The following is a 67,338-nucleotide window of genomic DNA, read 5'->3' as shown; positions in this document are numbered from 1 at the left end:
GGATCAACTTCATAAGTTTCTTTCATGAGGACGAATGGTTCACTTTCAATTATAGAAATGTTGTTGATATTTGGTCTTCGACTCAAAGCATCGGCAACAACATTTTCTTTTCCAGGTTGATATTGAATCATAGGTTGGAAACTTTGAATGAAAGCTGCCCATTTGATATGCCTATCTGAAATAAGAGGTTGCGTAAGCAAATGCCTAATGCTTTGTTGGTCTGTCTTGATAAGAAATTCAGAGCCCATTAGGTAATGCTTCCAGGTTTTCAAAGCATGCACTACTGCTGCTAATTCCTTGTCATAAGTGCTATAATTTTGCTCTGCAGGCTTAAGCTTTCTACTTTGATATGCAATAGGATGGTTGTCTTGCATAAGAACAGCTCCAAATCCTTTACCACTAGCATCAGTCACTACTATAAAGAATGGTCTTTGAAAATCAGATAGTGTAAGAACTGGTGCTTGTGTTAAAGCATTCTTGAGTGTTGCAAAAGATTTATCTTGCTTTTCAGTCCAATTGAAATTTATAGCTTTCTTAAGGAGTTCAGTCAAAGGATTGGCAATACAAGCAAAATTCTTGACGAACTTCCTATAATAACTGCATAAGCCAAGAAAAGATCTAAGATCATGTATGTTTCTAGGCGTAGGCCAAGAAGCAATACACTCAATTTTCTTAGGATCTACACGAATTCCTTCGGCCGACACTATATGTCCTAAGTATTCAATCTCCTCTTGAAAGAAAGAACTCTTTTCAGGATTGACATACAATTCATTTTCTCTCAAAAGATTGAACACTTGTTCCAAGTGTTGTTCATGCTCTTGTCGATCCTTGCTAAAAACAAGAATGTCATCAAAGAACACTATAACAAAACTTGGAAACTTAAGGAATATACGATTCATCATACGGCTGAAAGTAGCTGGAGCATTGGTCAAACCAAATGGCAAACCAAAAACTCATAATGACCAGTTTGGGTTCTGAAAGCTGTCTTGAAAATGTCAGATTGAGTCATACGGACTTGATGATACCCAGACTTTAGGTCAATCTTGCTAAAAACCTTTGATCCTCTAAGCTTATCAAGAAGATCATCTACCCTAGGAATAGGATATCTGTTCTTGACAGTAATCTTATTCAATGCACGATAGTCTACACACATTCGGTAAGTTCCGTTCTTCTTCTTAACAAGAAGTATTGGAGCTTCAAAAGGTGAACTACTAGGTCGAATAAGGCCTCTCTCTAGCAAGTCTTCTATTTGGCTTTGGATTTCTCTTTGCTCTAAATTGTTGACTCTATAGGGAGCTTTACAAGGCGGGGAATTTCCAGGCAATAAGTCAATACTATGATCCTTAGGCCTAGACTTAGGTAATACTGGAGGCAGATCTTCCATGAAACAGTCACTAAATTTGGAGATAAAAGAATCAAACTTTGGTCTTTTGGATGTGTCCCACTCAGCATCAAGCTGGTTAACCCATACCATATAAGTCTTATCTCTTTTTCTTAGAGCTCTCTTTGCTTGAGTGTGACTCAACAAAGGACTCATTTCTCCTTTGACTTGGAGGATAATATTTTCATTGTCCTTCCTTAGAGAAATGCTATTAGTGTCATAGTCTATAATAGGATTGTATTTGTGTCTCCAAGGCATACCCAAAATTATATCTACCCCTTGTAAAGGTGCTACTAAGAATTCCCTCTTTTCTGTTAAAGGTTTGATGCATAAATCCAAATCTTTCACTACTTGCATCCATGCAATTATACTTTGTTCCAGTAAATGCTGCTTTGACTTTATAGTGCGTAGGTGAAGAATGAAGATTTAGTGCTCTAAGTACCTTTTCAGAAATGAAATCATGTGTACTACCATCATCATGCAAAATAAGAACTTCATGTCCATTTATCATTCCTTTTATTTTAAGCAAAGAATGAACATGAGGTTTACCTTCCTGTTCTGAGTAATCTGGATCGGAATTACCCTCTTGCTTGAATAATTCTTCTTCATTGTCGTCTTCTTCAATCATGTTGACTCGAGCTGCTGCTGCTGGTGTTGAATTCTTGGTACGCTCCGGACAATTCGGTGCTATGTGACCTTCTTTGTGGCACTTGAAACATTTGATAGGAGATGTCTTCGGTTTGCCACCATTAACTTTCTTATTGGTATTCAGGTTGCCTTTAGCCTCGTCTTTGCCTTTGTCATAACGTGGTTTATACATCTTCTTTGAAGCATAAAAAGATTTAGTAAATGGTTTAGAAGAAGTACCCTCATGTGCTTTAATCTCTTTAGGAAAACCATTTTTACGTTCTGAATTAGTTGCCAAGGATATTGTAGAAGATAGTGAATGAGGTCGAAACATATTCACATCGGCCCTAATGGTAGATCTAAGGCCCGATATGAACTTCCTTTTTTGATCCTTCTCGCTAACTCTATCCACAACCTGCACCTGTAATAAAGTATTCCAGAACTTTTCTACATACTGTGACATAGTTTCCTTTTCCAATTGATGCAAAGTGTCCCATTGGTGCCTAACTTTGGACTTGAATTGTGAGGGTAAAAAGTGCTTTTTAACCAGCCGTTGAAATCTTTTCCAAGAATCTGGCTTATCATGACCTTGATTAATTACACTCCACCATAAAGCTGCAGTATCTACCATATAATTGACTGCACATTTAATCTTATCTTTCTCTGAAAATTTTTCTCCAGAAAAATAGTCATCTAGTTGACTAAGCCAAGCTAAAATGACCCTAGCATCCTTCTTTCCATCATAATTTTGAAATGTGAAAGCTTTCCGACTAATCTTGGATTCTTTTTGTGACCTTTGTGCTTGCAATGTAGCATTTACAGCCCTTTGAATAGTGTCATCTTTGTCATCAAAAGATAGCGAAGAGTCACGCTTGCGTCTACGATTTGAGAGCTGTCTCTCCAATTCAATACGCTTCTCTCTTTCTTCTACAATTTGATGTTGTAAAGAAAGGAGTTGCTCTTGAATTGATGGCGAGATAGGCAAATCTGCCATAGTGCTTGTGCAAATGATGTAGATAAATAAAATTTTACTTTATTTGATGTAAATAAATAAAGCAAAAATGAGTACTTATCTTATCTTTCTCCCGCAATTCGATCTTGGTTGAAGCTGAACAAGACGTTGTTCAATGGCTGAATTGAATTCTCGTCGCCTCAAACAAATCCCGAACGATTCCGCGTGATTCAAGAGTCTTGGGCTAGTTGAATTGTTGATGAAATAATTTTTCTGCACTTTGAAACCTGCTGAAACAGTCCTGTAAACCTTGCCCAAACTCTGTAATATTTTTCTGAAATTTTTAGAATTTTTCAGAAGTGATTTCAGAATTTTCTAGCCTTTTCTAGGCAATTTCCAAGCTTTTTAAAACCTGTAAATCACTTTTCTGCACCCAGAAATTTTCAGAATTGGAAAACCTTTGAATTTCTCCTCAACTTTGGAAATTGGAAAAAGTAGAGGTTGAAAAAGGAGTGATGTGACTTGCATAGGGATTGGGAAAAGTAAACTTGATTAGAAAGAGATTAAGATTATGGAGAAGATTAGCTTATGGGAGATTAGCATGGAATTTTTTTCTTCTCCACTCCACGCTTTTGCGCCGGCAGGCTGCCGCCGTGCGCCCCTTGTTCCAAAAGATTATTGAGATTTATAATATGGCTTTTGCATGGATTTATCTCCCCCGTCCATTATAGATTTGCTCAACCTTGAAGCTTTCTGATTTCTGAGAATTACCCGTGAGGTTTTTGGCTATGAGGATTTCATCCATATGCTCAGATTCTGATTTCACAGAGTATTTGGAAAAACCGCTTTTTGATAGAGAGGGATGGTTTTGCAGGGTGGTGAGTGGGTTTGAGAGTAGATCTAGTTTTGAATCTTTGACCTTTGGGTAAAGACCTGCAAAACACCCTTCTGTCCACTGGATAAATTCCTGTACTTTCTTGATTTTTGAGAAGTTGAAGCCCTTTCCTACCTTCTCCACAAATCTCCTAGCCCAAGCTCTGATACCACTGCAACCGGAATCTTATTCTAGGAATTGATTGTGGAAAGATAGAGAATTAATTCAATCATAAAAACCATTGCTTGTAAGCTTCAACTAAATCAAAGCAATTGAAAAATTAAACACTTAAACAAAAATACTTAGCTCCAAAAAGACCATATTGGGTGCAATCTTCCCCCCTCTTGTGCATGGCCTCTCCCCACACAAGAGTATTTCTTTATTAGCTTTCCTTTTCACCAAAATTAGGCCATAGCCCCCAAAATACAAGATGTGCTTTTTAGAGAGCACGGCACTCTTCTTTAACAAAAATAGAGTGTCAAATTGGGACTAGGATAAAGCCATAGGCTTTAATAAATTCCACAAAAATAAATGTATCTTTCCTAAAGTTCAAAATGGAAAAATCATTTAATAAGATTACAAGCTACTATGCTTGCCAAAAATGAAATGTGATGATCCAAGACATTTCTTCCAAAGTAAACTCTTCAATTTCCATAGTCTTCATCACTTGAAAATATAAGCTCAATTAATTATTAAATTAATCCCACAAATATTAAACAGGCACAAATCATCACCAACTCATGACTACCAGGCGTAAGTACCCCAAGAATCACCCTGCCATACAAACCTAACTGAAATAATCATAGGTGGCCTCAAACATACGTCATATACCGCACGTATTAATATTTATAGTGGTGTCACCCACGATATTAACCTAGCCGGCATGACGCAAGAGTAATCTAGGCGTCCCCAAATTACTCAAGAGGGGATAAATAATATTTTTCTAGAGGACTTAAAATATATTCTCATGACAGAGAATTACAAAGTGGGTTAGCCTATTGAGGTAGAAGGCTATGCTCTAAATGTAGGCGTAGGGCTAGGGCCATATCTATAGGCCTCAAAGTGACTCTCTTAGCATGTGCCATACACAGCACTGAGTCTTCAAAAACGGAAACTACAATATCTTCAGCAGCTTCTTGAAGAGCTTCAAGAGCTGTGCTCTGTATGCGGTCAACCCTGTCAGTAAATTTTTCCATTGTTTCTCTCACCAGTCGAGAGAAGGGTGCCTTGGGGATGAGAAGATCTATGCTTTTCTGATATTTCCTAATCTCTCGTAGCGCGGTCCTGTCCCTGGCCTCCATTTTCTCTTCTTTGTAACCGGTGGAGGCGGTGGTGGTCTTTGATTCTCCCACAGACTTGAACTTCTTTTTCTTTTGTGCACGGTCTTCCTCTTCTAGCTGGTCTCGAAACTTGCCCTCCATTCTTTTGCCACACATCTTGACTGAGCGTCTGGATGTTGTGGCTGCTTGCCGCTGTGCTTGGCTTGCCCTCCTTGCATCCTCTTTGGGCTGCTGTCTCTTTTGCATTTCTTTCTCTCAAGCCGCCCTCACAAGAGCAAACTCTTTGTCAATGATATCTTTCGTGATGCCCTAGGACAAGAGCTCGACCTCCCTATTCTGTAGGATAACCTCTAGCTGCTCTAGGGTGTCGGCCTCAATAACAATCTCGGGTGGCTGCCCTTGACCTTCCTCGGCTTCTTTTCGACGCCGCTCTTCTTCCGCTTCTCTACTACGCTCTGCTTCTTCAGCTTCCTTCCTGCGCTGCGCTTCTTCGGCCTCCTTCCTCCGCTCTTCTTCTCTCATCTCCTTTGCCTCTTGCTCTGTCACTATAGGTAGATTTGACTTTTTGCTGTAGCAGGTAGTGGGCCGAGTTGATCAAAAAACCGCTCGTCTTGCTCCTGTTCTTCTGGCATGGCCTAGGTATGTACGTGTGCGAGAGATAGTGGGAGAGCAGGAGAGAGCAGAGCACAAAGAAGAAAATGAAATGTGGTGGTTATAAATGAAAAATGACTTAAATATGTCTATAATATATTTTTTTAAAACTTTTAGAAAATTTAAAAACACAAAAAGATTACAATCAGAGAGTTTAAGCCCATGAGGAATTGCACTAACGCTTGCTTGCAACCCACTGCCGTAGTCTCTCCCTAGTATTTGATCGGTTGTATCCTTCAGTTCTTCTTGCATTAACAGTTTTCATTATTTGACGCCTAAGAGACAAATTACCGCGAGATTTCTGCCTTTTTTTGCCAACCAGAACGCGATAGAACCAGTTGAACATTTCATGGAGCGCATTACTCTTGACTTTGCCACCAGCATGGCGAGTGGCCTTAAAATACATGGCCTTTGCTTGGAAATGTGATTTCTCCATGCCTTGATTGCTCCAAAGTGCTAAAGAGCCATATCTATCGAGAAAGTATGGCCCATGTGCATACAATATATGCTGCATAGAAAATTACAAAAAGTCAACAAACAGTATGAAGAACATACTACAAGGACACAAGAAATATAACATTACCATGTAGTGAGTAATGTGTGTTTCTCCCCATGCCTCGACCATTTCTTCTGTAAATCTACAAGTGGCTTGTTTAAGTGCCTCAATACCATGGTCATCCAGGTGAGGTCGCTCTAGAAGATCGACCATTTTATCACATGCCTCCCATACACGTGCATGTTTTAGGCCAAGCCTGGCATCATTTCCTCGATATGTTGTAACATCACATATCTTCTTCCAAATTTCAAAGTTAGTGTGGCTATGAGAACCCAAGTGGTTTGATAGCAAGTGTCTTGTTTTTGATCCACCCATGCAAATTTTATTAGGGTTGTCTTGTGTAGGGTTTGATATTCTGTCCTTTGTCAAGACCACTACTCCAGCATGCAGTCCAATAGAGGAAAGTACACCCTCTAGTGCACGTATTGACTCTTCTCGTCGATCTTCGGGCTCCATGTTCCAGACATAGTTTATGTGGAGCATCAATAGCTTATCCAAAATCCTGAGTCTTACATGTAATGTGCACACATGCACTTGACATAGTGGAATGTCCAAGATTGGGTTCCAAGCATTGTCCTCCTGGTCACGACTAGGTGGCTTGCTCTGGTCACAACTTAATATGCCATTATGCCATACCTTTGATCCTTTCCTCTATTCAGCATAAAAAACGATTGCTTTTTTTGCACCCATCTGTTTTTGACTTTTGCCTTTGCTAGGTTGTTTCCCTTTTACTCTTGAGTCTACTGCTATCTTGGAATGACAATAGTAAACACATGAGAATATAGTATTCGCACCTGTTTTACAACCCAACATACACTTTAAGGTTTTTAGATCGCCACCCAAGTGCCATTCAACGTTAAAGCAGCCTATCTCAGGAACATCAAGCTTTTGACCATTGACCTAACAAGAGACGACATGTTGAATGCCAGACCATTCAAAATACCACCTCAAGGTATCATGGTTCTCTTTTGGGAAGACCCATGCTACTTGCCACCAGATGTTCTTCTCTGATTGAATACCGTAGTAGTCTTGCTTATGCCCTTGACCCTATTATTGCTGTCTTGACTTGCATCCAACTCTTGGGTCTCTAAAGGCTTTCCTCTAAGTGCTCGGCTCATCAAGGTTAAACTAACACGCTCCAGTCTTTGACCTTTAACCACTTGACATTCATCTAGCTTCAAGACAAACATGGCATTTCCACCTATCTCTTCAAGTGTGAGGCCATAGTACTGAATCATTGCTTTTTGTAGCACTTCCATGTCAATGTAGACATTGTTATATGCATTGTATTCAAAGGGTTTGTTTGTTGGCATTGGCATAATATCCTCCACCCACTTGTACCCATTAAACATGGATGCAATATCACCATTAGCACACTTCTTTGCCATCTGTAAGCTATAAAGTGTTGGAAGCAAGGATTGCGTAACTCCCTTTGCTCGCAACCCTAAAGTGGTTGACCTGTACATTGCTCTGTAACCTTTCTAGCTAATACCTGCTGAGTCACATATATCAAGCATCTCTTTGGGTGTGACAATTTCTTTGATTTCCTTCAAGAAATGTCGACGAAGGATCTCCCGCAGCTTATCATTACCAGAACCTGTTATCATTTCCATGATATCCTTCTCCTGAAGGACATGCTGAAGAAGGGAGACATTAACATTGTCCTCAGCGTTGTTACATCCTAGTATAGCTGTTGCACATGCCCTACAATCGCAAGAGTCACCCATGAGAGATGCTTTATTCATTAATTGCTTCTCAAAGTTGCTATAATTCCTACAAAATTTTTTACCTGGTTGTTTGAATATGCCTCTTGCATGCACCTGCTGTCTTAGAAAGTAACCCAACAACTTTACATTTTCTTTGCCTTACGTGATATCCAATGGGAAGGTGAGTGAAATGGTGAACACGACGCCGAAGATTACGAGTGGAGTGTTGAAGACGAACATAATTATCGGTAAATTGATTTATTGTGCGCACACGATCCGCTAAATTATTCTTCTGCACCTCAAGCTCCTCTGCTGAGAGATCTTTAATCCTCTGCATCAAACTATTGATCTACTTAGTCGACGTTGCTTGAAGCTGGTGGAAGGCAAATTGTGTTTGCCTCTTTTCAGCTGCCTCATCTAGCCACAACATGTGTAATCTCCTACAATAGCCAAGAAGGCCATTGAAACCATCACCAACAAACTTCAAAAAACTTGTAATGCTTTTGAATGGTGGAGAGCACCAGACATTGGATCTGGTGGATAAAGATTTCCATCAATCCAAAGATCAATGGCCTTTGCTCCTTGCATTCAAAGCTGATCGTATGAAATATTGGGTGCAACATGCCTACTGCGTAGGGTTGCATATTCTGTCTCCAAATCAACCTGAAGGCGGAACTTAGAAGGCTTATTGGTGATGTCTTGTAGTGCCATCTACAAGAAAGTAGGCTCGTAAGCTTGGGTTGAATAGGGTTGCGTATTCTATCTCCAAATAAACCTGAAGGCTTATTGGTGATGTCTTGTAGTGCCATCTACAAGAAAGTAGGCTCGTAAGCTTGGGTTGAATAGGAGTGGAAGGAGCAGGATATGGAATCAAAAAAAAATGGGAAGAATGGAGATGAGGGTTGCTTCTCTAGAGCTGCATTGTGGATAGAGAAAGAAGCCACAAAGGGAGCCAAAGAAACATAGAGAGGGTTGGCAATGGTGAGAAGGAAATGCAAAGGAGACAATGCATTATGGGAAGCTTCTTTAGTGCAAGCTATGGCTGCTAAGCAATATAGAGAGAGAATACATCATGGAAAGGTTCTTCTGTGCAAGTCATGGCTACTACTGTGGGTTTGGAGAGAGGACCAAGTATTGTAGAGAGAATGCTCATGGTAAGCTTCTTCCTTGCAAGCCATGGCTACTACTATGGGTTTGGAGAGAGAAGGCTCATTTAGGAGTACAGATCTGCTAGCTATGGAGAGAGGACCAAGTATTGTAGAGAGAATGCTCATGGTAAGCTTCTTCCTTGCAAGCCATGGCTACTACTGTGGGTTTGGAGAGAGAAGGCTCATTTAGGAGTATAGATCTGCTAGCTATGGCCTTTGGAGTAGAGAAAGAAGCTTTTTTCCATGGAGAAGGACTGCAGGGCATTTTAGGATGTAGAGAGAGAAAGAGATCTGGTGCACACACAAAAAAGGGGGGAAGAAAGTGACGAATTTTTTATGCATGGATTCCACCAATACCCTCGTGCCCATTCCAAGATCTCCTCATATTGGTCAGGGTTAGGTATAAGCCGCAACACTCCATCATTACCCTGACAATATAATCTCCCTGAGATTAACTTGAATGGTTGCTATAGGTCCACATTAGGACCTGCTAGTTGTATCTGCCCACTTGTCAAAATTTCTAAGATGGGTTCAGACCATTTAGGAGCTATCTCTACAAGGAAAAGTGTTGAATCTAACATATCATCATCCACACCCCCCACAGGAGCTTCTCCAGAGGTGATTCGAGATAAATGATCTGCCCTAAGATGAGTTGTTCCTTTTCGGACTGCCACTTTAAAATCAAACTCAAGAAGGATGACAAACCACCTCACAATCCTTCGAGTTGCACACCAAATATAGCAGTGCTTGATGGTCCACAAAAAATATAAATTTGTTTGCCAAAAGGTAATGGCGAAACTTTTTCACTGCATATATCATGGACAAACCTTCTCTTTCTGTTGTGGTATAATTCTTCCAGCATTGTTCTAGCATATGAGATTGGAAAATCCTTATTATGTTCTCCCCCGATTGAGCCAAAATACATCCAATTGCAAAGTTTGAAGCATCAATATGGACATGAAAGATTTGGTGCCCGTAAGATGGGTGCAGACACTAATGCTTGCTTCAACTTTTCAAAGGATTCCTCACACTCGTCAGTCCAATTAAACTTTACAAGAAGAGCATATAATGGTCTGGCTAGGACAGCGTACATGTAGATGAATCGACGATAATAGCCACAATGTCCCATGAATATTTGTACCCCTTTAGGGTTGATAGGCCGAGGTAATGAGACAATGACATCAATTTTATCCATATCTGTTGAAATACCATTGCGAGAAACAATATGGTCCAAAATCTTCCCTTGTCTTACCATGAATTTGCACTTGTCGGGATTCAAGCATATACGATAAACTTGACATTTTTGAAACATAAGTCTGAGGTGTTCTATATGATCATCACGCTCTTGTGAGTGAACACATAAATCATCCATGAAGATCTCAAGAAATTGCCTAAGGTACTCCTTGAATACATGACTCATTAACCGCTGAAAGGTTGCAGGTGCATTTGTTAGACCAAATGGCATAACACGATAGGCAAAGATGCCATCTTCAGTAGCAAAGGCTGTCTTGTGTTGATCCTTCGGATCAATTGACACTTGATTGTAAACCAGAGAATCCATCCAAGAAACTATATGCCTTTTTCCCTGAAACTCGTTCCAAAACATGATCCGTGATTGGAAGTGGGTAATGATCACGTACTGTAGCTGCATTTACCTTCTTGAGGCTTACACATACTCGAAGTTTTCCATTTTTCTTGGGCACCACTACAATAGGGGAGACCCATTCAGTGTGTTCAATCTCATAGATAAATTTTACCTCTAAGAGCTTGTCTATTTCTTCTTTTATCTTTCGTGCAAAATTCTCATTGTAAGTATAAGGACGTTGCTTGGAAGGCTTTGCATCCTCTCGCAATGGAATTGTATGCTGACATATGCTTGGATCAACTCCTTTGAGGTCTTTATAACTCCAAGCAAAAACATCGCGATACTCCTTTATTGTTTGAATTAATAACTTCTCCTCATCTAAGGACAAGTCTGTGGCAATCCACACATAGCGAGGCTCTTCTCCTGGCTTAGCGATATCAATTTTTTTTTGCATCTTCTGGACCATCATATAAAACCCCTGGGGCATGCTTGGCTTTTGTCACATGGGCTGTTGAAGAACAATCTTCCGATCTTGAAGAGTGTACTGTGTGAAGTTGGGGGGAACATTGAGACCTTGTTCTTGTCCACTTGAGTCATCACTAATTGAAGACCATGCGGTTTTGAGCTCTCTTTTGCAATCTTGCATCAGAGTTTTTTGTTCAACCGTTATCTTTGCACTTCCGACACTCTCTTTTGAATCGGTTTGAGACTTGAGTTTTTGTTTTGGTCTCTTTGTTTTTTTTGTAATTTTTGCTAACAGTTTTTAGCTTTTCTCCTGGTTGGAATCCATCTGATCGTTTTACTTGGTCTTTGATACTATCTTGTGCTTGGACATAGTATAGATATCCATTCTTTCCTGAGAAGTGAGGTGGTGGTCGAGAGTGTTCATTCTTAAACTCCTTGTTTTCTTTTTGTATTCTCTCACGTCGTTCCCTCTCATCTTGTTTACGGATTCTCTTATGGCTCTTACAGCAATGAAATCACCGAAACTTTCATGCAATGAAACATACCCTAAAAGAACTTGGATTTTTATTCTGAGGGGTGCCCACTATATGTGTGATTTTTTATCAGAGGAGTGCCCACTATATATATGATTTTAGATCAAAGGCGTGCCCAAAACACTATGCCACAAAATTCCTACATGTACATGTCACAAAAGTCCAAATGTAACCATGAGAGATTAGACCTTTAAGTTGTGGAGATACCTACTTTTAGGCTACCTTCAGGGCACCACTTTGAATATCAAAAGGGTGTCCCTTATCTTGCAACCATAATCATGAGGCTTAACTTTCTATTCCTCTTCTTCCTCAATTTCCACAAGTTTAGCCATATTTGTGTGCAACATCTCGCATCTTGGTTGAGTTTTTCTTGTCTTTCTTTGGTCTCTCTATCTTTGCTTTTGCCAACTCCTAGTTTCATTTCCTCCTAGACAAATGGCTAAGTTTTTTTGGTCCTTCGGGTTGAGTAGGATGATGGAAAGGGAATTTAGCCTTGCAGGAGAAAGCAGATGTTTATGGTGGTTGTGCTCCCCCCCCCCCCTATTGGCTTCCCACCTTCAATAGAATTCTCTATGGGTTTTCATAGCTTTGAGGTAACAGAACCACTCATCGTCATTTTCAATCATAGGGGGTTCTTTTGCAGAGGTTTTACTTTTTTCCTCTTTTGTGAGCCTTTACTTGGTTTAAAAATTCTTGTTTGAACCATGCTTGAATTCTCTAGGGGGGTCAAGGATGCCTAAAGCTCAACCAAAGTATCTAGACTAAGTGTCTTTTTTTAGGAATTTTCAATTTCACACTTCTTTAGACTGAGTTTTTGATAGAGTCTTTATCCTCTACAAGATGCTCTGTAACTAGGTGACAGAGCCCTCATCCTCTACATGATGTTTTATAATTATACGATGACTTCAATTTTTGGGATTAACATTCATGGTTACTTCTTTTTTGTGTATATGGTCTATTCCCTAGTCATTGGATCATTGTCTCATAAATGGTCTTCTTAGGATCTCATCATATGTCATAGGCTTTTTGAAGTCCCTGATAGCAAAGACATTGTGGACAGGTTTTTTGAGCCCAGTAGAATCATGACATAAACAAGCCTAGAGGAGGAGAAGCCAAATTGTAGAAGGATGGTGTGAACATATGCTAGCCTAGGCCATGGAGCAGCTAGAAGGGTGAACTATGCATGGAGGTATAGGGAGATCCATAAGATCTTTAGGATTAAGGAAATGTGCATGGAGAGCTTGAAGGCGACGTGTGGTAGTTACCTGTTAGGAAGGTAGGAGAAGTAGGAGGTTTGGTTTTTCTAGGAAGGAGGCTTTTTGCGTAGGGGACAGGAGTTCGAGTTTGGAGTTTTGAAATTCTTTGAGAGAGCTCATTGGAGAGAAGGACACCAAAGCACACTGAGAGAAGAGGGGGAAGCTATCCGAGCAGATTTGGATAGAGACTAGAGAAAAGGGAGTACAAGAGAGTCAGAGGATCAGCTAGGTTGTAGAGGTAAGCCCTAGGATCCCTTTTTGCACCTTTGTTAGAACTTGTTGTTATCTTTTTTGTTCTTCTGTAGTTCTTGTTCACAGAAGAAGATCTACAGAGGTGGCTGTAGACTCCATCAAGCAAGCTTGGAGTTGTGGAGATTCTCTTAGTTCTCTTGTTTCCCTCTTTTTTTTTTTAGCCTAGGGTCTCATGGTTGTTGAGACTAGTTTGGTTTTATCTACATGCAGAGAAGATAGGGTGTTTGTGTTTGGATCTCCTATAAATGGGTGATAAAGTTTTGTGATTTGATGATTTAGTTGAGGTGGATATGTTGCCTTGATTGAAATTATTGAGGAAAATCAATTGTGAGTCTAAATCTGAAGTCTGTTGAGTTTTAAAAAATTCAACAGGGGAGTCAGCTACTACCAAATTAAAAGTTTTAGGGCTAGATCATTATATATTCTAGGGTGCCCAGGGGTTTTGAAGTGTTAGAGGACACATGAGTGGAAAACTCTGAGTCAGGTGTGCTGATATGTTTAGTTGGCTTCTGAACTAGGGATTTGAAAGTTGAAGGTCTTAGAGGAAATTTGGAGGATTTAGATAGCAAGAATTCTACAGAGGTCAGCACAACTATTAGGTGAATTAAATTACAATCATCAATAGGAGCAGCAGATTAGCTGAGGATAAATTGGGATCATAGTTTAGGTATGTAGGAGATTAGAGCAGGTCAATTGAGGAGTTAGGGTTGAAGATCAAAGTAGTTTAGAGTCAGATCTAACCAAAGAGGAAATTTTTATGGGTCAGTTGATTCAGGTTGAGAAGGTTCAGGTCTTAGACAAATTCAGACAAGGTTTAGTGGTGGATAGTTGCAAGGCTGTTGGGTGTCATGTGCTAGATGTTTTCATTGATTTAGGTGCTATAGAGGAAGATTGTGTTTGCTCTTCCCATGTTTTTTTTCCCCCACTCAGGATCAAAGAGTTCTTGTTTAGGGATTTGATCATCAGAATGGAAATCACTTGAAGATCAACTCAAGACCTATGGCTGGAGTAGGGTATGAGTTGTTCAAAGGAAAGAGAGGTGAAGATGTAGACCAATTCCTAAGAAGGATTGAATTGGCAGTCCTTAGTAATAAGAAAGATGAAAGATGCTTATGAGCTTAGAATGGTGGGATTGTGTTGTTGGAAGGAGTAGCCAGAGAATGGTATGAAGATGTGGCTACATAGGGTGACAAAGGAGATTGGGATAGGTTGAGGGGAGGTTTGAGAAGGAGATATGGGAAAGTGGATAGCTTTGAAGATCTTTGAAGAGCGTTGAGTAGGTTGTATCAAGGGAAGGAAGAAGAAATTACAGGTTTTGCGAAATAGATTTGAAGTAGTTTGGAGAAGAATTCTGAGTGTTCTAGGAGAAAATTAAGTGCCACCAGACTTTCTGAAGAAAGACAGGTTTATAAGATTGTTGCAAAGGAGAATTAAAGAGAAGGTGGAGCTGAAGGACCCAAATACTTAGGCAGAGGCAATAAGAATGGCTACAAAGCTATGGAGGAAGAAGATGAGGAAACAAGAGTTGGCAAGAAAGGATAGGGAAGCAAGGAGGCATGTGGTTGAACCATTTCCTATGGATATGCATTTGGAAAGGGAGTCCCATGTGGGGGTTCCAAGGGTTGTAGACACAAATAGAGGGCAACATGGGCTTCATCAAGAAATTCAAAAGCTGACAGAGAAAATTGGGAACTTGAATCTTGTTATGCAAGTTATTCAAAACCAAGTAAGAAAACCACAAGGGGAGAGGCAGCTGGATCAGGTCTAGTGCTATAATTGAGGAGAAAGGGATCATATAGTGCCTCAATTTCCTTAACCAAGAAGGGAGCTAGGGGGTATATATCCCATTATTCAAAGACCAGAGGGTAATAGGGATGCTATCAATAGGGATGGAGTTAATGGAAATCAGGTGCCCAGACAAGGAAAAGTGTAGCCTCAAGGACCTTTGGGTAATGTGAACATGATTGAAGTAGTTATGGAAGAGGAAGGTGAGCCTGATTCAATGGCCAATAAGAGGATAAGGATGAAAAGGATCGAATTTGAAGGTGCAGGTAGGGAGACAAGAGACAAGAAGAAGCAAGAGAAGGGGAAGGCAACCATGGAACAAGCTAAATCTAGCAAGCAAGGAAAAGATAGGGCTAGAAGAAGGACAATTGGCATGAATGATTTTTAGTTGGGAGGAGAGGGACAACCCCCTTATAGTATCCTATCTAATGTTAAACTTAAGAAAGCTAATATCACTTATGGTCAGCTTTTGCAACTAAATTCTAGCATAAAGAGATAGTGGCACAAGTTTGTAAGTGTTAGGAGAGTCAAAATTAGAATATCTGAGGCTAATGTGGTTTAGCTAAGTAAGGTTTCTGATATTTTACCTATTGTGGATATCTAGATTCATGGCAGGAAAGTTGAAAAGGTTTGGTATTGATGGAGGAGCCTAGGTGTGTGCCATGTATGATCTTGGGATGGAGGTGATAGAAAGTCTATTTTCACAGTGTGAAGATGGCCAATAGCTCAAAGGTGAAGTGTCTTGGTGTGATCAAAGATTTGGAGTTGAATGTTCTTGGTGAGAAAGTGATGATAGATATGCATGTGATGCCAACAAGGGTTGAGGCATACCCCATCATTTTAGGAAGACCTTGGCTGATTGCTATAAAGTCAAGGACAAGACTAGTATAGAGGTTTCACTGACTTGTTTGTGGATAGTCCTAAAGAGAAGAGGATAAGGTATGATTTAAAGACAGGCAAGATTTTTGATCTTGGATCTTGGAGAGGAGTTGGAAAAGGATACAAGGGCTAATTCAACCTCTATGGACAACTATGATGCTTATTCAACGGAACCTTCAGATGGAGCTAATGATGACATGGGTTTGGATCAGAGCTTGTTGGAGCTAGATGTGGACATGTGTGGAGTGCATAATGTAAGTGAGGTTAGAGAGGCTGGTATGGCTGGTCATGTGGCCGAACAGGATCATGTTCAAGATGTAGATCCCAATGTACCAAAAGCTAAGCTGATGGAGATGCTTGTGCTAGTAACCTGACTAATGTAAGTGAGGTTAGAGAGGCTGGTATGGCTGGTCATGTGGCCGAACAGGATCATGTTCAAGATGTAGATCCCAATGTACCAAAAGCTAAGCTGATGGAGATGCTTGTGCTAGTAACCTGACTAATGAAGAAAAAGAGCAGTATGCAGCTTTATTTGACAAATATCCAAAGATATTTGCCAAAGATTATAGCCAGATGAGGGGAACTTCAAGTGCGGTTCATGAAATAAAACTAAAAGAAGGTGCAAGACCAATGGCTCAGAAGCTAAGGAGGCTGGGTGTTATTGAGAGACAGGTTTTGGAGATGGAGGGCACCAAATTGTTACAAGATGGTTTATTTACCCAGTTGATGATGCAAAGTGGGTTTCCCCTATAGTCATTGTACCTAAGAAGGGTAATAAGTGGAGAGTTTGTGTGGATTACAAACCTCTCAATGCAGCCACAAAGAGGCATCACTATCCTCTCCCATTTCAGGTTGAGATACTGGACCAAGTTACAGGGCATGAGAGATATTCAGTTTGTGTGGATTACAAACCTCTCAATACAGCCGCAAAGAGGCATCACTATCCTCTCCCATTTTAGGTTGTTGAGATACTGGACCAAGTTGTAGGGCATGAGAGATATTCAGTTTGTGTGGATTACAAACCTCTCAATGCATCTGCAAAGAGACATCACTATCCTCTCCCATTTCAGGTTGAGATACTAGACAAGGTTGCAAGGCATGAGAGATATTCAATTTGTGATGGATTTAGTGGGTATTTTCAGATTAATGATAACCCCAGAAGACCAGATTTATTACTGCTTGTTGGGGGTGTTTTGTGACAGGGTTATGCCCTTTGGGCTTCTTTTTAATGCATATGCCAGTTTTTAGAGTTGGATGGATCAGGTTCTTGGCCCATAACTTGGATCCTTTGTTAGATTTTTTATGGATGATTTTTGTGTTTACATTGACAGATAGATCCATGTGGTGAGTTTGGACTTGGTGTTTGAGAGGCTTGATGAAGATGGATCCCAACTCAACCCAGCTAAGTGGAAACTAGAAAGGGCCAAGGTGGTACTTTTGGGCCATGAAATTATTGAGAATGGCATAGCTCTAGATCCTGCAAAGGTGGGAAGTTTTTTACAGATGGAAAGGAGATGGAAAGCCCAAAGTCAACCAAGGAACTTATAAGTTTTGTCCAAAGGCTTAGGTATTTGTCCAGATCTTTTTGTATGCTTGCAGAGCATGTTTATCGTTTACAAAAAGCTAGTTAGTGGGATCCTTTTATGTGGTGTCAAGTGGAGGAGAATGCTTTTGAAAATATTAAGGATATGATTTGTACTCTTCTGGTCATGATGCCTCTAGATTGGAGCCATGTGTTCTATTTGAGTCTTAGTGTTGGCCCTAACATCATGTAGTAGGGGCAGTACTGTGTAGAGAGGCACAAAGCAATCATACATGATGCCTATTTATTACATTAGTAGGACAATGGGTGAAGTTGAGAAGTCATGGCATGAGGTTGAACTGCTGATTTGGATTGTACTCTGGTCGAAGCCTAGTACATTTAACCTACTGAAAATAGAGATATCATGGAAACAGTCGCTACCTGGGTTGTCTAGTTCTAACCTGGATTATCTAACAAAACACCTAGAATGTCCAAACAAGACACAAAAGACATCATAAACACTAAAATTTCACAACACAGAGAAGACACGAGATTGTTGCAAAAGATCAGTTCTTCTTTCAGGATTCATGTACCCTTCATATATTCAGGTTGCATGGAAAATCTCTAGTAACTAACCACTAAGGTTGGTTCACACATATAATGCCGACATACTATTATTAATAACTATTTGTACTTTATGGATTTAACACCTGGCACAACCCGGTGGGTAGATTCACAGAATCCAACCTAAACCCACACTTTTCCTTGATTACTATAACAAAATGAAAAATTTTGTTGAACCTTCACCTAGTGCCCACACCAAAATAAAGCCATACTGAGTAATTGATGGAGAGCCTAGTGCAATACTAGGATCCAACCAATCCTCTCACATGGTTGTCTAGCAAATTGTATACAAAAAAAATTCTAATGGCTTATTAATCCTGAAGAGACAATGTGAAACATCTAGTTCTCCATATTCTCTAAAGGCATGTCCACTCCATCATCAGCATTTTTAGAAACAGTAGACATCCCCTAAGAATCCCCATCAACCGATTCCTGCACACCACCTGGATTAACCAATTATGCATGATCAATAGACTCATGATATAAATCTGTTAAAACTTTACTAACCAAGCTTGTAAACTCATCAGCTTCAATTTACTTCCCTATCTTTTTCACATGTTTCTAAACCTGATCATCCAAATTACCAGTTTGCTTCACATTTTGATCATCCAGATTTAGAATTTTCCCAGTCTTTTGTCTGACCAGTGCTGCAGTCCTCAAACACATATTGTCTTCCAATGTTGCTAGCTGCTAACTCCTTCTCCAACTTTTCCTTCTGCTGCAATACTTCTTCCAAACCTTTACACTCACAAAAGAACCTTTGAGAATATCATATGGTCTCTAAATTAAAGTTAACATTATGTCCTTCACCAAAATCCACACATCATTACCAGATTTAACCATAACAAACTACATCTCATCTAAATCTGCATTAGACACAAGAACCCCTTCAATATCCACCTTAGTCTCATTTTGAAGAACCTGTTTCTCCACCTATAATAATGGAATCATTCTTCTTTGTAAGAGCACATTTTCTACCTTTAATTCAGCATTTGCTGCTGCTGCCATGCTTTGCAACTCCTTCGGCACTTTCTAACTCATTTCCTCCTTCCATTCTCCAAGCAGTTTTCCAGAAAATTTCTCTCGTGTTGTTTGCTGTGAAACTAAAGCCAATTTCACTCTCAACTCTTCAATATAATCCTTATGCTGGTTTTCCATGCACACCATTTCATTTTTCAGCTTTTCCACTACACTTTTTGCATCTCTAACCAATTGTTCCTTCAAACCCTTTAACTTAACCTGCTCCTTGATCAAAACCTACTATTCATGAATAAACATCTTAACTATTTCCCAAGATTTCAAAGCATCTGCATAATACTGCACTTTTCCTCTCACCAAATTTTGATCCAATGTGTCAACACTTCTTCATATCTCCCAAAGACATCACCTGAATTTCAGCTTCATCCACTAAATACCCATAAGCAAGTAAATCTTGATAAATAGTCATCTTATAAGCATCAGTATAAACAAAAGGCAAAACCTCATCCACATTATCTTGATTACCCAATTGTTTTGTGCTTATCCTTTTGCCCAACCTCCAACATCAAATGAGAATGAATAACTCCGGCCCAATTTGTTTCACCTCCTTGCTCAGCATAAAACAAAACCCCATAATTTTCTCTACCAATATAATTAGTCTTCATAAGTAATAACACTCTTTCCAAATACCAGTGCATCTGCAATTTTTGACACTCTGATAAATTCTTAAGAGAAAAATATCCCCTCAGGCCTACTGGCTCCCCAAACTCTTTAACCATGTCTTCATTTAGACACTTGTAGACTAGCTCAACTGTTCCCAAGGGAACCTGAAACACCCTCATATCAACTAAACTCAAATAATGACTCCAGGAATCACTTAACCCCCATTCTTTCTCAGCAAATCAAGCTGAAACGAATCATAAATATTCCCTTTCCAAGCGAGCCAGGGTAAACTGGCAAACTTCCCAACCCTATTTTCCTTAGCCAAACCTCATTCTCCTCCATCAACAAATTAAGCTCTAATTCTGAGTCTTGAAATGGTGTAGCAGGAAGAGAAAATTTGCCCTTACCCTTGCTCGTTATTGGCGATGATTTAGTCTCGGGCACCTCCACCTCTTCCTCAGAAGTAACCGGTGACACATCACACTCCTCGCTCTGCCACTCTATAGGTATTGTGCTCTTGACCTCCCTCCTAGGAAGTTTCTTCTGGGTAGACACCTTTGGATGCGCCATTTCATGCAACAGAGAACACAAATAGTTGCAATGCTCTAGCGATTAAGGCTGCATCATGCAGGACAAACTTTCACCTTTCACCTCAGGCGAGCGAAGTATCTCATGATGTTTTGAAGTAACTTCCACACAAGTGATTAAGACTAAAATCTTTTGTAACACCAACCCCATTCACACCTACTTCATGACCCATAAATGTTTTTAGTCTGAAACCATTAACTAGAGTTTTCATGAAATTGCCTTGAGCTTAAAGAGGTACATTGACCTAGATCCTAGGCAGTCTGAAAAGGGCTGAATAACAGAGTTTGAGCTTCCCAGGGAACTTCCCCACCTAGAATTGTACACCATGACCCAATCACCTTTCTTAAACACCTCAAAATTAATGTGCATGTTCACCCAAGCACTCCTTCTCCGATGTACCACCTCTCTCACATAAGTACTAAGAATTATCTCTTCTTTAAGCTGCAATAGTTGCTCCTACCTATGTCGAATAGACATCTTTGGTGAAAGCTTGTGCTGAACTATACCCTCAAACTAGGTACCACAAACTCCATTAGCACCACTGCTTCCACCCGTACACCAACCGGAATGGAGTCATCATCACTGTTGTGACTTTGAAAGCAGTTCTAAAAGCCCACAAGGCTGGATCCAGCTTCTTATCCCAATCATCCTTGTTCTCAACTGTCTTCTTCAAAATACGAATCAAGATCTTATTTGAACTCTCTGCTTTCCCATTTGCCTGGGGATGATATGGAGTTGATTTCTTATGTAATATCAAGTCCCTGGTGGTTAACTCCTCAACCACATCATTTAAAAATTGAGATCAGGCTTGATCACTAACCAGTTCCACGTCATTATATTGGTATACAAAACTTTAGCCACACTATCTTTCTTATTATCTTTTAAAGCCCAAGCTTCAACCCACTTAGTACAATAATTTGTAGCCCAAGGATGTATCTGTTCTGAGTATACTTTGCTGGTGGATTCACCAGACCCAAATAGTCTAGGCCCCAATTTTGGAATGGTTCCAATGGGAGAGAACTAGATTATCCAGCATTCTGTCTGCTCCATTTTGAAGAAGGAAACCAGGCACCCCTTTGCATATTGAGCATCTCTCAACACAAAAGGCCACCACAATCCTGCTTGCAACACGTTTTTGCCAGTAAATAGGGCTTGAAAAATGCCCCCCTAATAATCCAGCGTATGAGCCTCCTGCAAAACCAAGTTTTGTTCGAACTCCGATACACATCTTGATAATTTGATCTATGCCTCTTTTGTGCATCAGTATAAACAAAAGGCAAAACCTCATCCACATTATCTTCTACCCTGCGTTTCTTATCCACCGAACATGTTTGCTACTTCCATTCTTTTTTTGAAGAAGCAGACAAATCCACATTATCTTCTACCCTGCATTTCTTATCCACCGAACCTGTTTGCTGCTTCCATTCTTTTTCCAAAGTAGACAAATCCACACCTTCGTGCATAAATGACTTGTTTTTATTAAACAAAGCTGCAAGCATCACTGAACATCTTGATTTCCCAATTGTTTTGTGCTTATCCTTTTGCCCAACCTCCAACATCAAATGAGAATGAATAACTCCGGCCCAATTTGTTTCACCTCCTTGCTCAGCATAAAACAAAACCCCATAATTTTGTCTACCAATATAATTAGTCTTCATAAGTAATAACACTCTTTCCAAATACCAGTGCATCTGCAATTTTTGACACTCTGATAAATTCTTAAGAGAAAAATATCACTGGCTCCCCAAACTCTTTAACCATGTCTTCATCTAGACACTTGTAGACTAGCTCAACTGTTCCCAAGGGAACCTGAAACACCCTCATATCAACTAAACTCAAATAATGACTCCAGGAATCACTTAACCCCCATTCTTTCTCAGCAAATCAAGCTGAAACGAATCATAAATATTCCCTTTCCAAGCGAGCCAGGATAAACTGGCAAACTTCCCAACCCTATTTTCCTTAGCCAAACCTCATTCTCCTCCATCAACAAATTAAGCTCTAATTCTGAGTCTTGAAATGGTGTAGCAGGAAGAGAAAATTTGCCCTTACCCTTGCTCGTTATTGGCGATGATTTAGTCTCGGGCACCTCCACCTCTCCGTCAGAAGTAACCGGTGACACATCACACTCCTGGCTCTGCCACTCTATAGGTATTGTGCTCTTGACCTCCCTCCTAGGAAGTTTCTTCTGGGTAGACACCTTTGGATGCGCCATTTCATGCAACAGAGAACACAAATAGTTGCAATGCTCTAGCGATTAAGGCTGCATCATGCAGGACAAACTTTCACCTTTCACCTCAGGCGAGCGAAGTATCTCATGATGTTTTGAAGTAACTTCCACACAAGTGATTAAGACTAAAATCTTTTGTAACACCAACCCCATTCACACCTACTTCATGACCCATAAATGTTTTTTGTCTGAAACCATTAACTAGAGTTTTCATGAAATTGCCTTGAGCTTAAAGAGGTACATTGACCTAGATCCTAGGCAGTCTGAAAAGGGCTGAATAACAGAGTTTGAGCTTCCCAGGGAACTTCCCCACCTAGAATTGTACACCATGACCCAATCACCTTTCTTAAACACCTCAAAATTAATGTGCATGTTCACCCAAGCACTCCTTCTCCGATGTACCACCTCTCTCACATAAGTACTAAGAATTATCTCTTCTTTAAGCTGCAATAGTTGCTCCTACCTATGTCGAATAGACATCTTTGGTGAAAGCTTGTGCTGAACTATACCCTCAAACTAGGTACCACAAACTCCATTAGCACCACTGCTTCCACCCGTACACCAACCGGAATGGAGTCATCATCACTGTTGTGACTTTGAAAGCAGTTCTAAAAGCCCACAAGGCTGGATCCAGCTTCTTATCCCAATCATCCTTGTTCTCAACTGTCTTCTTCAAAATACGAATCAAGATCTTATTTGAACTCTCTGCTTTCCCATTTGCCTGGGGATGATACGGAGTTGATTTCTTATGTAATATCAAGTCCCTGGTGGTTAACTCCTCAACCACATCATTTAAAAATTGAGATCCTTGATCACTAACCAGTTCCACGTCATTATATTGGTATACAAAACTTTAGCCACACTATCTTTCTTATTATCTTTTAAAGCCCAAGCTTCAACCCACTTAGTACAATAATTTGTAGCCCAAGGATGTATCTGTTCTGAGTATACTTTGCTGGTGGATTCACCAGACCCAAATAGTCTAGGCCCCAATTTTGGAATGGTTCCAATGGGAGAGAACTATCATTATGTTAGGGAGAGATCCTCTGGATGGGAAATTAACTTTGCTTATGTGCCAACACAGAAAACTTGGCAAATTTGTTCACGAAGGCTCTCCCCCATGAGAGACCTTTGAAGCTTTTCACAAAGCTTTAAACTTACTTTCCTTTGGAGACTAGTCTCGACTCCCTATCACCTTTTCTTGGAGGTGTGGTATCTCATAACATTTTTGGCACTGCTACTACGAGGGGAAACACCTTTGTTTCTTCTTTCCTCTTGGAGTTTCAGCTCCCATTGCATAAGATTCATGATTGCCTTTGCATTCTAGTAATGCATTGTGTAGGAAATGAATGGATAAGATTTGTGTGGAAGTAAAAAAATCGTGAGAAATTAGTTGTGTTTGTTGTATATGTATGTGGTGGAGTGGTCTTATTCACACTTGGGCACCTAAAACTTGCTTAACTAAGGCCTTAGGCCTTATATACATTTGGCCCTTATTCACACTTGGGCACCTAAAACTTGCTTAACTAAGGCCTTGGGTGGCCAAAATCTCATAATGTATAACTTTTATAGTGCCTTTTCATGACACTTCTTAATGTCCTCAATTAGAGGAGCATACTTGTTAATCCAAAAAGGGATTAACAACATCACTACTAAATATGGCTATAAATCTCTCCTTGGAGAGTGATGATGTAAACAAGGGGTGAGCTTACACTAGAAGTACATAGATGTGCTAAGCTCTTTGGACAGTGGTAGGGAGTCGAGACTAGTCTCCAAAGGAAAGTAAGTTTAAAGCTTTGTGAAAAGCTTCAAAGGTCTCTCATGGGGGAGAGCCTTCGTGAACAAATTTGCCAAGTTTTCTGTGTTGGCACATAAGCAAAGTTAATTTCCCATCCAGAGGATCTCTCCCTAACATAATGATAGTGCACCTCATTTGGACTTATCGTAGGTACACAAGTTGATGGTTGAATTGTGTAACAAGGAGAAATCGGGACAACCGGTGTTTCAATACATGTTTTAGGAAGATCAACACAAGTAGTTTTGTAGGTGCTATCACAGCCACCTTTCCTTTCTTGAAGAGTTTGTGTTGATTTCTTTTGCACCCATTGATATGGAAAATCAAGGGTGGCTTTTGGAATCTTTCTGAAACACTCTTTTACCCCTGCCAAAGCATGGCATTTTGGAAGCCAAATTGCTGTTGCACCCTCATAATAGCCTTGTGCTTTAAGAACATGTTTTGGGACCCATCGATTAACAATCCGAGGTTTAGGCTTGGAAATGATGTGCTTCTTAGGAGGCTTAGCAACTGGACTAGATGGTACAAGTTTGTACGCATCTTTGGGTAGCCACATTGATAATTCCTTCTTACCTGGCCTTCTTTGAGCAGTAACTAGAGTAGTTGGAACATGCCAGCCATGGCCCTCACTTGAGTACTCCCACATCATTTGTTTTGGAGCTTCAAGAGCAGATTTTGATTATGGGTTGGGTAAGGTAGAAACATTACCCCTTTGACACGATAAAGCTCGTGGAGTAGCAGATCCCAAGATGCAATCAGAATCAATTTGCAACTTGTATTGTCTATTCTTCCAATCTAATGAGCAATTGGTAGCACTTAACCACGATCTACCGAGAACAACCTCTACTACTGCCTTGGACTTACATGCCACATAAAAGGGCACTGACATCTGGTGATCCTGAATAGTCATCATAATGACACATTTTCCCTCTATAGGGTTATCTTCCCCGGAGAAGCTTCGTAGGTCCACAGGCATTTGCACAAGTGGTGGTTGACCCAAGGCTATCCAGGTGTCAAACGAGAGAACATTATAATCTGCACCAGAGTCAATTAAGACAGAGACAAAGTAGGTAGTCTCATGAAGATGAAGGCACACTTGAATATTGAATGGTTCGACATATGGCTCATCAGTAGCCAACTGTATGGCCAACATAGAAGCTTTGCGATGCTCCTTGGCTTTTGCAACTCTAGCTTTAGCCTCCTCTTGAGCCTGACGTTTAAGTAGGTCAAGTGCTTCTTTTCGTGTTTGTGCAACATGCATCTGTTGAAGCATGGCTTCAGTTAATGGTTCATTGTATTTCTTGAGACGACTTCCATTAATGAAGTTAGGCATTTGCTCACCTTCTAGTGTCTCTAAACGCAGTGCACCACTTGGAGTAAGCTCATTAATCACAAACGGTCCTAGGCCACATTTTTTGAGCTTTCTCTTATGCTTCTTAAGTGTGTACAAGAGCACCAGGTCTCCTTTATTGAATCGGCCAGTTGTTACATTTCTATCATACCATCGCTTTTGTCTCCTCTTCTCGGCATACATCCCCATTATCGCCAATAAGCGGGTCTCATCAAGCTTTTCCAATTCGTCAACGCGTTGTGAAAGCTCATGACCAGTCCAATCCAATTGTTTAGCTACTCGTAGAGTAGGTACAAGAAATTCAATGGGAAGAATTGCATCTAGCCCAAAAGCAAGTTCAAATGGGGTTGTGCCCACAGATGTTTTATAGGCTGTCCTATATGCCCAAAGAATTGAGTGCAACTTTTGCTCCCAATCAGTCCTATGTCCCTCAACAATCTTTGTGAGTGCTGTGCAGAGAATCTTATTAGTACTCTCGGCTTGTCCATTGGTCTGGGGATGATAGGGTGCAGAACGCTTGTGAATTACCATAAATTCTTGAAGCAAAAATTCTATGACTTCATTTACAAAGTGCACACCTTGATCACTAACGATCTCAATTGGTAATCCATAGCGTGTAAACACGTACTCATACAAGAACTGGGCTGTGGTTCTGGCATCATTTTTGACTGTTGCCTTTGCCTCTACCCATTTGGTCAAATAGTCGGTTGCGACTATAATATATTCTGCATGCGTGTTACGAGCTGGAGGTTTAATGGGACCGACAAAATCAATACCCCATTTTGCAAAAGCACGTGTGCTTAACATAGGCCGCAATGGCATACTGTCCTTTGTGATGGGAGGTTTGGTCCTTTGACAATCGTCACAACGTTTCACATATTCTTCGGCATCCATTTGTAAGGTTGGCCACCAAAGCCCAGACCACCTAATCAACTTAGCTGTGGTATTGCCGGAAAAGTGTCCACCACCAACACCTGCATGTGCATGAGTTAAGATTTTCAGATAGTCAGCTTCACATACACACATGCGTAAGTTGCCATCCTTGCCCCTCTTGTAGAGTTGGCCCTCTATTAGCATATAGTTTGCCGCTTCAATTTTAATAGCCTGCTTTCGATGTTTAGGAATTGTTTGATCCGTATGACCATGCTGAAGGTAGTCCACAATATACTTACTCCAACTTGGTGTAGTTGAAATTTGGAATAATGTGACATTATGAATTGGTTTCTGAATTTTACATGAAGCACAGTTACGAACAAATGTTTCAGCATCTGCATGCATGGTAGGCCACCATTGCCCATCTTGAGAGATACGTCGCACACAAGTAGTAGCTGATGCATGGATTCCATCGATACCTGCATGTGCCCATTCCAAGATCTCCTCATATTGGTCGGGGTTAGGTATAAGCCTCAACACTCCATCATTACCCTGACGATATAATCTCCCTGAGATTAGCTTGAATGGTTGCCATAGGTCCACATTAGGACCCGCTAGTTGTATTTGCCCACTTGTCAAAATTTCTAAAATGGATTCAGACCATCTAGGAGCTGTCTCTACAAGGAAAAGTGTTGAATCTAACATATCATCATCCACACCCACAGGAGCTTTGCCAGAGGTGATTCGAGACAAATGATCTGCCCTTAGATGAGTTGTTCCTTTTCGAACTGCAACTTCAAAATCAAACTCAAGAAGGATGATAAACCACCTTACTATCCTTCCAGTTGCATAAGGTTTAATCACCAAATATAGCAATGCTTGATGGTCCACAAAAAATATGAATTTGTTTGCCAAAAGGTAATGGCGAAACTTTTTCACTGCATGTGGTGTAATTCCTCTCAGCATTGTTCAACTGTCGACTAGCATATGAGATTGGGAAATCCTTATTGTGTTCTCCCGATTGAGCCAAAATACATCCAATTGCAAAGTTGGAAGCATCAATATGGACATGAAAGATTTGGTTCCAATCTGGTGCCCGTAAAATGGGTGCAGTCACTAATGCTTGCTTCAACTTTTCAAAGGATTCCTCACACTCATCCGTCCAATTAAACTTTACAAGAAGAGCATATAATGGTCTGGCTAGGACAATATACATGTAGATGAATCTACGGTAATAGCCACAATGTCCCATGAATGTTTGTACCCCTTTAGGGTTGATAGGCCGAGGTAATGAGACAATGACATCAATTTTATCCATATCTGTTGAAATCCCATTGCGAGAAACAATATGGCCCAAAATTTTCCCTTGTCTTACCATGAATTTGCACTTGTCAGGATTCAAGCATATACGATAAAGTTGACACTTTTGAAACACAAGTCTCAGGTGTTCTATATGATCATCACGCTCTTGTGAGTGAACACATAAATCATCCATGAAAATCTCAAGAAATTGCCTAAGGTACTCCTTGAATACATGACTCATTAACCGCTGAAAGGTTGCTGGTGCATTTGTTAGACCAAATGGCATAACACGATAGGCAAAGATGCCATCTTCAGTAGCAAAGGCTGTCTTGTGTTGATCCTTTGGATCAATTGACACTTGGTTGTACCCAGAGAATCCATCCAAGAAACTATATGCCTTTTTTCCTGTAACTCGTTCCAGAACATGATCCGTGATTGGAAGTGGGTAATGATCACGCACAGTAGCTGCATTTACCTTCTTGAGGTTTACACATACTCGAAGTTTTCCATTTTTCTTGGGCACCACTACAATAGGGGAGACCCATTCAGTGTGTTCAATCTCATAGATAAATTCTGCCTCTAAGAGCTTGTCTATTTCTTCCTTTATCTTCCGTGCGAAGTTTTCATTATAAGTATAAGGACGTTGCTTGGAGGGTTTTGCATCCTCTCGCAATGGAATTGTATGCTGACATATGCTTGGATCAACTCCTTTGAGGTCTTTATAACTCCAAGCAAAAACATCGCGATACTCCTTTATTGTTTGTATTAATAACTTCTCCTCATCTAAGGACAAGTCTGTGGCAATCCACACATAGCGAGGCTCTTCTCCTGGCTTAGCAATATCAATCTTTTTTGCATCTTCTGGACCATCGTATGAAATCCCTGGCACGCTTGGTTTTTGACGCATGGGCTGTTGAAGAACAATCTTCCGATCTTGAAGAGTGTACTGTGTGAAATTGGGAGGAACATTTAGACCTTGTTCTTGTCCACTTGAGTCTTCACTCATTGAAGACCATGCGGTTTTGAGCTCTCCTTTGCTATCTTGCATCGGATTTTTTTGTTCAACCGTTGTCTTTGTATTTCCCACACTCTTTTTTGAATCGGTTTTAGACGTGAGTTTTGGTTTTTGTTTCTTCGTTTTTTTACGATTTTTGCTAACAGTTGTTAGCTTTTCCCCTGCTTGGAATCCATCTGATCGTTTGACTTGGTCTTTGATACTATCTTGTGCTTGGACATAGTATAGATATCCGTTCTTTCCTGAGAAGTGAGGTGGTGGTCGAGAGTTTTCACTCTTAGACTCCTCCTTTTCTTTCTGTAGTCTCTCACGTTGTTCACGCTCATCTTGTCTACTACGGATTCTTTTATGGCTCTTACAGCATTTACGTTTAGGTCGGCTTCAAGGGATCTCTACTTGAACCTCCCTTCCTCTCAAGAGTAGGCGTGCCTTTCCTAACTCTTCCTCAGGGATTGTCACATCATTATTAAAATCAGAGTCCCATCCATCTTCCTTATCAGCATCATTAGCAGATTCGAGTGTTAAGTCCTCTACTGAGACTTCTTCGAGATGCAGAACTATTGTGGATGTATCTCTATAGTACAAATCATCTAGAAGGGCACGTGGTTGTACCATTCGTATAGGAATAATATCATATCCATCTGAGTCACAAAATTGAATTGGCTTCGGTAAAGCACATGTCGATAATGTTGCAAGGACATGACTCCATTCTAATGGATCAATTAAATGCTCAGGGAAGGGTTGTGGAATGTATGCCTCGTCTGATACACTTCGATTACCCTTAAGTCTCTCAGTGTTGAACTCCCTACATGAGGCTCCACACATCCATAGATCTTCTCGCCCATCAGACAATGTAACTCTTGAGCCCTCAGATGAAGCAGAATCAAACTCATCTATTGGAGACCTTGTTACATCACGATATGAGTGATTCCTTAGGTTGACCCTTGTGATGACAGAATCATGTCGGAGGTACAAATAATTGTATCCCCAATCTTGAATCATTTGAAATTGTCGCATAAATGGTCTACCCAATATCACTTCATAGTTTGGATGTTTTCCAAAATCCACTACTGCAAAGGTGTGCTCATATTCAATCCCACATGTGGTGACCAATATGTTTTCAAGCATCCCAAGGGGATGTTCTAAGCTTCCATCTGCTAGCTGCAAGCGCATCCTGGTACTCCTAATAGCTGGTTTCCCCACTTTTCCAAATGGACCTTGTCACAATACCCACTCCTGCACCACTATCAAGTATTGCAGTTGAAGATACTTTTCGCACTTCTAATGGGAGGGTAACATTTCCCTGATCGTCCTCACAAAATTTTCCTACTTTGTTGATAGGAACTGGCATAACATGCTTTGTCTCAGGGTGTATAGTACACTCATGGCGAACCTTTTGTAGCAATACCTGCTCTGACAAACATGTGGCAATATCATTCCACAACTCAAGTCGAATTTTTATCAAATCAAGCAAAGGTAAGGTACAAGCCACTGGTGCTGACAAAATAGCTTGCACCATACTCATATCTTTCTCCTTTGTCAACCTTTTATGCATGGAGGGTATCCTCAAGGTTTGAGAACAGTTCTCATATTCTCCCAGATATGATGGTAAGGTTTTCATTGTATGCTTACTTCTAGGAGAAACAATTGTTTGAACTTCCTCCTGGATGCTTGGGTGTCTAAATTTGTTTTCCGTGCCCCTGGTAAAATCCACCTCAGAGAATGGAGGCGAACTAATAGAAGACATGTTCTCATGAACTGCGGCCCATATCTCATTTGCCATGTCCTCATTAGCATCAATAACTTCATCATTGCATGGGAGGACAAGGCTAGGTGGTGGCAGATTACCTCCTTTCAATCGGGTGTCAATTGGTGCAGACCTTTCGCTATGAGCTTGTGAAATGAGTTCACTTTTCATTTCCCGACTTGACGACACTTCTGGTATAGTTTCTAATGTTGGCTTAAGAGAGGTTGGGCCCCAAGGAATAGGTGGTGGTGGTCCCTCAAGTATTGACTGAGCTTCCCTAATGAGTTGCTGATATACAGCTAGATTGATCTTCTCCTCACGAGGGTTTGGGTATTCTTGAAGCTTCTTGGGTAGCTCAGATAAAGCTACAATGCGACTTCTATGAGCATCAATGATGGCCTCTAGAGTCTCATTCACTTTATCCACAAAAACAGAACCCCCAGAACTATCCTCAGTCGTACTAGCCTCATTTTGTTTAACACTAGGCCCAGGTTGAGGTTGATGTTCCTCATGCACTTCTTGGGATGTAAAAGTTTTATCCCCCATGTTTTGTTTAGAGGCTTCTTGAGAACTAGTGGATGTACTTTTAGTTTGTTTGTTTCGGTTCTTCTTCCGCCGAGTGGTCTTTTTTCTACTGGACTGTAGGGTCTTGTCCACTAGATTTGTCTTTGCATCCCTAGTTCGAGGTGTCTCATCAGTTTGCATTTCTGCATTTCGTGTCTGTGATCTAGTCATGACTCTAAGTGGCACAACATCATCATTCTCAGATGAAGGTGGCGATGGAACTGTGCCTACAAGGTTGAGTGAAACCTTTGGTTGAGAGGAGCCTTCCTCATGTGGTTTTAGCAGACAGTCTTTTGGGAAGTGTTCTACACAACACCCTAGACAATATCTTTCAATTGGTGGAAACTGTTGTACTGTTGTATTTGACCGAGATGCTTGCCTTGAGCGATGTGGACAATCACGAGCCCAATGGGGTTCTCCGCACTCATAATAGGGGCCCATTGGTTTGGCCTCTACTTTCCTTGGCTGCCATTGACCTGAGGGGCCTGGAGTCCTAGGTTGGTAGCCGCCTAGCAACATTAAAGAGTTTTGTTCCCCTGGTTGAACGTCCACCACCCAGTGCTGGGCTTGGGTATGCGGGACTTTCAAAGATATTTTCTTTGGATGAATATGATGCGTATTCCTCCTCCACATAGCCCGGGTTTATTAAGTCTCTACACATTTGAATTGTCATAGTCGACAACCCTCACAGGAGTAGTCCCTGGAGCAGGAGGTTGAGCACCAAGAATAGGTCATGCTTGCTCTTGTGCCATCGGTGGCTTACGTTCAAAATTAGTATACTGTTGATACATTTGTGGAGCCACTCCACCCCTTGGCTGCTCACGTTCCTGTCTCATTCTCGCAATGCGAGTGCATTCCTGTGGTGTGGGTAAAGTTCCAAGCACAGGCTTGGCACCACTTTTTTGTGGGTTGGTTTGTGACTAGAGGAGAAAAGGTATTACAATCCTCTGTTTTATGGTTACCGCCACATGCTCCACAAAGATGAGGACCTGTAGGAAGTACACTCCTCATTCTCTGCTACTGTTGTTGTGGCTGCATGGGTGGACGATAGGTCTGTCCCAATCTTCGTAGTACTAGGTTAGCTATCTGGTCTGGATTTACTAGCGCGCTAGACCCTGAACTTTGGTCATCACCCCACTGATCTCTAGGTTTCACCTCTGGGCCAGAACCATCTTGGAACTTGAAGTTATCGGTGAAATCCATAGCATCATGGCAACACTCATTGAAATTTGTATGCTTCTTCGCATAGAGATGTGTATGCAGTGTTGAATTTTTGAGTCCTTTTAAGAAGAGAGAAATTAATCGACTTTGGGCGGGCTTCTCATCCTCTGGGCAACGATTAATGTACTGCTTCATTCTATTTACACAGTCTCTAACACTCTCATTCTCGCCTTGCTTGAAAGAGTAGATGTGTGCTACCGTGTCATGTTGAATTCCCATCAAGGAAAAAGCAGCAATGAATCTCTCTTCCAAAACTCGTAAAGAAGATTTGTCGAAAGCCTCTAATGCCTGAAACCAAGCCAGGGCTTTTCCCTCAAGAGTGAGTCCAAATCCTTCAATTTGAGTATGCTTATCAGCCACTTGCTCAGCTCGAACTGCTTGCCTAAATGCTGCTACATGGTCGTATGGATCTCCCGACCCTTCATACTTCTTTACCAGTTTCTGAAGAGTTGATGGCCTTACTTGTCTTGAATACTCATCATAGGGCCTATGGCCTCTCACTCTCAGTGGGAATTGTTCCTCTCTTTGGAAAGATGGTCCACATGTTTCCAAAATTGGTGTGGGTACCCTATTACCAGCCTCACCAAACCCCTCCAAAGATCTTGTCACCCGCATTTCAGGAGGTGCATTAATGGGAAGCCGAGTTAGCTCCCCTACCCTCCGATTGTTATAGTGAGAAAGATGTTGTTGTGGTGTGACCTGTGGGTCGCACATTTGGTGTAGGATGATATCTTGGTGCTAGAGTTGGGCTACTAGCTGTGGTCCACTTGGATGTTGAGGGTCCCTCTCTAGTGAACTCTCGTAGGGGAGGAGCAACAGTTTCTCCAAGAAAGGCTGTCTCTCCCGGTTTGGCTATATTTGTTGAGAACACTTCCATAAATAATGGTTGTCCTTTCCACGTGAGTTCCCGAATCTCTTTCCAATCTAAGGTTCGGTATTCATTGGCCCATTTATCAATTATTCTGTTCATGTGTCCTGCAAGCTTCTCAACTACCACCACATGAGCTAGAGGAAGATCCAGCTGTGGCAATCTAGTTGTTGCATAATATCCCTCCAACGAGTCCTTATAGACCTCTTGAAGTGGGTTATCCTGTAAGACCTTTGTCACTGGAATTTGTCGTACAAACTCCCATTGGCTTTCAGCCCCCTGATCCATTTTACTCTTGCCTTTCCTATCCCTTTCCAAATTTAGATCTACAAGAAGTAAATCATCTATGGATGGCTTTGAGGACTGGGCATTGGATGGTCCAGGCATGTCCGGCTCAATGAGTCAATCATCTCTAGACTCCCTTGCTCTGGAAAGTTTTGATAAGTCTAAGAACTTAGTTCTAGAGAGCTCCCCTAATTTGTCTACCTTTTCTGGATGGTAGGTGACTTCGTAGCGAACACCATCTCCACCCATGTACATGTTACCCTGGTCATTGACTAGAGGTGCTCTATCAAGTTCTGAGAAAATGTCTGCGATCTTAACAAGATACCGTTGTTGTGGATCCCTAAAGATCTCAGCTCCTTGAGCATTTGTGTAGACATATTGGAGTCTCACATTGAGTGTTAACCCCATGGTGTCGGCTTCAAATGGATTAAAGGATCTTGAGGGTGTCCTATTTGGGGCTACGGGATGACTATTTGTCGGCCCTAGATTGTCCATGGACAATGAACTAGTTGTTCTAGAGGAAAGGGTATCGGATTGGGATTCAAAAAGGGTTTCAGCAATATCTGCCAAATTTCCTACCGATTTTTTTAAATTTACACAAAAATTATGAATCACACTAAAAAAATACTAATTATGCACAAAGTTACAAAAATTAAAAAATGCAAGAAAATACTAATTATGCAAAAAATTTAAATGAAGAATTACAAAATATGTAAAAAAATAGACTCCTAAAAAAACACTTAATTTATAGAATTTTTTTCTTTTTATTTTTGTTTTTTCTCCTTTTGTTTTGTTTTGTTTTTGTTTTTGTTTTTTTTAACTAATAAATTTCGTGCCTAATTACAAAAAAAATATAAATCTACTAATTATGCACTCAAAAAATAAAAATAAAAAATGCATGCTACTTTACTTATGCAAAAATTTTGCGAAAATTTTAAAAAATGGATTCAAACTACCAAAACTAAAAATTGTTTTCTTTTTTTTTTCTTCTTTTTCTTATCTCTTTTTTTCCTTTTTAAAGAATTTTTTTTCTTTTTTTTTCTTCTTTTTCTTATCTCTTTTTTTCCTTTAAAAAAAATTTAATTGTTTTTCTTTTTTTTAATAAAAAAATATTATTTTTTGTTTTTTATTTAAAAATACAAAATAAACATGAAAAATTAATTAAAAAAATAAAAAAAATAAAAAAAAGAAAAACTCCACCTACCTTATCCACCGCTCACCGCTCGCCGGACTTCGCGCTGGCGCGCACACGCTCGCCAACGTCTTCAATGCACCGCCCGCCTACTCCAAAACAGGCGCTCCCAACTCCTCCGCTTCGAGCTGCTTCTCTGTCGCCTCTGCCTCAGTCACTCTCCCTCAGCCTGACCGCCTTAACGCCTTCGCTTCTCACCCTCAACTGGCCGTCTTCGCCTTCTCTCGGCCACCCTCAACACCGGCTTCGCTCGACCACCTTAACACCGGCCAACGCGTCCTCTGCTGTCGGCTGCAGTTGCTACGCTTCAGTCCGCCTACGCTTCAGTCCGCCTACACCAACGTTTCCACCCGCCTTTCGCCTCCTCTTCTTGCTATAGCCAGCCTTCGTCCGCTACTCCACCTCTTTGCTTACTTGCGCCCTTCGCTAGCCAGACGACCAACAGCTTCGACGCCCGCCGCTGCTACTCAGCTGCAGCACCCCTTTCGCCTGACGCCTTCAACGGATGCAGCCGAGACCTTTATCCATGCGGCCGGCGGTTTCCAGCCACGCAGCCACCTCTCATTTTTATTTTATTTTTTCCTTCACACCGGTTACCTCCACGCCTTTCCTTCTTGCTTCCACTTGGCTGCCTACCTCCACGGCCACTCTTCAACAGCAGCCGCCTCCTTGGCAACCTTCTTTCTCTTTCACTTCTTGGCTCCGCCTCCACCTACAGCCAACCGAGCCCACATTTGCAACTCCACGCTTCTCTTCCTACGCTTTCCATCTTTTTTTATTTTTACTACTAATTACATGTTTAGCAAAAAAAGCTTGAAAGCATGAAATGACATTAAAAAAAAACAATGAATGTAAGCTTACTGACGGTACTTGAAAAGCAATAAAACATAAAAAACAATGCGGGAGAAACCTCAACCTTCAATGGTTTTTTTTTCTTATCCTAACCATATCCACTCACACCGAGATCACACACCCGAACTTAACCTAATCACTCAATGGTTTTGCAACCAAAAGAGGAAATAGTGGTGGATTCCACACACTCTCAACTGGATTTGAGTCTTCTCCCTGGCAGCGGTGCCAATGGAGAGACGGAATAACTCTCTCACTTGTAGCAAGAGTAGTATGATCCACACTTAGCTCAATCCAATGGGATTTGCATCCTTTTCGGAGCCAGGGATTTAACCCGTACCGGTGCACAAAAGCTTATCCATTTGATGGAGAGAATGCTAAGAAAACTACTACTAATGACATAGACTCAACACACACTCAAGCTCAATCTTGCTATTGCTCACTCAACTCCACATTCCACTCATCCATACATCCAAACAAGAAGAAAGCTTAGCTATTGCTTACACAAGATCAAAGCATTCTTCATTCTCAAATACTCATTTCCCTAGCATGCACACAACCCTTGAAGCTATCAATAAGAAACATGCACACTAGAGAATTGACATGAGAAGAGAGACAAATATCAACTCATTGCATTGAATTAACAAAAGAATAGAACTTACAACAATGTAGATGGGGAGAGAGAAGAGCTTGCACCTCTATGGAAGAAGAGGGAGAGCTAGTCTCAAGAGAGCTCAAACATGAGTTTTCCCAATGTGTCCTTAAGCTCTCAAATGAGCCACTTTTTATACAAAAACTCTAAAACTTCCAAAAGTTCCCATGTGGGATTATTGTCAAACCCACTCCCACACTCATCCACAACTTGGAACTCTTTTCAAGAGCCCTAAGTGTCTTTTTTGTTGCATCCTTGTATTGATCTTCATTCGTCATGCAACAATCCATGTCTTTATTGCATGGCAAGCACAGGGACAAGAGAATGGCTTGCAGAAAATGAGATTGGAAAACCACCATCCAGAAATAATGTGAATGTTGTCGATTATCCAACTTCTGTTAAAATTTGGGATCCAATTCTACCAATACATTTAAAAAATGTGCATATATGTACATTGCATGCAGAGATAAGAATCTTGGACAAATTGCTCCGACTTCATGTGGACTATGCATATTCTATTAAGCCGAATAAACTTGCAGATGAGTGCATAGAAAAATGCGAAGCCTTGCTCTCTCAAATGGGCTTCCATGGTGGCGAAGTGCATCTTAAAAAAGATCCTGTTCTTTCTAGAGGTACAGGTGATGTTCTGCAAGATGTTTCAATGGGAGGAGCAAAAGTAAGAAGATTTTTGAGCAACCATGACACCAAACAAGTCAATGCAATGTGGAACTGCTGGTAACATCTATGTGTCATCACCACAAATGTCAAAAGTAGACCAGATGTAGCCAACAAACGTATGGAAGTTTGGAAAAAACTCGACAATTTTTTCAAAGTCCTAAGACAACAAGTTGGTTCAAATACTTATGCAGATGATTTCAAAAAAGCAATAAAGCTTTTAATAAAAGCTATCATAGATGCCTGGGGAGAAAAAGACATAACTTATTACTTGGTGAGTGTTCAAACTTATCAAAACAGTTAAAATTAAAATGTAATTTCTTAAATTTACTAACAAAGAATTGTCTTTGTGGCATATTCTTTACTTGCATGGACCATATTTTGCTACAGAAGGACCCCTTGCAACATGGAACACACAAGGAATGGAAAAGTCTCACTATCAAGCGAGAACTTCCTTTTTCAGATGTACCAGAAGAGGAGGTGGTCAAAGAAGAAGCAATGCACTTAAAGAATTATTCAATTAGTTCTACAGGAGGCAATTACAAAGGATGAGATCAAAGAACCAGCAATCTGAAACTACACAAACACCTCAAGAGATAGAGACTAATGATTTACTAACACATTTGTACCTCTTACAAAATATTTGCTGAATTATAATCAGTCCTTGCAAAATATTGTGTGTACATTAGTTTTTGATTCTCTTGGGACTATTTGGCATGTCACCTCTGTATCTCAAAAATTTTCTCCTTTTATAACCTCCAAGAAGATTGATATCTGACTCCTCAGCTGTAGCTGCATAGCTAGAGTAGCAAAGAAAGTATCCTGCTCTTGAGGCATTGAAACCTGCAGCATATCCAAAGATTCTAAGAGCAGCAGCTCTCTCTAGAAGCAAGACCTTGTTAGCATTTATTTGAAGGGGAGTGTATCCCATGAACCTTGACAACACCTTCAAGGCAAATATTGGCAACTCAGCATCTTCAGAGAAGTTCATGTGGAATGCACAGAACACAGCCTTATCCAATGTAGGTAAGTAGTGCATGAGAGCAGATTAAGGCCTTCTTGACCTAGTCTCTGTAGCTTTCACTCTGCTGCCTTTAGCTCTTCCTAGAAAATCATCCTTATCAAGCAATTCAATCTGCAAGACAAAAACCTTATCAAGCAATTCAATCTGCAAGACAAAAACCTCACTTTAAAAAAATTACAATCACAATAACATTTTGCAAAAGATTAAAAGGAAACTACCTTCTGCAACTCATCCTCACTTACTACTTTGTCTTTCATCAAGTTGCATGATCCAACCCTTTCCACTTTATCAGAATCTACCTGAAGCTTGAAATCTCTGCCAAAAGACTCTACACCTAACTCAATAAGCCTGTTCTCAAAATCCTCATCTCTAAGGGAAGGTTTCTCCTCATCCACTCTTTTAAGGCACAAGGTAAGTGCATCAGGAGCAGGGATAAATGAGTGGTCAGATGTTTGCAAATCAAGTGCCAAAAACTCTTCCTTTGACTCTCCTTCTGTATCAAATAAAGTCTTTGGTCACCTCACAAGCTTCTGAAATTGCTGCAATACAGTAGTCTTCCCTGATATTGAAGAGACATTGAAGATAGGACAAAGGAATAAAATCTTTCTCATTGATATAGAAGAAAGGAAGGCTTGGAACAGTAACAGAGGATTCAAATATGCTTACTTCCTCTGAGGGCTCTTCAGGCCCTAAATTCAGCAACATCAAGATTTGCACTTTCTTTCTCCTCAGCTTGAACATCAATTTCTTCCTCTTCTAAAATCTCACTTTTCTCTAGCTTTGAGACTGTGGTGACATTTAAGTTTTCTTCCTTCTTCTCTGCATCGATTTCTGATTCTTGCTCTTTATCTTGTATTTTTGCTCTCAAAAATAGAAAGAAAAGAAAGGAGACATATTTGGGGACAAGGTTACAAAGCTTTTTATGAATTGGACAAGAAATGGATGAAGGGCATGTGAAAGAGATTCTATTTGAAAATCTACTGAACCTCTTTGTAACTTTGGCTTTCTCCACTGACAGCTAAGTAAAATCGGTAAGATGACAAAAATCATTGTCTCCGATATGAAAACAATGAGCTTCAATTGACATTTCAAATTGTTTGTACTCCTCTTCAAGAATGTCCTTAAGCTTCATCAAAACATCTGAAAGAACAAACCTTGGATTGAATATCTCCACTGCATCTACGTATACCTTCATGTCATGAGTGACCATCTTGCAAAATAGCATTCAAGAGTCTTTCACTTGGGCTTTCTTCAACAAGTTCATGTTGTCCCTGAACACTTTTACTCATTGTGATATTTGAGAAAAACGCTAGAACAATTCTGAAGAAGGCTTGGAAGTTTTTATATGGCAGAGCCCGAACTAAGCAAAAATAAGTGGTCCAAAAGTTTTGGAATGCTTCTATCGCTTGGTGCGGGCTTTGGCAATTTGAAGGTTCGAAAAAAAAGAGAGAGTTTTGCAAAATAGAGCTTGGAAGTCACTATATGGCGGCAGAGCCCGACTAAGCGAAAATAAGTGGTCCAAAAGTTAAGGAATGCTTCTATCATCTGGTGCGGGCCTTGGCAATTTGAAGGTTTGAAAAAAAACGAGAGAGAGTTTTTGAGAATATCCGATGGAGCACGTGGAGCGTGGTAAAAATACCTTAAATAGTGACCGTTCGTGCCATGTGGCAAAAATGATTGCATGACACATGTATCCAACGGTCCTATGTACGACGGATTCGAGGTATAAAAATTTAATTTTCTTGAAAACATTTCTATTTTTCACCGACACGGTATCAAGCAAAATTGCTCCTCCGAAATTCTCAGAATCTCCTTTTACCCTTCTCACCCATATCAAGCGATAGATCTCATCCAAACAAATCGGACCTTCTTCATCGCTTGCTTTCGGATCCTCCCCTATCACTTGGCCATACCCCGAATCCAGCAATAGAGCCGATCTCCATCTTCACCTTGTTTCGGACATATCCGGAATCAAGCGATTGAGCTATTCCAATCCTTTTGGAAGCTATTCATCGCTTAGTTCCATCTCATATAGTCATAGCCCGAATCAAGCGATAGAGCTAATCCAACCATTTTGGATCTGCCTCATCGCTTAGTTCGGGCCACTGTTAGTTTTTTTATCTCAACTCACAAATCACCCTAATCGGGTCTATTCTTTTTCTTTAACTTCAATGGTGAGGACAAAACAGACTGCAAGGAAAGTCTATGCCCCTTTGGAGACTAAAAAAGCTCAAGACAAACCAGGATCTTCCAAAAAGCCAGTTGTCGATGAAAAACAAGAAAAGCCTCCTCCAAAGCCTCGTGCTAGGGCAACAGCAAGAAAGAGATTACATTATCAAGTGAAGTCACTAAGAGAGATCAGAGCGGCACAGAAATCTACTAATCTTCTCATCCCTTGACTGCCATTTATGCGGGTTGTCAGGGACATATCAGAAAGGTTGTCAGGGACATATCAGAAAGGTTAATTGGCAAAATGAGAAACACAAATCTTGATAAAGTCTGATGGGAGTCACAGGCCCTTATGTGTCTTCAAGAGGCTGCTGAGGATTTTTTGATCGACTTTATGAATGATGGATACATTTTTGCTGCTGCATTTGCTCATAGGATCACTCTCATGAGCAAAGATTTTGTGCTTGTGTCCAGACTTAGATACAAGTTTGACAAAGCTTTGGAACCCATTCCAAGTCAAGATATGAGGGCTTTTGAAATTCTAAATATTCCTCCAGCAAGACAACCCAAACAATCAGTTGTTATTGAAGATGTTTCGCATACTTATAGTACAAGAAAAGCTCACGATATTAAAGGAGAAGTGGAGAAAGAGAGAGAGCAGGAGAAGATTATAGAGAATACCATTCTTTCTCAGCAAGCTGAAATTCTTCATGCACCCAATTCAGAACTTTATCAGAATGTAACAGGTCAAATGGTAGTAGATGTCTCCATGCATGGAGAGGATGAGGTTTATTGTGACATTGCCCCTGAAGACACAAGTATGCTTGTGAATCACAATATTTAGATATGTGACACAATCCTCTTTATCTGTCTGAGGTTTGTGTGAATTTCCTTTTGCTTTCTTGATGAATTTCTCAGATTCCATATTTTATTGATATGTTTTGTTTATGTCTCCAGATATCTTATGAGGGATCTTCCTGACTCAATGGCTATGCAAGTGACCATTCTTGATCCCCTTGATCTCCAGATGTCTTATGAGGGATCTTCCTGACTCAATGGCTATGCAAGTGACCATTCTTGATCCCCTTGTAACACAGTGCCTTTTCAATAGGCAAGGGGACCTTGCAAGTTTTCTAAAAAACTTTGATATGCTGACATGCAATTACATTGTATACCCTTATGTTGAAGTGTAAGACACACACTCAATTATCTTTTGTCTATCATTACAATATTCACAACTAATTGCAGTATTCATCTTATCACAGAGGCCATTGGAGTCTTATTATCTTCAATCTATTGGATAGAGATGTAATCGTTATGAATTCTTTAGCATCCATTCATGGGAGAAGTAAAATGTAAGAATCAACTTTACCATGGTTTATGTTCTAGAGCAATATTTTGTAAGTTTTCAATTGTTTGGTTGACCCTCAATATTTTTTGCTTGCAATGCTGCCAAACTTATCTTGAGTTTCCTAGGTTCCACCTATGAAGACTACAAACTTGAAGATTTTAAGTACTACAATCAGAAAGTTCCTTTGCAGAAAGACTCAACATCTTGTGGATGGATGGTGCTTGCTAATGCTTGGAGATATCTTGAGTCAAGATTTAGAATGACAACACTTACTGTAAGTTCATGTAATGATAGCATTGATTGATTGGATCAATACATTTAGTGACTTTCTCATATTAAGAAATTTTATCATTTTCTTTTGCCTTAGTTGCATGAATATCCAGATTCTTGGGTAAGTTGGGTAAGGGAGAAGGCAGTGTCTATGGTTTTGGAAAGATCTATCAATCCAGTTGATCATGATTCCCCCTTTCCACCTAAGAAAGGAGCCAAGGGTACAACTTCAAAGAAAAGACAAAAGGAGGAGAAGAAAAGCCATGTCAAGGATGGCTCATCCAAAAAGAAAAAGACCTCTGCCAAAGAGAAGAAGGAAAGAAAGAAGAGCCCTACTAAGAGCAGATCTTCCAAGGGGAAAAAGAGCACTATTGAAGAGAAGACCCATTCTAAAGGGAAGAGCCCTCAGGCTACAGAGAAGAGCCCTAGCCCTCCTGCTAAAGAGAAGAGCCCTAGCCCTCCTGCTAAACAGAAGACCCCTAGCCCTCCTACTAAAGAGAAGAGCCCTAGCCCTCCTGCTAAAGAGAAGAGCTCTTCACCAGGTCAAGAGAAGACTCCTATCAAAGAGAAGACCCCTGTCAAAGAGAAAACCCCAATCAAAGAGAAGACCCCTGTCAAAGAGAAGAGTGCTACTAAAGGTCTTCCGTTTCACTCACCAGTGAAATTTAAAATTCAGAAGCGTCGTTCATCCAACAAAGAAAGTAAGAGGGCAAATGTTGGCTCTCCATTCAATTTCTTTTTCATGTTCCCCAAGAAGACTGCCAAGTCTCCAAAGCCAACCTCCAAAGAACCTTCTCCAAAACCAGACCCCACTGCCAAATCTCCCTCGCCAACACCTAAAGATCTCAGAGAAGAGCCCAACTTACCACCAGTTGAGGAATCCACTGCAAAGTCTTCCTTTCCAACATCTCAAGAGCTCAAAACACCGGAACTTGAACCTCAATCAGCCAAATTTGATCAAAGCAAACAGAAGAGAGAAAGATTCTCTAAAGATCCAGGGTCATCCCATGCCAAAAGAAAAGTTGATTTTGTTGAGTGATTCCACAAATTGGCTTTTGTTTTGTTCATTTTGTCCATATGAGCACACCATTTTTGGGACTATATTCTATACTTAAATTCAGTATCAACAATTTGATATTCAACTGTTAAACCTTGTTTTGTGTTGCGAACAATATGTTTACCATTTTTGTGAAGAAGTCAAGACGAAATTTAGCAGAATATATTGATTACATTATTGGAGAAATCCTTTTCAGCTTAACAAACTTGCCCTTTTGCAAGTGGCTCAAATACAACTTTTTTGGGGGGAAGACATGTGATGCATGAGGTTACACTCTCCATCCTTGTACTGACAACAATATCATCTACTTTGAATCTATATTCAGGTGATGTTTCGTCCAGAAACTCAAGCGACTCTCTTACATGTTGTAGTCTCCAGTTTGATGTTACTATAAGGTTCCTAGGATCTATGAATGGATGGACTATGATGTTAAATTCAAACTCTGGACAATTCTCTTCAGAATCCAAAGGGACCCAACTACCAAGCTTGCTTTTCCATCTCCTATAGTCATAGCCCAAAACTAGGGATTGACGACATAGTTGGTATGAGATAGACATAGAATTTGGGCTTACTCTACAACTGATATTGTCGCCAATATGAAAAGTTTCCTTGGTACTCCATCCTTCTCCAAGTACAGTGTCCAGATCAGTCGTAGATAGTCTTCTATTAAGCCACATCGTTCTTGTCCTCTCCAATTCCATTGTATTGAAACATGCCACAAAGACATGTACAGGCAAGAACCATTGAATTTTTATCCTTCTTGAAATCCTTCCAGGAGACATGGCTTTAAGAATATCATCTTTGATTTTGGATTTGAAGCTTGTTATGGTATTTGGATCAGGAACTTCCCATTCGAGTGACATTAATGTGGGAATAGGTATGTCATATAATTCTCCATGAACACCTTCTCTTGATGGAACCCTGTATTCTGCAAAATACACAAATATATCCACTGATTTGTAAAATGAAGGTGGTTTGTCTGCATACATTACATCTGTAATCCCCTTGTGAATTGCTTTGAATGTGCCACTTAAGCTCTCAACAGGCTGCCACTCCACAGCTGTTGATGGAAAGATAACTGAAATTAAACAAACAACAAATATATCAAAAGGAGAAATATTGTGTTATATCAAATAGATAAAGTTTTGTTAAATTACAGTAAGAATGGAGAATTGGATGTTCATCCAAGTTCAACACCATGTCTTTGGCCATGTAGACATGTTGAACTTTTGCAAGCCAACCATTGTCGGTCACTTTGAAGGCAAGAACACGACCTTTCCAATGGGATTTCACTTCATTTCGCTTGGTTCTTTTCACCATGTGGGCACCTTTGCAAGAGGGAAGCATTGTTACCCAATCATTCACATGAAAAGACATGGGTTTCCAAACACCATCCTCTCTGGTGTTATGAAAATCACAAGAAGTTATATTATGAGAAGGACGACGTGAGGACGCCATAGAAGCTCACAGCTGAGAGAAAAATAGTGAGTCTTTTGAAAATGCAAAGAAAGGAGAAAAAGCCATATGCCAAAATGGAGGGAAGGTGGAAAAGGGAAGGAGCCATACCAAAATGGAGGGAAGGTGGAAAGTAGACGTTTGAAAAAATTTGGTGATTTGTCATTAATAGCGTTATTTTCAGAGCCTGAAAAGAGAAGATTTTCTATCTTCCTGTTTGATTTTTTGAAATATAAAATGGAACAAGATGTCACTATTTTGGACCCAAACTTTAATGTTAGCCATCGTAAACGTCTAAATTAAGCCATTTTAGCCGTTCACCACTAAAATAGAACCGTTAAGAAGACATTTAGAGGAGACAAGAATGCCATACTTTTGTATACGTGTCAATTCACAATTGGAATAGTGTAGAATACCCCCTCCACAAGACAAGAGGGCTGGCTATGAGAGCTTGGCTGGAGAGGGTTGCTGGATTGGAGAGGGCTGCTGGATAAGACTTGCCTACTATTGTCTGTAGAAAGCTGTGGGGGAGAGCCTCCACGCACATTGCGAAGATGGGGGTGTTGGGGCTGGGGGTTTATATAGGGTATGGTACACGTACAGGTAAGGAGAGAGGAAAGAGTAGTGGAAAGGAAGGTATACGATGAAAGTATGTCAGTCTCTATTGCATGGGTCTGTAGAAAGAAAGGTTCTTGTGCGGACCAAAGATGGGGTACCTTCCAGGGCAGTCGTCACATAGGTGTCCACGTGACGGCAAGTGGAGACCATACGCTAGGGTGGCCGGTTTTCGGTCCACGTGTGGGCGCCCTTTGATGCACGTTTCCCAACAAGAGGAATTTTTTTGGAAGCGGGAATCCCTTTTTTGGGATACTGGCCTCGATATGTGTGCCGACGCATCCGACATCTGCTGTCGAAATTATTTTCAATGAAATTGTCCGGGGTGTTTTCTTGGTCATAAGGGTGCAGTCCGTTCGTTGATCGAACACCCGGACGGGCGTTTATTAAGGTTGAAAGTTTACCGTAATTTAACTAAAAGTTTACGTGGATTCTTATTTCGGTGTTCGTTTTGAGTGTTATAAAATCTTATACTAGAGTAAAATCACATGTAGATTTCAAATTTGGACTCATAATTTTAAGATTTCAAGTACAAATAGCTCAATTATTAAAATGTTGATTTATACACTGGTAAAAAGACCATAATTTCTCATCTCTTAAAATGTTGATTTATACATTGGTAAAAAGACCATAATTTTATCTATAAATGGACATATATTATTATTGAAGATGGGCATGTTACAATTGTTGTTGATGATCATTTATTGATATCATTAGATCATTAATATACATGCACCATGAAAGTGATATGAAACCATGAACAACATACACATGGTGTGTAAAACATCTTCTCAAGAAATTTGCAAAGTATATAGAAACCAATGATGTAGCATTAACTTCTTCCAACTACTACAAATGAGGACTTCCAACACTCATGTTATCATAGGATTTTAGCATGCTAACAAAGGTGATTATATGTGGATAGATGTCTATTTGGAGACAATTTAGTGCTTTCTCACCACAGGACCATGTTCAAAGGATCGGATTTTATCCACTCATGAAAGTACATGTGACAATACATCAATGATAGCTCACAATCAACCCATGTGGCCCCATGACATCATCTCTTACATCATTCAAAATTGACCCCCCTTGACCTTCTACTCTCACCTTAATCACCAAATAACCTTTGAGCAATAGACAAAACATAACTTTTTGGATGCCAAGGTTTTGGTCACAAGTTCAAAGACTGCCCGACTCCTGCCATGTCAAGGGGACAAGGAAGTCAAGGACCCCGAGTTCAGAGACCAACCCCTTCATACTAATCTAATCAGGGTCCGTCTCGCCCAAGCCAGGGAAACCCCAGAAGAACTCCAGCTCAACCATCTGCCTCTGTCCAGAGTAACCTCATAACTCCTTCCTAGAACTGGGGCAACCAAAGAGAAAGAGTTCCACCTCAGACTGCAGCAGCCAGAGCAGTCACAATTTCAGATGTAGTAGAAGAGGAAAGAGGGCAGATCTTTGCTGCAAACTGTAGACTAGATGACTATATCCTAAATAGAAAGCTCCTCCAATGCTTGTGTGCTTTTGCGAGTTTACCACATTTGGCATAAATATCCACCAAAATAGGTGCAACAAGCATGATAGATTTTCCCATCAATTATTGACAACTTCAACACATATATTGCCCCAATGTAGTACAAGTGAATGGTTTTTGGAATGCTTGGAATACCCAATGTAATATAAGTGAATGGTTTCTGGAATGTTTATATTCTTAAAGAATTTCATTGCTAAAAGTATTATTGGAATGTTACCAAAACATTGCAAGAATTTTGTACAACTATGTTCATCAAACGTTCTTATGACATATCCTTAATGTTGCTATACCCCTTCCTATCCCCTTCCTATCTCCTAAAGACCCCCTCCCTCTAAGATATAGTATTCACCTAAATACATGGCCTTACTCTTACTTATAGCAATATGTCCTTAATGTTGCTGTACCCCTTCCTATCTCCTAAAGACCCCCTCCCTCTAAGATATAGTATTCACCTAAATACATGGCCTTACTCTTACTTATATCTCATTTCAAAAAACTCTTTTCTTGTACAATCACGTGATATCATAAGTTTTCTAAGAATGAATCCTTCGAGACCACACTGTGTGATATATATAGGCAAGTTCATTAGTTAAGGATCTCACATGATGTTCACTAAAACAATCCCTTAACTTAAAACCATGATACAACAATACTAAATAAACAAAAGACAATAATTACAAAGATTTAAATCTAACTAACCATTGTAAGTCAAAGTTGCAAACGTTTACGACTAGGTCTTAGGGTGTAGTTGGTGGATAAGGGCTTGAAGCTTTGCTTGCGAAGACCCTCCGACTTGTAAAGCTCGCTCACTAGCTTCTCTGAGCCGTGCAGCCTTCTTTCTCGCTACCTTTCCTTCTTCACCTTCCATCAATGCTCTGACAAGTCGTTCCACTTCGTCTCTGCTAACCACGCCACCACCATTGCGTTCCCTCGACTTTTTTCCTGGTTGGAACCTCAGCCCAATCTTCCACTCTTCTGCGATGTATTTGGCGTTGAGGTACTGGTCTGCGAAGTAGGGCCAACAAAGCATGGGGACCCCGGTGGCGATGGCTTCCATGGTGGAGTTCCAGCCGCAGTGGGTGAGGAAGCCGGCTACTGCAGAGTGCGAGAGGACGCGCAGCTGCGGTGCCCATCGGATGAAATACCCGCAATCCTTATAACAGCCGGTGAAGTGAAACTCACCTAAGCCCTCAACAAGATCCGGACGTAGCGCCCATAGAAACCGCTGCTTGCTGGCCTCCAAGCCGCGAAGAACCTCCTCAAACTGCAACCTGGAGAGGACGGTGATTGTGCCGAAGGAAATGTAGATGACGGACTGCGCCGGTTGTTGATGAAGCCATTCCTCGTAGTGAGTCTCTTCCGGCCACAGGCTGGTGGTGCTTTCATTCACGAGCTCGCCGACCAGCGGGCCCACGGCGTAGATAGGCACGTTCACGCGGGAGCTCATCGCTTCGAGAGAGGGAAGCTCCAGCTCGTCGAAGCTATTGACCACAATGGCATGGGCTCTCTCGTACACTATACGCCACTCGCGTGCGCCTACGCGGTACACGTACTCTGTGTCATCTACTACATGCGCGTACATTGGGAGGTCTACGTTTCGTAGAGGGGGCAGGCCGGGAAGGCTGCTGTGAAACAGATCGCTGGGCGGCTGGGAGCTGGCGTTTATCACTGCGAACATCCATGAAAGAACGAACCACACAGTTAGCAATAATTACGTTAGTGACTAAGGGATTAAATATATACAAAGGTTTACCGTCTTTGATAGGGATTAGCCCGTCTAGCACGTAGAAGTATATAAGGTTTCTGCTTTGGCTGGACGGGAAGAGCGCCACCCATGGCAGGTTGAACTTATCGGCCACCTTGTGTACAGGACTCGCTGTGAAGACATCGGAAAAGAAAAGTTAGATATAAGGTTTCTGCTTTGGCTGGACGGGAAGAGCGCCACCATCGGCCACCTTGTGTACAGGACTCGCTGTGAAGACATCGGAAAGCAAGCAAGTGACCGGCGAGCCTTCGGTAGAAAGACGTTCCACCAGCTGCTCGAGCGCTGCAGTGAGGCCTTCCACAGCTTCGAAGAGATGTTGCAAGGAGAACCGGAAATCGTTAGCCATGTCCAGTCCCGCAATGGGGATGTGGGCTCTCCGGATATCCAACCCCTGATCTGAACTTGTGCTAGATCTATTCATGCTGCCTTTGTTCATTCGGTCGTGGATAGGTTCTACGTTGGCAAAGGTTACGATGAAGCCTTTGGAGGCGAGTATTTTGCACAGGCGCATGAGCGGGTTGATATGGCCTTGGGCTGGCAAAGGAATTGCAAGGACATGGGGTCTAATGACAGTAGGAGCCATAGCTGAAAGGGAGTAATATTAATTGTAGCTCCGATCTGGGGTAGAATATAAAGCAACTGATTGCGGGCGTATAATGCCAGTCTTGTCCAAGTAAAAGAGTCCGAAACGGAGTTCTTTCCTCTCTAGCCACGACTCTCGCACTGTGTGAAGAAAGTGTCCGGCGGCCGTCCGCTTTACATTTACCCTGTAGTTGTTAGAGGCGGTGACCTGTAGTTGTTAGAGGCGGTGACCTTCACTTTGTCCTTCAACGCGGACATAATTTGAGCACGTAAGGTGGCAAGCACCCTATATAGAGTACGGTATCATATTCTCATGTTTTAAAAATGCAACCAGCTTCGACGCTATAATCAACTCCTGTCTTGTGATGCATAGCAACAGAGAGTTTTAACTTTATGTTAAACAAGCAAAGGAAACAAACCATGAAAGTCTAGACTCGGTTCTCTCTTCCCTTTGTCAGCTGTACTAAAAGCCAAAAAAATAACGTGTTAATAAGGCTCACTGTTAAGATCTATTTATGAGCCTCAACTGCTGCAGTTCTAGTCTCTATCGACGATAAGCTAGCAATGTTAGGGATGGGGTGTCTAGCCACATAAATAAAATGGTGCGAGTTCTCATTCCACATAAATAAAATGTTCTGAAAATCCTTTTAGTAACGCGGCACTATATTCATGTACAAAGTGATTGTTGACACATGTTTCCTTGAGCCAATATATATATATATATATATATATATATTCTCACCTTTGGGCAAACTTCCCTTCTTGTACATAGCATGAAACCATATAGGTAAAACATGCAAGGATCCAATTATTTCTTTTGGGAAGTAAATATATGTAATATTAACAAAAGGAAACCTTTACAAAAAGTTCACTTCTCTAAGATACATCATCGACAGATGCCCTTAGCTATATCCATATCATGATCTTTCACGTTACGATTAAGAAGCTTGCAATGATAGGCCGGGCAAGGATCCAAATTTAAAGATGATTGTTTTGCTTTCTTAGTTTTATTGTAAAACCCAAATTGTTTTCTTTTAAAACCCTAATGCCATCCTTATTCTTGAAAATTCAGAAAGTATTAGGGTTTTTCAAAAAGCTTAGTGTCACTAGAGCTTGTAATTATACCCTAGTATTGTATAGCAACCGTTAATAGCAATAGGCTTTTTTTTTTAATGCAGAGGAAGTTTTTATTAGTATCCAAAAGGAGCACAGGTTACATCTTAGCTGATAGGAACACTATCAGGGCCTATGTGCTTGCAAAGATATGGGAACACACGAATGCCGTAGCTCACAAGGGCATCACGAGAACTTTGGAATTTAGTTGGGGGAAGGTAAGGGATATGTTGGTATAAACCTGTCAGCTTGCAAGTCATAGTGGTGGTAACAAGAGAGTTGCTAGCAATATGCTTGTTAAGTAACTCTGACAAAGTTAAATGATTTTTTAAATGGTTTATTTGTAGGTTGCTAAGGTAGGACGGTGGGGAGATCCGTAAGTTCCACATGAAGAATCACAAAGCTGTCGCTCTGTGCTGATCTCGAAGGAGAGAGCAATGTTAAATGACTTTTTAAATAACTCTAACAATGTTAAATGATTATTTTGTAGGTTGCTACAATGCTAAGCTAGGACGGTGGGGAGATCCGTAAGCTCCACCTGAAGAATCGCAGTCGTCGCTCGGCTCTACGAAGAGAGACAATGTTAAATGAGTTTTTAAGTAACGCTAACAATGTTGAATGTTTATTTTGTAGGTTGCTAAGGTAGGATGGTGGGGAGATCCGTAAGTTTTGCTTGAGTTGTAACTTGTAAAAACAGGCGAGCGAAGAATCGCAACCGCCGCTAGGTGTTGATCTCACAAACAAAGAGACGTGTCCTTGATTGGTTGGACGTCTCCTCGGTTGACTCTTTGTTGCTTCCCACGATCATCCGCACCCATCGCATGCCACATCGGTTTGCTTGCACCTGTCATTGCCTCCACTGGCACCGCTATGATTGGTCCAGCTGTCGCGGCCTCTCCTTGATTTGCCACCTACATATTTGAGATTTATAATTACAAATCACAAATAAATAGCATCTTTCCAAGCTAGAATATAATCCTTTGAAAAAAATAACCTCCCACAGTTTAGAAAGCGTATCGAATTCTCATGTTTTAACCACAAGCAAGCTTCGCTACTATAATGAACTCCTTTCTTGGTATGTTGACGTTTTTTTCAAGGGGTATTTAATTAGTTGCTATCGTTGTATCAATCAAGAAAACATTTGGAAGGAGAATGTTTGCAAATAAGTGGCATGTGCAATCTATGTTATCTTTCAGTAAGTGTGCATGCTTTCAAGTTGATTCATGTTTCTTTTAGATTGACATTTTTTATTTTTATGATGCGCGGATATGAAAATAAATAGGAGTTGGATGGCAAAATTCTTGGATTTTATCTCCCACACTCGCGTTTCCATTGCCGGTAATATTGAATTGATATATATAAATATACTTACATTGTTTGGAATAAATGGTTCACATTGAAGTAAAGCCACCATACAGATCTTGAACATGGAGTGTCCACATTTATTACTGAAGGGGTGGTTTAAAATTTTGAGATGGCTATAGGGGCATGGTAAGTTCTTCTTTGTTTTTACAACCTTCGAATAAGAAAATGTTTTGCTCTTGACTTGCTTTCTTTTACTGTGGCATTATTAATATTTCTTACTTAGTTCGAAATACTTAACGTCCATAGAGAGAGAGAGAGAGAGAGAGAGAGAGAGAGAGAGAGAGAGAGAGAGAGAGACCTCATAATCATGCGTAAATGATTAGTGAAGGTATTGTTGAATTTGATATCACAAGTAATACTGCATAGGATGGATGTGGCAAGGAGATCATTTTGATTTATTTATATATTGAAGGTATAGGTCTTGACGTTTGCTTTAACAGTCATCATTGTTTACTTTGATCTATTTAATTTTCATGGCTCAATTATAGACCCTCCGTCTTGGGAGGACAAGCTACAGTATCTCTAATGATCGAACTATTAGAGTGTACATGTGTATTAGGGTATAAAAATTGACTTTTTGGGTTTTTTTATGTTTTAATGCATATAAAAAATGATATTGATATGTTTTCTTGAAACAGGGGATATCTTTATATTTTGGAACCTAGATTATTGCTAGGTTTGTATGGTCGAGACGCTTATAACGAGAGCTTTGGGCTGCTTGGAATTTACAATCTAAGATTGCAAAAAGATTGCAGATCAGCTTCATGTACATGTAATGTTTGTAGGCTATGAAAAGCCTAACAAGATAGATTTTCGGTGCATCGGTATTGGACAGTACATAATTTCTGATTTGGCGTTTACAAGCCTGTTGAAACACCTTCGTTTCAAATGTTGATCCACCAAATGAGTTTTGTAAGGTTCTATCTTTCAGCTTTTTTTTTCTTTAAAATTATATCTTGCCATATCCAATGTTACTGTGTTATATATATTTTTTGGACAGATGACATCGAGGAGTATAGGCTTCCAAGGAGAGATAATCCAGTCACTAGAATATTGTTTTAATGGTTTATGCATGTGTGTTTGGTTGTCACCACTACCCTGGGTTAGAATGCTAGATACATATGTATGCCAATTTCGGTGCTTATTCAAAGAAAACTAAGTGTTTTGGGAGCTTTGATATTGTGACAAGCATGGTGTGGATATATATATGTAGCTTGTTAAGTCGACAACCATGAGGTCAAAAGTGGGCTCTAAATATAAGGCCTTTTTCTCCTCTTCCTACAAAGCTAGAATACCCTTGCCCGTTGGAGACGGGTCATGCCACTAGTGAGTTGTAACAGGCAAAGAATCGCAGCCACTCGCTAGGTGGCTGATCTCGCAAGGGAGAGGCACATGTCCTTGATTGGTTGGACGTGTGCTCGGTTGATTTTTTGCCTCACTGTCTTATTAAGGTTTTTCAATTGTCTTGTGCAAGTTTTATTTTTTTGTGATAGTGTAAGGTTGGTCACACAAGCATCTGTGGCTTGAGCCACTAGTAAATTAGAAATGACCTTGTGATGGAAGGATACGTTCTTGCTTTCGCATACCATTTTTTAAAATTTTTTTTGTACTCTAAAATTTTAAAAGTTTTTAAAAATTTTATAACAAGGTCGCCCATTTATAAACGATACTTTACTCATTTTCATCAATTGACAATTACCGTTCTCTCCTAACACTTGCTCTCAATTTCGCACACCTTTCTGTATCACACACTCTCTCTTTCTTGCAATCACTCATAGTCATGGCACCTCTACTTGACGCACTTATTGCACAGCTAGGAAAGCTTGAGCTACTTCATAGGGTTGACGAGATCGTCCCTATGTTTGAGGGAGCAATTGATGTGCGTGAAACAATGCATCTACACGCGGATGCTTTTACAGATGTCATTGAGTATATGGATCAACACATCAGCACGTACTCCATCATGTTTGAGGGTGATGAGGGCCTATGGGTTCCGGTTGACCTCATCAAGTCAGGGAAGACAAGAATTTTAGATTCCGCCTATCAAGGTTTTTAAAATCCCTCACAGAAAAGGACTACAGGAATGAGGAGAAAGACTTGCTCTTGGATCTACAAATGGGCAACATCGGCACTTCCTTCATGAGCTGGGACATGGTTTTGGTCCTTCTGTTACAAGAGGGTGTGGCGAAAGAAAGTGGCAAGGAAAAAGAAAAGGGCAACGTAAAGCTAATGGAGCAGGTCCAAGAGGCCCATGCTGAAGAAGAGAATGTTACAGAACAGTGGGAGGCCTCAATGGCATTGGTGGCTCTACAAGAGAATGTCCCCGAGGAGGTTTTGGACCTACTTCTAGAGGGCGATGAAGTACTTGAGGAGGTCCCAGACCTTGTTGTCATGTCTTTGCATCTAATCATTATTGATGGGAAAGAATTTTTGTTTCTGGATGACATTGCAAAGACACTCGGGTTTCGCGAGGATGAGACACTGTCTATTATTGCCATGAATGATGCTGGGGATCAAGACAAAGGGAAAGTGAAAATCTCTTTTGAAGATGACAACCTCACAAAAGCGCTTACATACAATATTGGTAGCAGTTCCTTGGAAGATGTAGTGGCCAAAGCGCTCGTTGAAATAAAGCAAGATGTGCAATTCTATGAGAGCATAGCTGCCTTTGAACCACACATGCCCTTGATTGCTGGCGATGCTCAAGACCAAGGAAGCATAAATTGCAACTGAGATATGTCCTAACTTCTTAGTTGTAAAGCAAATGATTTTTAGTTGTATCATTTCACGCTTCCTAACTTCTATATTGACATGTTGATAGACTGCTTTTGAAGTGGACAAGTTTTCTATGCGCGTAGGAGGAACGCGGCCAAAGTCAGAGGGTCGAGATGCATCTCTTTGGCACTACATACTGCCCTCAGAGCCGACATAGTACGGGTTTTTCATTTAGACTATTCAGAGATCGCCTATGCCGAGCTCCTAAAATGTAAAGCACTTAGTGCAGTCTTGTCGGAGGACCCCTTAGCCTCAAACATAAATAAATGTATTTTGGTAGCTAGGGAAGCTGCCTTGTATTGCTTTACGGCGGGCAAGCATCCCAGCTCAGTTTTTAAGCCATTGTGCCCTTTCTCAGGCTCAAGGAATCAACGAGCCGAGTGACATATTCCAAAGCTTAGGCCAGAAACCAGCCTCTAGAACTCTCTCTCCTGAGCTCTTCCAAGAGCTTATAAAAAAGATGTAATGCAAACTTCTCTTCCAAGTTTAATAAAATTTTTTTGTTGTGCATTGTAAGTTGTGATTTTTCCTGGTGTACTTGTGATATACCATTTCAAGCCTTGAAATTTCAAGCTTTTGTTCATGTGTTAATAGAAAATATTGTTTAGGATTCATTTTAAATGCGATCGTGATTAAAAAAAGTATTCGGGATTGGGTTAGAGCGGTATGAAAAAATGTTGTATTTATAGATGTATACACACTCACATATATGTATATATATGTACATATATGTATATATATATGTGTGTGTGTGTGTGTGTGTGTGTGTACACATATATATATATATATGTGTGTGTGTGTGTGTGTGTGTGTGTACCTATATATATATATATATATAAGATTTTGGGGCTATTAAAAGATATATATATATATATATATATATATATATAAGATATATATATATATATAAAAGATATATAGGATATATATATATATATATATATAAGATATATAAGATATATATATATATATATAAGATATATAAGATATTATAAGATTTTGGGGCTATTAGGGCACCTAAAGGGCCCTATAGGCATCCTAAGACCAAAAAAAATATCAAAAAATATTAAAAAATAGCCATGTGCGCTACGGCGCGAAAATCTGCATTTTGACCTGGTCAAACAGGCGATTACCGCACCGTAGCACACATGGCATTTTTTTAATTTTTTTGTTGATTTTTTTTGTGTGTCTTGTGAGGCTCATAAGGCCCTCAATAAGGGTCTCTAGGTGACTTTATAGACTCTACCTTTTTTGTATATATATATATATATATGTTTATATATATATGTGTATATATATATATATGTGTGTGTGTGTGTGTGTGTGTGTGTGTGTGTGTATATATATGTGTATATATATATATGTGTGTATATATATATATATGTGTGTATATATATATGTGTGTGTATATATATATATGTGTATATATATATGTGTGTGTGTATATATATATATATGTGTATATATATATATGTGTGTGTGTGTATATATATATGTGTGTGTGTGTGTGTGTGTGTGTATATATATATATGTGTGTGTATATATATATATGTGTGTGTGTGTGTGTGTGTATATATGTGTATGTGTGTGTGTGTGTGTGTGTGTGTGTGTGTGTTTTTTCCTGTGTGTATAGTGCTTTTATATTTTTTTAATGAAATATAGTGCTTTTATATTTTTTAATGAAATGTTCATTGGCACTGAGCATACAAAAAAAAATTGGACTCAACAAAGAATTTAACACAACTCAAAAAGCTTCCATTAATGTTTGAAAATGTTACAAAGGATTTTGGGAACATTACAACAGTTTGTAGGGAGAATTACAAAGTGGGTTAGCCTATTGAGGTAGAAGGCTATGCTCTAAACGTAGGCGTAGGGCTAGGGCCATATCTACAGGCTTCAAAGTGACTCTCTTGGCATGTGCCATACACAGCACTGAGTCTTCAAAAACGGAAACTACAATATCTTCAGCAGCTTCTTGAAGAGCTTCAAGAGCTGTGCTCTGTATGTGGTCAACCCTGTGAGTAAATTTTTCCATTGTTTCTCTCACTAGTCGAGAGAAGGGTGCCTTGGGGATGAGAAGATCTATGCTTTTCTGATATTTCCTAATCTCTCGTAGCACGGTCCTGTCCCTGGCCTCCATTTTCTCTTCTTCTTTGTAACCGGTGGAGGCGGTGGTGGTCTTTGATTCTCCCACGGTGGTTGTTCAGACTTGAACTTCTTTTTCTTTTGTGCACGCTCTTCCTCTTCTAGCTGGTCTCGAAACTTGCCCTCCATTCTTTTGCCACACGTCTTGGTCCTGAGCGTCTGGATGTTGTGGCTGCTTGCCGCTATGCTTGGCTTGCCCTCCTTGCATCCTCTTTGGGCTGCTGTCTCTTTTGCATTTCTTTCTCCCAAGCCGCCCTCACAAGAGCAAACTCTTTGTCAATGATATCTTTCGTGATGCCCTCGGACAAGAGCTCGACCTCCCTATTCTATAGGATAACCTCTAGCTGCTCTAGGGTGTCGGCCTCAATAACAATCTCGAGTGGTTGCCCTTGACCTTCCTCGGCTTCTTTTCGACGCCGCTCTTCTTCCGCTTCTCTACTACGCTCTGCTTCTTCAGCTTCCTTCCTGCGCTGCGCTTCTTCGGCCTCCTTCCTCCGCTCTTCTTCTCTCATCTCCTTTGCCTCTTGCTCTGTCACACTATAGGTAGATTTGTCCTTTTTGCTGTAGCAGGTAGTGGGCCAAGTTGATCGAAAAACCGCTCGTCTTGCTCCTGTTCTTCTGGCATGGCCTAGGTATGTACGTGTGCGAGAGATAGTGGGAGAGCAGGAGAGAGCAGAGCACAAAGAAGAAAATGAAATGTGGTGGTTATAAATGAAAAATGACTTAAATATGTCTATAATATATTTTTTTAAAACTTTTAAAAAATTTAAAAACACAAAAAGATTACAATCAGAGAGTTTAAGCCCATGAGGAACTGCACCGACGCTTGCTTGCAACCCACTGCTGTAGTCTCTCCCTAGCATTTGATCGGTTGTATCCTTCAGTTCTTCTTGCATTAACAGTTTTCATTATTTGACGCCTAAGAGACAAATTACCGTGAGATTTCTGCCTTTTTTTGCCAACCACAACGCGATAGAACCAGTTGAACATTTCATGGAGCGCATTACTCTTGACTTTGCCACCACCATGGCGAGTGCCCTTAAAATACATGGCCTTTGCTTGGAAATGTGATTTCTCCATGCCTTGATTGCTCCAAAGTGCTAAAGAGCCATATCTATCGAGAAAGTATGGCCCATGTGCATACAATATATGCTGCATAGAAAATTACAAAAAGTCAACAAACAGTATGAACATACTACAAGGACACAAGAAATATAACATTACCATGTAGTGAGTAATGTGTGTTTCTCCCCATGCCTCGACCATTTCTTCTGTAAATCTACAAGTGGCTTGTTTAAGTGCCTCAATACCATGGTCATCCAGGTGAGGTCGCTCTAGAAGATCGACCATTTTATCACACGCCTCCCATACACGTGCACGTTTTAGGCCAAGCCTGGCATCATTTCCTCGATATGTTGTAACATCACATATCTTCTTCCAAATTTCAAAGTTAGTGTGGCTATGAGAACCCAAGTGGTTTGATAGCAAGTGTCTTGCCTTTGATCCACCCATGCAAATTTTATTAGGGTTGTCTTGTGTAGGGTTTGATATTCTGTCCTTTGTCAAGACCACTGCTCCAGCATGTAGTCCAATAGAGGAAAGTACACCCTCTAGTGCACGTATTGACTCTTCTCGTCGATCTTCGGGCTCCATGTTCCAGACATAGTTTATGTGGAGCATCAATAGCTTATCCAAAATCCTGAGTCTTGCATGTAATGTGCACACATGCACTTGACATAGTGGAATGTCCAAGATTGGGTTCCAAGCATTGTCCTCCTGGTCACAACTAGGTGGCTTGCTCTGGTCACAACTTAATATGCCATTATGCCATACCTTTGATCCTTTCCTCTGTTCAGCATAAAAAACGATTGCTTTTTTTGCACCCACCTGTTTTTGACTTTTGCCTTTGCTAGGTTGTTTCCCTTTTACTCTTGAGTCTACTGCTATCTTGGAATGACAATAGTAAACACATGAGAATATAGTATTCGCACCTGTTTTACAACCCAACATACACTTTAAGGTTTTTAGATCGCCACCCAAGTGCCATTCAACGTTAAAGCAGCCTATCTCGGGAACATCAAGCTTTTGACCATTGACCTAACAAGAGACGACATGTTGAATGCCAGACCATTCAAAATACCACCTCAAGGTATCATGGTTCTCTTTTGGGAAGACCCATGCTGCTTGCCACTAGATGTTCTTCTCTGATTGAATGCCGTAGTAGTCTTGCTTATGCCCTTGACCCCTATTATTGCTGTCTTGACTTGCATCCAACTCTTGGGTCTCTAAAGGCTTTCCTCTAAGTTCTCGGCTCATCAAGGTTAAACTAACACGCTCCAGTCTTTGACCTTTAACCACTTGACATTCAACTAGCTTCAAGACAAACACGGCTTTTCCCGTATCTCTTCAAGTGTGAGGCCATAGTACTAAATCATTGCTTTTTGTAGCACTTCCATGTCAATGTAGACATTGTTATATGCATTGTATTCAAAGGGTTTGTTTGTTGGCATTTGCATAATATCCTCCACCCACTTGTACCCATTAAACATGGATGCAATATCACCATTAACACACTTCTTTGCCATCTGTAAGCTATTAAGTGTTGGAAGCAAGGATTGCGTAACTCCCTTTGCTCGCAACCCTAAAGTGATTGACCTGTACATTGCTCTGTAACCTTTCTGGCTAATACCTGCTGAGTCACATATATCAAGCATCTCTTTGGGTGTGACAATTTCTTTGATTTCCTTCAAGAAATGTCGACGAAGGGTCTCCCGCAGCTTATCATTACCAGAACCTGTTATCATTTCCATGATATCCTTCTCCTGAAGGACATGCTGAAGAAGGGAGACATTAACATTGTCCTCAGCATTGTTACATCCTAGTATAGCTGTTGCACATGCCCTACAATCGCAAGAGTCACCCATGAGAGATGCTTTATTCATTAATTGCTTCTCAAAGTTGCTATAATTCCTACAAAATTTTTTACCTGGTTGTTTGAATATGCCTCTTGCATGCACCTGCTGTCTTAGAAAGTAACCCAACAACTTTACGTTTTCTTTGCCTTGCGTGATATCCAATGGGAAGGTGAGTGAAATGGTGAACACGACGCCGAAGATTACGAGTGGAGTGTTGAAGACGAACATAATTATCGGTAAATTGATTTATTGTACGCACACGATCCGCTAAATTATTCTTCTGCACCTCAAGCTCCTCTGAGAGCTCTTTAATCCTCTGCATCAAACTATTGATCTGCTTAGTCGACGTCGCTTGAAGTTGGTCGAAGGCAAATTGTGTTTGCCTCTTTTCAGCTGCCTCATCTAGCCACAACATGTGTAATCTCCTACAATAGCCAAGAAGGCCATTGAAACCATCACCAACAAACTTCAAAAAACTTGTAATGCTTTTGAATGGTGGAGAGCACCAGATATTGGATCTGGTGGATAAAGATTTCCATCAATCCAAAGATCAATGGCCTTTGCTCCTTGCATTCGAAGCTGATCGTATGAAATATTGGGTGCAACATGCCTACTGCATAGGGTTGCGTATTCTGTCTCCAAATCAACCTGAAGGCGGAACTTAGAAGGCTTATTGGTGATGTCTTGTAGTGCCATCTACAAGAAAGTAGGCTCGTAAGCTTGGGTTGAATAGGAGTGGAAGGAGCAGGATATGGAATCAAAAAATAATGGGAAGAATGGAGATGAGGGTTGCTTCTCTAGAGCTGCATTGTGGATAGAGAAAGAAGCCACAAAGGGAGCCAAAGAAACATAGAGAGGGTTGGCAATGGTGAGAAGGAAATGCAAAGGAGACAATGCATTATGGGAAGCTTCTTTAGTGCAAGCTATGGCTGCTAAGCAATATAGAGAGAGAATACATCATGGAAAGGTTCTTCTGTGCAAGTCATGGCTACTACTGTGGGTTTGGAGAGAGGACCAAGTATTGTAGAGAGAATGCTCATGGTAAGCTTCTTCCTTGCAAGCCATGGCTACTACTATGGGTTTGGAGAGAGAAGGCTCATTTAGGAGTACAGATCTGCTAGCTATGGAGAGAGGACCAAGTATTGTAGAGAGAATGCTCATGGTAAGCTTCTTCCTTGCAAGCCATGGCTACTACTGTGGGTTTGGAGAGAGAAGGCTCATTTAGGAGTACAGATCTGCTAGCTATGGCCTTTGGAGTAGAGAAAGAAGCTTTTTTCCATGGAGAAGGAGTGCAGGGCATTTTAGAGAGAGGATGTAGAGAGAGAAAGAGATCTGGTGCACACACAAAAAAGGGGGGAAGAAAGTGACGAATTTTTGGAATGTTTGGAGTTCGAAAAGGTAGAGAGAGGCTATGATAATTGACTGACAGCCCAAAAGTAAGATTTAAAGTCACCTAGGTGGCCAGATCTAAGAAGATCTCCTTTTTTTCATTTTTCTTATTTTTTTGTGAAAAATCAAATATATGCTTTTAGGACTAGGCCTCTAGGCTTGGTCAAAGATGGATTAGCATTTTAAGCATTTCACTAAACGTCCAAATTAAAGGACCCAAGAAGACTCCATTGAGTTCTTAATGCCCCTCAACAATCTTTGTGAGTGCTTGTGCTGCAGAGAATCTTGTTTTAGTACTCTCAGCTTGACCATTGGTCTGGGGATGATAGGGTGGAGAACGCTTGTGAATTACCATAAATTCTTGAAATAAAAACTCTATGACCTCATTCACAAAGTGCACACCTTGATCACTAATGATTTCAATAGGTAAGCCATAGCGTGTAAACACGTACTCATACAAGAACTTGGCTGTGGTTCTGGCATCATTTTTTACGGTAGCCTTTGCCTCTACCCATTTGGTCAAATAGTCAGTTGTTGCGACTATAATATATTCGGCATGCGTGTGACGAGCTCGAGGTTTAATGGGACCGACAAAATCAATACCCCATTTGGCAAAAGCACGTGTGCTTAACATAGGCCGCAATGGCATATTGTCCTTTGTGATGGGAGGTTTGGCCCTTTGACAATCGTCACAATGTTTTACATATTCTTCGACATCCATTTGTAAGATTGGCCACCAAAGCCCAGACCACCTAATCAACTTAGCTGTGGTATTGCCCGAAAAGTGTCCACCCCCAACACCTGCATGTGCATGAGTCAAGATTTTCAAGTAGTCAGCTTCACATACACACATGCGCGCAAGTTGCCATCCTTGCCCCTCTTGTAGAGTTGGCCCTCTATCAGCATATAGTTGGCCGCTTCAACTTCAATAGCATGCTTTCGATATTTAGGAATTGTTTGATCAGTAGTATGACCATGCTGAAGATAGTCCACAATATACTTGCTCCAACTTGGTGTAGTTGAAATTTGGAATAATGTGACATTATGAATTGGTTGTTGAATTTGACATGAAGCACAGTTATAAACAAATTTTTCAGCATCCGCATGCATGGTAGGTCACCATTGCCCATCCTGAGTTATACGTCGCACACAAGTAGTAGCTGATGCATGGATTCCACCAATACCCTCATGTGCCCATTCTAAGATCTCCTCATATTGGTCAGGGTTAGGTATAATCCGCAACACTCCATCATTACCCTGACAATATAATCTCCCTGAGATTAACTTGAATGGTTGCTATAGGTCCACATTAGGACCTGCTAGTTGTATCTGCCCACTTGTCAAAATTTCTAAGATGGGTTCAGACCATTTAGGAGCTATCTCTACAAGGAAAAGTGTTGAATCTAACATATCATCATCCACACCCACAGGAGCTTCTCCAGAGGTGATTCGAGACAAATGATCTGCCCTAAGATGAGTTGTTCCTTTTCGGACTGCCACTTTAAAATCAGAAGGATGACAAACCACCTCACAATCCTTCGAGTTACACAAGGCTTATTCACCAAATATAGCAGTGCTTGATGGTCCACAAAAAATATAAATTTGTTTGCCAAAAGGTAATGGCGAAACTTTTTCACTACTTAGATCATGGACAAACCTTCTCTTTCTGTTGTCGTATAATTCTTCCAGCATTGTTCAACTGTCGACTAGCATATGAGATTGGGAAATCCTTATTATGTTCTCCCCCGATTGAGCCAAAATACATCCAATTGCAAAGTTTGAAGCATCAATATGGACATGAAAGATTTGGTTCCAATCTGGTACCATGAATTTGCACTTGTCAGGATTCAAGCATATACGATAAACTTGACATTTTTGAAACATAAGTCTGAGGTGTTCTATATGATCATCACGCTCTTGTGAGTGAACACATAAATCATCCATGAAGATCTCAAGAAATTGCCTAAGGTACTCCTTGAATACATGACTCATTAACCGCTAAAAGGTTGCAGGTGCATTTGTTAGACCAAATGGCATAACACGATAGGCAAAGATGCCATCTTCAGTAGCAAAGGCTGTCTTGTGTTGATCCTTCGGATCAATTGACACTTGATTGTAAACCAGAGAATCCATCCAAGAAACTATATGCCTTTTTCCCTGAAACTCGTTCCAAAACATGATTCGTGATTGGAAGTGGGTAATGATCATGTACTGTAGCTGCATTTACCTTCTTGAGGCTTACACATACTCGAAGTTTTCCATTTTTCTTGGGCACCACTACAATAGGGGAGACCCATTCAGTGTGTTCAATCTCATAGATAAATTTTGCCTCTAAGAGCTTGTCTATTTCTTCTTTTATCTTTCGTGCAAAATTCTCATTGTAAGTATAAGGACGTTGCTTGGAAGGCTTTGCATCCTCTCGCAATGGAATTGTATGCTGACATATGCTTGGATCAACTCCTTTGAGGTCTTTATAACTCCAAGCAAAAACATCGCGATACTCCTTTATTGTTTGAATTAATAACTTCTCCTCATCTAAGAACAAGTCTGTGGCAATCCACACATAGCGAGGCTCTTCTCCTGGCTTAGCGATATCAATTTTTTTTTGCATCTTCTGGACCATCATATGAAACCCCTGGGGCATGCTTGTTGGCTTTTGTCACATGGGCTGTTGAAGAACAATCTTCCGATCTTGAAGAGTGTACTGTGCTATCTGAGCATCTCTAGGTATAAAGATCCTATACCATCCGGTTAATCCTAGGAATCCTCTAACTTCCTTTACTATCTTGGGTTCCGGCCAATCAACGACTGCTTGGATCTTTGCGGGGTCAGGAGAAATCCCATCTTTTGACACTATGAATCCCAAGTATTCCCAACAGAGAAAGAACACTTGCTCTTTTTTGCAAAGAGTTGGTGTTTCCTTAGGATTTACAGGACCTTGCGCACATGATCTTCATGATCTGCAGCATTCTTTGAGTATATCAAGATATCGTCAAAGAAGACAAGAACAAAATCATCCAAGTATTCTCTAAGAATATCCTGCATAAGACGATTAAACATCGCCGGGGAATTAGTCAATCCAAACGGCATGATTGTGAACTCATAATGCCCAGAGACTGCTTCGTCGATCCTCGCCCATCTCGTACCGGAAGTGCATCATTTTAACCATACCAAGGCTGGTCAAGTCCTCGGCATTCTTTTCCGTCGCGAGCGACGTCCCTCGACGACTCCCGCCAGTTGTTGCAAACAACGAGTCTCTTCTTAGTTAAACACATGCCAAATGCTTCCTCTAGTATTTTAGCGTAAAACAGTCCTTTAAAAGAAAACATAGGTTCTATGTAAGTAAAATTCCCGATTTGAGATTAGTTCCACAAAACCTTTTTTTATGTTAATCCATATTTTCTTAATGAAAATCATTGATCTCTCATCAAGGCAATCTACCCATCATTTGATAGACTGTCCAACTAGATTCTTAATGATTTTGATCAAGAGAAAATTAGGTTAATTCAACGGTAGTCTATTCTTTATATTAAGAACTGGAGTTGGTACACGAGGTTTTTGCTTGATTCAGATCAAGAGATGGACAAGTAGTTTACTGACCATCCCAAGGTTTTGGTCACCAACAACTGAAAGACTGCCCGACTCCTGCCATGTCAAGGGGACAGGGAAGTCAAGGACCCCGAATTCAGAGACCAACCCCTTCATACCAATCGAATCAAGGTCCGTCACGCCCAAGCCAGGGTAACCCCATAAGAACTCCAGCTCAACCACATCTGCCTCTGTCCAAAGTAACCTCAAAACTCCCTCCCAAAACTGGGGTAACCAAAGAGAAAGAGTTCCGTCTCAGACTGCAGCAGCCAGAGCAGTCACAAATTCAGATGTAGTAGAAGAAGAGGAAAGAGGGCAGATCTATGCTGCAATTGAAAACCAAGGGCCTAACCACATCAGTTCTCAGTCATCCATACTCCAGCAGAATATCAGGGTAAGCCTTTTAAGCTTTTGATTGATTCAAGTAGTTCTCATTCATTCATTTCCCCTAGGATGCTTACGTAAGCTAGTCTTAGAACAGAAATCAAGGAAACCTATGCAAGTTGAATTGGCTAGTGGGAAGACTCTTTTCACTCACCATGAGACAGATCTTATCCAGCTCAATCTAGATGGTAATGTAACCGACTGTCAGTTCAAAGTCTTACCTCTAGGAGTTTTTGACGGGATTCTTGGAATGGATTGGCTCCACAAAAATCAAGCTGACATACACTGTCGCAATGGAACCATTTCCTTCCACATGACCTTCTCAAAGGAACAAAGTTCAAGGAACTGGAGTTTTCGGATCCCTAGACCTTCAGTTAGTAAAAGCTTCTAGGTTGCTGAAAGGACTTAGGAAGAAGCAGCAAATTTATGTTGTCAAAATGAACCCAGTAGACTCAAAGCTTAAGGCTAAAGAACCAGAATGGTTAAGTGAGTTTGATGATCTATTCCCAACAGAACTAACTGAAATGCCTCCAATCCGAGAAGTAGATCATGTGATTGAATTAACCCCCGGAGCTCAGCCCAGTAGCCCTACGCACGTACAAAATGCCAATTCCTGAAGCCATCAAACTCAAGGAACAGCTTAGACAGCTGTTAGAACAAGGGTTTGTAAGACCCAGTGTTTCACCTTGGGGAGCGCTAGTTCTCTTTTAGAAAAAGAAAGATGGAATGCTTAGACTCTGTGTGGACTACAGATGTCTAAATCAACTACTGTGACAGTTAAGAATAAGTATCCTATCCCAAGAATTGATGAGCTTCGGGACAGGCTAAATGGAGTCCAGATCTTCACAAATCTATCTTCACAAAGATAGATCTCAAATCCGAGTATTACCAGATCAGGATCAATGATCAAGATATACAAAAAACAGCCATACTCGCTATGGGCATTATGAATTTACTGTCATGCCGTTCGGATTAACTAATGCCCGAGCTACATTTAATCGCCTAATGCAGGACATCCTCAGAGAATACTTGGATGATTTTGTTCTAGTTTTCTTTGATGACATTCTGATTTACTCAACGAATGCAGCTGACCATGAGACTCATGTTAGAAAAGTTCTTGAGATTCTAAGGAAGCACCAACTCTTTGCAAAAAAGAGCAAATGTACTTTCTCTGCCGACCATGTTGAATACTTGGGATTTTTGGTATCCAAAGATGGAATTTCTCCAGATTTCGCAAAAGTCCAAGCAGTCATAGATTGGCCTAAACCAAAGAGAGTGAAAGAAGTCAGAGGATTCTTGGGGATTGACTGGTTGGTATAGGATTTTTATACACCAAAGTATGATCTCATAGCTTCCCCCCTGACCAACCTTCTCAAAAAGAATACCCCATTTCAATGGTGTGCCAGGTGCCAGAGTGCTTTTGATAAGCTGAAGACCGCCTTGGTAACCACTCCCGTTCTGAAGCTGCTAGATTTCTCTCTACCCTTTGAGGTAGTAACTGATGCAAGTGGTTTTGCCCTGGGAGGTGCACTCATGCAAGAAGGTCATGCAGTGGCCTATGAATCCCGAAAGCTCAGAACGCATGAGAGGAATTATGCTGTCCACGACCTGGAATTACTTTCAGTAGTCTATGCCTTAAAGTTGTGGAGACATTACCTACTAGGAAAAAGATTCACTTTGATGACAGACCATTAGAGCTTAAAGTGGATCTTTACTCAGAGAAGGACCTCAACATGCGCCAAAGAAGGTGGATGCAGACCCTGTAGGAATTTGATTTTGAAATCAAGTACCGCCCAGGCAAAGAAAATGTGGTAGCAGATGCCCTCACCAGAAAAGCCTCCTTGCTTGCAATTACTATAATATCAAATCCTTTGATTATTGAAGCAAGTGAGAAGATCATGCAGGATAGATTCTTTGGCCCTATTGCTACCCGACTTATGCAGGAAAGCAAAACTCCTCAGGAGTTGAACAGAGTTCAAGGGAACAGCCTAGATGATGGCATTATGTATTATAATTGCAGGCTATGCATTCCCAATGATGAGGGAACCAAGGACCAAATTCTGAATGAAGCCCATGATAGCCTTATAGCAGGACATCCAGGTTTCGTCAAGACCTACATGTCTGTAAAGAAAAGCTTCTTTTGGACTGGTCTGAAAAAGGATGTACTAAATCATGTACGTCAATGTCTGACATGCCAGAAAAGTCAAAGCTGAAAGAGTAAAAATGCATGGGAAGTTACATCCATTGGACATCCCCCAGATGAAGTGGGAATGTATCAGTATGGACTTTATTACTGGGTTACTTTCAGTGCAATCAGGTTACAACTCCATTTTCGTGGTAGTTGACAGACTAACCAAAGTTGCCCATCTAATCCCAATAAAAGAAACCTACACTCCAATGGATGTGGCCAGAGTGTTCCTCAAAGAAATCTTCAGATTGCATGGCCTACCCAGGATAATAGTAAGTGATCGAGATCCCAAGTTTACTTCAAGGTTATGGACTGCATTTTTCGAAGCAGTGGAAACTTTCTTGGATCTTAGCACAGCTTATCACCCTGAGACCAATGGTCAAAACTGAAAGGGTAAACCAAGTAATCGAAGATATACTTCGATCATGCTGTGGGGGCAAGGAACCCAAGAAGTGGCTAAGCTATCTGCACCTAGTCGAGTTTGCCTACAATGCTTCTTATCACCGAAGTATCGGGATGAGCCCTTTTAAAGCTCTGTATGGACAAGATTGCTTAACTTCATTAACTTGGTCCGACCCATTGATTAGGGTCGAGATGAGCCCTTTTAAAGCTCTGTATGGACAAGATTGCTTAACTCCATTAACTTGGTCCGACCCATTGATTAGGGTCGAGATGTCCAGACAAATGCTTGACGACATGGAGCAGCAGATGCAGTCCATTTGTAAAG

At 40.6% G+C, this 67,338-nt stretch overlaps 1 protein-coding gene and 1 long non-coding RNA gene across 4 annotated transcripts; both read right to left on the bottom strand.

Annotated features, from left to right (window-relative positions):
- Window positions 1-18,030: 18,030 nt before the first annotated feature.
- On the bottom strand, window positions 18,031-20,397 carry LOC147629002 (uncharacterized). 3 transcript variants are annotated; one of them, XR_015267996.1, is made up of 3 exons: window positions 20,125-20,397; window positions 18,661-18,814; window positions 18,031-18,508 (listed from the first exon to the last, which is right to left on the bottom strand). It is a non-coding gene; the product is annotated as an uncharacterized LOC147629002 (long non-coding RNA). The 3 variants fall into 3 exon arrangements; XR_015267995.1 differs by having other exon boundaries at window positions 18,034-18,519; XR_015267997.1 differs by lacking the exon at window positions 18,661-18,814 and having other exon boundaries at window positions 18,031-18,519.
- Window positions 20,398-47,010: 26,613 nt separating this feature from the next.
- Window positions 47,011-48,784, bottom strand: LOC147629001 (UDP-glycosyltransferase 85A1-like). The gene is made up of 3 exons (XM_086812940.1): window positions 48,358-48,784; window positions 48,156-48,261; window positions 47,011-48,070 (listed from the first exon to the last, which is right to left on the bottom strand). The coding sequence occupies exons 1-3, from the start codon at window positions 48,748-48,750 to the stop codon at window positions 47,133-47,135; spliced, it is 1,437 nt and encodes a 478-aa protein (XP_086669066.1). The 5' UTR covers window positions 48,751-48,784; the 3' UTR covers window positions 47,011-47,132.
- Between the last annotated feature and the right edge of the window lie 18,554 nt (window positions 48,785-67,338).

This window comes from Cibotium barometz, chromosome 18 (assembly GCF_041138505.1).
Source record: "Cibotium barometz isolate CiBa-2024 chromosome 18, ASM4113850v1, whole genome shotgun sequence".
Classification (NCBI taxonomy): Eukaryota; Viridiplantae; Streptophyta; class Polypodiopsida; order Cyatheales; family Cibotiaceae; genus Cibotium; species Cibotium barometz.
The sequence above is the reverse complement of the archived record's forward strand: the minus strand, read 5'-3'. Positions and strand labels throughout refer to the sequence as shown.

Excerpts from the sequence above, each read along its gene's own strand:
- LOC147629001 (XM_086812940.1), bottom strand. The coding sequence starts at position 48,750 with ATGGCTCCTACTGTCATTAGACCCCATGTCCTTGCAATTCCTTTGCCA. Across the intron at positions 48,262-48,357 it reads CAGCGAGTCCTGTACACAAG|GTGGCCGATAAGTTCAACCT; the intron begins GTGGCCGATGGT and ends CCTGTACACAAG. Across the intron at positions 48,071-48,155 it reads GCTAATCCCTATCAAAGACG|TGATAAACGCCAGCTCCCAG; the intron begins GTAAACCTTTGT and ends GGATGTTCGCAG.